This window comes from Trifolium pratense, linkage group LG6 (assembly GCF_020283565.1).
Source record: "Trifolium pratense cultivar HEN17-A07 linkage group LG6, ARS_RC_1.1, whole genome shotgun sequence".
NCBI classification, from domain to species: domain Eukaryota; kingdom Viridiplantae; phylum Streptophyta; class Magnoliopsida; order Fabales; family Fabaceae; genus Trifolium; species Trifolium pratense.
Genome location: NC_060064.1, coordinates 40,194,332 through 40,266,420, shown reverse-complemented (window position 1 = coordinate 40,266,420; position 72,089 = coordinate 40,194,332). Strand labels below are relative to the sequence as shown.

Genomic DNA, 72,089 nt, shown 5'->3' with positions numbered 1-72,089 from the left:
TTAACCGCAAGTATTACGATCGCGATGTCTGCCGTCTCTACCTCGTCGGTCTTTGCCCTCACGAACTCTTCCAGTTAACGGTAATTCATCTCTCTCTCTCTAGCTTTCTCTCTCTCTCTAGCTTTCTCTCTCTCTATTCAGTTATTACGGTTATCGAGTTATTCTACTTAGGTTTTCATTGTTTTCGGTTGTTTCAGAAAATGGATATGGGACCATGCCCTAAGGTTCACTCATTGCAGCTAAGAAAAGAGTATCCTTCACGATCTAGCTATAATATTTTGTGTTCAATTGTTGCGTTTTATTGTGATTATTGTGTTTTTGGATTTCGGATTGTAGTGTTTGCTTAACTGTGTTTCTAGATATGAGGAAGCGAAATCAAAAGGGATTGATAATTACGAGAGGGAGTTGGAGGATGTTATAGATAAGCTTATTGGTGAGTGTGATAGGAAAATTGGTAGAGCGCTTAAGCGGCTTGAGGATGATGATGCCAAAGCCGCAATTGCAATTTCCGTTTCTGAAGTTACTCAGGTGATTCTTGAGTTAAAGATTAAGTTGTTGTTGTAGGACTTGATGATGGTTTCTTGCGAGTTGTGATAATGATTGTTTTGCAGACACCTGAAGTGCTTGAGTTGGCTAAAGAAATCAAAGAAAAGTTGAAAGAAGCTGATAAATATGGTATTGTTATTACTTTCAATTTCGATGATATGTAAAGTCTTGTTTCGATTTTAGGTTTGTAGTCTTTAATAATTGCAAAGATGAGAGAATAGTAGAATGGTAAAGGGGGTGGGTGGGTCCTATGTGACTTGGAATTGATAATGTTATCTGTTTTTATTGTTGTGAACCCGTAATTTTTCTTGTCTCAACTCTCAAGTGTAGCTTTGGCATTAAAATGAATGTGCATGTTACTTAGGGTATCACATGAATGAATAATAAAGGGGGCAATACATGACTTGGAACTGTTGATAGGCATGACCTGTTTTAGGGGGTTGAATAGATCCCAGTGGAGATGTTGGTAGTAACGTCCCTTGACAACTTCTATCTTCAATTCCAATTATTAGTTTGCAAGATCTTATTAGTATGAAAACTGTAGGTAAAATCAACTTGGTTAACTATTATTAAAAAAAAGAAGCCACTTCATGATTAGCTTTGGAAATTTTTGATATGTGATTAGATGCTTTTATTCCTCCCCTGAAATGTCAACTTTCTGTTTTTTGTTTATTCTTTTCACTAGTGTAAAATAATTATGCACTTGCAGATCTTGAAGGCTTGTCAGATATGAGGATTCGAGCTTTGGAGATTGTAGAGGAACTTAGAATCAAAAGAGCAGACAAACAGGTCAGTGATTTCCCTTGAACATGAAGATCTGTGTGTGATTGTCAATGCTGTGATTCTGGGCGTGTCTTTCTTTCTTTTGCAATTCACATTGTTAGACAGTAAAGTTAGTTATCTGATTCTGATCACTATTTTATGGGAGAACACCATTACTAACAACTCTTTTGGTTATGTACCAATTTCAAACAGTCTACGCTTCTTTTAGATGCATTTAATAAAGATAGGGCATCTTTACCTCAACCTCTGCCAAATCCACCACCGTTAGCACCTCTTCCCGTAGTTACTCCCGATGCTCGAACACAGGAGATGATAAATGAAAAGTTGAAGAAGGCTGAGGATCTTGGTAAGTCGGTGATACTAATCAGTTATATCATCTTTGGCTTTGCTTAATTTTTACACCGGTGTTGTTTCATGTATATATTTATGTGTGTGCATGTGCGGATATTTGTGAAGAGATTGATTAATATAATAACCATATCAGTAGATGATGACTGCATTGCACAAAATGATACTCGTGGTCTTAATAAAAAAGTACAGGACATGCACATTTTTTTTTGTTGATATAAAATATACTATTTTCCTTGTTAACATGTCAAAAAAGTACAGGACATGCACATTTTTTTTTTGTTGATATAAAATATACTATTTTCCTTGTTAACATGTCACAAGTCCAACTCACCAAAATGGCATTTTCCCCCAACCAATGTCCGACTGAATGTTGCTAAAAGTATCATTAATTTTATTCCGAAGAAGTTTTGGCTCTTTTCAATTGTATACTATCTACTACTGATTTAATCATTTTTCTTCTTCATCATCCAATAAACATGCGTTTTAAGTCTAGTTCATAAATTGACAACTTTGCCAATTCAAGAAGTCCGCCGCCATCATAAAGTGGATCATGCATATTTCCACTAATGTTCCACAACCTTGTCTCTCCTTTAATATATCCTCCAGACAAATTATATGTAGCAACTCTAAAATGTAAAAACAAACGCTTTCTTTTAGGAATGACTTTTTTCTTTTTATTTAAATTATATTATTTGGAATGAACAGGTGAGCAAGGATTGATTGATGAGGCACAGAAAGCATTGGAAGAGGCTGAAGCACTTAAGAAGGTCATTCATTTGTTTTATTTTATTATAGACTTGTTTTTGAAGGACATCGTTATATGCCATGGCTCAAAGTCTAAAGTTTTTTTTTTTTTAATCACAGCTTCCTTCCAGGCAGGAGCCAGCACTGGATTCTTCGAAGTATACAGCTGCTGATGTGCGGATTGTGAGTATACTTTCCATAATTCACAACTTTTTTGAATTGATAAGAAGTTGCACTCTCTGTAATAAGTTAGCCTCTAAGCAAATGTGTGGATTATGTGTTACCTTGTGTTTTTCATTTTTTTTATTTAGTTCTAATTATAACACAATTGCAATGATTCTTACTACTGTTTTACTCATAAACAATTCAGACTGATCAGAAGCTACGTGTGTGCGACATTTGTGGTGCATTTTTGAGTGTTTATGACAGGTATCTACTGATCCTTCCCCGTGCATATTTTCTCTTGAATTTGGTAGGGATTTATAGTGTTAGATTTTGGGGTTTCAAGTGCTTCAGCTTTTGACCCGTTAGTAATACCTCCTTGTCACCAGCAGGCTCTTGTGCCAGTTTTACGAGGGATAACTTTTGCAGCTAAAGAATGTGCGTCTTTTATGTTTTTGCTTGTAGATCATGCTATTCCTAGTTAGAAATTTATGGGGAAATCATGTTGTACTTCAATATGCTGTCTTGATATTTCTGTGCTTTTTGCTGTAACAGTATTGATTTATACTATTTACAGTGATCGTCGATTAGCTGATCATTTTGGAGGGAAACTTCATTTAGGGTATATGCAAATTCGTGAGAAGTTGGCAGAACTTCAAGTAAGTTGTCTTTCTCACATTTCTGATCTTGTGTAATTTTATCTTATTTTAAAACTGGGTTGTTTAATAATATGTATTTCATTTTAGAAATTTTAGAATATGGAGAAGTTGCTAGGTTTTGCCAGTTGTTAGCAACGTGACTCCTAAACCCAATCTTTTGAGTTTTGACCATCTTTTGGGCTATTGCTTTTATCTCTTTCTTGAATCACATATAAAAGGAAACATGTCGTGACTCGTAGAAAATTTATAGTAATTATGGTATGACAAAAATTATGTTTCAGATATCCATCTGGGTTCTAATTAATTATTAGTGACGAGACGATCCATCCCATCATAGAAAGTTTGCCACTTCACCCAGTTTTTGGCCACAACAATGGGAGTAATATTAAATTGTTAATTGTTTTCAATATTCCAATTTTTTTGTGTATTGTTAACTCTAAATGTTACTTGTTATTCCGAAATGTTTGACCATTCATAGGCAAATGGAAGAATAAAAAGAAATGAGGTTGACTTTGCATGGCCAAGGGATTGTCTTTATGGGCATGTGTTTAGTTTATTGTTTGATTTTGAATTTTTTAAATCAAATACTATACAAACCTTTTGTTTAATTAGAGAGAGGAAGGATCTAAAACTATTATTTTCGCTGGTTCAGGAAGAAAGGAACAAGAGCCGTAAGATTGATCGTCTTGATGACAGGAGGTAAATTTCATTGCTTCTGAACTTAGAAACATATTTGATAGGCAGTGAAAATAAAATTCCATATATGGTCAAATATTTATTGTATTTATATCCACAGATCAAAAGAACGGAGTAGGGATCGTGACAGGGAGCCAAGTAGGGACTGTGAACGTGGTGAGAGCCATGAGCGAGGGCGAGACATTGATCGTAGGAGCAGAGATCGTGATAGGCACCATGATAGAGACCGTGGATATGATCGAGACCGGGACAGAGACTCATCCCGCTCATACGATTCAAGAAGTCGTCGGAGGTCACGATCTCGAGAGCATTCTAGAGATTATGATCGTCATAGGTACAAGCTTTCTTGACTATTTCTTATTAATTTCTACGACATGCTGTAAATAACCCTATGGAAGACAGTCTGTAGTGGATCAAATTCGAATGACACAAGCGGTTCCAGGATCAATAGGCCCTACTAAATTTTCACTCCTAAAACATTCCTTGTGATATATAATTTGCTTGTCCGTGTTTAAAGTCTCTTTTATTAATCTTTGGTTGATCTTTTTGTTATTGTAAAAAATTTGGTTCCTCGGTTCTTGTAGACTGCGAGGCAGGGGTTTAATATTGGAGAGAAAACTGATTGGATTTTAACCAATACAAAGATTATTATACCTGTACATGTGATGTTCTTTAGTGGTTGAGCTTTTATTTCTCTAACAAAGTTCAATTTTATGGAAAAGACAACTTGTTATATTACTTATGGTTGCCTTATACATTACTGACCTGTCTTGCTGTTTTGCCAGGCGCCATGATCGGTACTAGCAGCTGCAATAAATTTTATGGATGTGATAAGATGTGTATTCTAGGTGGACCTGGAACCTTGTCTTGGACAAATAATTTTGCATTGTATTGAACAATATTCAATGATGGATGTAACTTGAGCATAGGTGTTGCTAAATTATGGTTTGATGTTGCTTTGTAGTAGTTAAATCTAATTTGTAATCTGGCTACTTGAAGCAGTTCTGCAGTCGTGCTTTAAAATATTAGTAGCTTTGTTTTGGTTGTCATCAACTTGGTTGCGCGCATTAAAACAAAACTGTGCACTCTTTACGGTTTATGCATGCCCTTTTAAGTAACTAGGAATTTACATTTAAGTAGTTCTTAGCGAAACACTTGCTGTGGAGTTAATTTGTTTGTCAAATTTTTTCAATCAACATTCCCATGGGGGTTAAGGAGGTGTTAAAAAACGTTATTATATACCTCACTTGTGTCTACTCATTTTTCGTAAGGCATATGTGTTGCATAAACTTAAAAGGGCTTGTTTGAACATGAAATTACAATTTGCAACTGGGATTTCATGCAGCGAAGATGGTTGGTCACCTTTGTATTTCTTATTTCAAAATAAAGAGTTTGTCAAAAGAAAATAAAAATGAAACTCCCTTAAGTTTAGTGTTTTTTTATCTATATTATCAAAATCTGGTGTAGTCACTTATCATAGGATTACTATTTAATTCACTAACTAGTTCTATAAACGTTTTTCACAAGTCATAAAATAATCGTAAAAGTACCTGTCAAAAAATGGTGAAACCCAACCATTGATATCTGCAGGGAGTGATCGTATCCGAATCAATCCAAAAATAAAATTGTAAACTGAATCAATCCAAATAGAAAACCGCAAAAATTGCATTTAATTTGAACCGCGGATCATCTTTCTTCTAAACTGCGTGGTTTGGTTTGGTTTGTTGTTTTCATTTTTGAAAGTCGAATCAAACCAAACCGCACTACTTAACTCTATCAACCAGTAGCAATCAACCTATTACTTAGTCCAACTTAGCAAGCCCAACCCAAATTGAGTCCATAAAATAGTAGTCTGTCAAAACATGTTATTTCACGCGATTCAGAATTGTACTGTTGGTATTAAAAATAAGTTATTAGGTATATGCAATTTGTGTATATGCATATTATATCATGTAAACAATAAAATAAATTAAAAAATTTTCCATGTTTATTTTGTAACAAGTTGGTAATATTGTCATATTTTTTATATCGCGATAAACCACACAAATCGAACCAACCCTAACCGCATTGGTTTGGTTTGCATGACTTTTCCGCACCGCGAGCACCCCTAGATATTTTTTGAATTGAATGTTGTTCTTTTATTTTTTATTTTTTTATGAAATCTTAGAATATTTTTTGATTTCTTCTCGTTTTCTTCAGGATATTTTTTTTTTGTTGACAAAAATATTGGCTCAGCCATCAATATGTGCTTTTAATTTTTTTCAATAAACTCTTTAAATTTTGGTCTTCAGCAAATTTTATTTTGTTGACAAAAAAATCACTTTTTATTTTATAAGAAACAGACCAACTTGTCCCCGTAAGCTTAACTCAATTGGTAGGGACATCACACTATAGGGATGACAATTTGACTCATACGCAGTGGGCACCCGCAAAAAAACTCATAACAGGTAGGGTAAAAACTCGCATTTTTGGGTATGGGGACGAGTATGAGTAATTACCCGCAAAAATGAACATGTATGTGTACGGGTACAGGTACCTTAGTACCCACCCCGCCCTATACCCACACAATATATATTTATTTGTTTTATATATACTAGCGGGCCAGGTAAGCGCGTTTCGCGCATGCCTGTGTCTAACTTATGTAAAAAAATACGATATATCTTATGTTATTGTGAGTTTGTTAATAAAAAAAAATTTGTTTATACTAAAAAAATCAATGGTATTGTTGGTATTATTGTTAAGTGTTATTTCAAATTATAGTGAAAGGCAAATGGACCAAAAAAAAGCCAGCCCAAACTCCCTATTTCCTTTATATATTGTTATAGATATATTATTATATAATAACATATCTTTATCAATTTTAAAAAAATACAACACTATTAAACTATTACACATTTTTAATAAAATGTTTATTTATAACATAATACAAACACAATGTGAATATGTCAACAAAGAAATGAACTTTAACGTGATGTTAATCAAATTTTTGTTTATAAATTTCATAAGTCAACATTAAAATCTTTTTTAAAAAATTAATTATATTAAAACGATATAATATTTTATAATGGATCGATTTACTTTTAGTAAAAATGCGTGTAATGAGTATGGGTACTTCGGTACCCACAAAGTATGGGGACGGGTACAAAGGTTGTTACCCACACGGGTATGTGGATGGGTATTTTTTCAAATCGCGGGTATGGGGATGAGTACTATAGTATCCTACCCAGGGCCGATCCCGAGTTTTTTGAGGCCCTGTTTGAAAATTAAAAATAAATTTTTAATAAAAAATACAATTTTTTTTTTAAAAAGTCGTTATATTTGAATTATAAATAACATGAAAAATAGTCATTATAGTAAATAACATCTAAAAGCGACATATTTTAATCAATAACATTAAAATACATCTTCAATCTAATATTATTACCAAGTTACGGTTCCTTCGGGAAAAAAACTTTCTTGAAATGTTAGTTTCTTTTTTTACAATCAACCGCAAGTTACTTATAAAATTAAGAGTGTGCCTATTAAATTTTCTTTTTTTTAGTACTAACACATTTTTAGTAGTAACAATGTCATTATTTATTTTACATATATAAATTTTTTAATAGACCGATATAAACAATTTGAGGCCCCTAAACGTTTGAGGCCCTGTGCGGTGGCTCACCTTGCACACCCACAGGACCGGCCCTGATCCTACCCATACCCTACCCATTGCCAACCCTATCGCATTATATGTGTAGGAGACCGGGTTCAAATCCGGAACACTCCACTTATTCACCTTTAAGGTGGATTTTCTAGCCATCAGACTAAAAAAAAATATCAACTTTTAGATTTGCCAATACAATATGTAGATTTGTCATCTGTCCGACGCTTGCGCAATGCCATTGTAATTTTTTTTGACAATAAATCAATCAATCACAAGCGGTGATCACACCTGGTGCACTGTAGATTTGCAAAATCGCTTTGTTCTACTGTTCATTTCCAATCTTCCGGCTTCCTTCCCGTTCCCTTTTTTCTCGTTTTGTTTGATTCACTTCAATGCTTGTAAGCTTTTCCCCCTGTTCTATTGCGTGCGTGTCTTATTTGTGGGAAAGGAGTTCAGTTGCAGGCTTTCCATCTCTCTCGCGTCCTCTCCGTCATGTTTGCTTTTGTTGTTGATTTGTCTTGTTTCCAATTTGTTTTGCCTATATCTATCAGTTTTCTATCCTTTTTGTTTGCTTAGGGCTTCCTTTATGGTGTTTTTGCTTTAGCATTTATTGATTTCTTCTAAAGCTTTTGTCTTCAATGCTAAAGGGAGGAGCAGTGTCAGCAATAGCGGCCCTAGGGGGCTATGGCCCAATTTATTTTATACTATAGGAATATACTATAAAAAGACAAAATATTGTTTTAGTGTAGCCTTCTTTTAAAAATCCCTGAAACACGACATCATCTCCCCTCTGACCCTCTGTGAAACACGACGCCATCCCCTCCCTTAAAATCGTTCACTGACGAGTCGTTCCCCCCTCTCCGTTACACTTCTTCTTTGTGTTTAGAAAGGTAAGCACTTTTTTCTCTATTCATCAAGTTGTTGATGGTTTATTTTGAATGTGAAATAAAAGTTGTGAAGTTGCATCAAGAATTATGAAACAATTATTTTCTGTTTATTTTTAGATTCTACTAATTTTTTTAAAAATCTATAACAAATGGATGCAAAACAATTAAAAGTAATTATTTTTATAAAAAATAATTTTTTTACTTCTAAAATAAGCTATAACGAAAAGAGCTTTAACCGATAGATAATAAATGAATAAATAAAGGAATATTATCGAAAGAGAATCTCTAGAGTCTAGACTATTGGGCCAAGACCAGAGACCCGAGACCCAACCTTGAGTTAAAATATCTTAATGGGATGAATCCACCGATGGATTTGCATATAGTGAGTTATCTTTCTCATATCTTTCTTATATATATCCATTTAAGAAATTCTAGCCAGCAATACAATATTTGATGCACTCTTCATTATGGAAAATTTTATGTGTGATCTACTAACCTTAAAACTTAGGTCCACGCTCTATTAGTATTCTAAAATGTGTGGATTTTAGCTCAAGAGGGTTGATATTTATTTCCATGAGCATGTAGAACTCTGGTCTCGCATATTTTCTGGACGATGTCACTGAAAGCTAAGTCTTAAGCTAAAACATGAAAATGTTATGAAGCTATATAGTTACATGCTCTTTATCTATTTAAAACTTACTGATGTTACAATGTTTTTAGCTTTGCAAACGTTTGAATGTCCAATTATAAGAGAAGGGCCAGAGGCATGTGAGGGTCACAGAAAAACAGTTATTGACCAACGACTCTTCATCTTTTGTGGTTGTGGACAATCTGCTGATATTAACAATGATCTTTACATAATACCAGCAGTAAAATTACCTTTCTTAAAATTTTCCTGATTTGCTTTTTGAGGCTCTTATAATTTCAATTGTTAATGAAATTATAATTGGTTTAACTTTTTTGGACCTCTTGTTTGGATACATAGGGAGAACTATGTAGCTGCATTATTTGGATATTTATTCCTCAATGACCCTAATGATGCCTGGAATTTATTTGCAATATGGATGCCTCAATGTCCCTACAGATGCCTTAAATTTACTTGTGGTATTGATACCTCGATGACCCTAATGATGTCTTGAATTTACTTGCGATATTGATGCCTTGTTGACCCTATTGATGCCTTGAATTTACTTGCGATATTGATGGCTCGATGATCCTAGTGGTGCCTTGAGCTTACTTTTAATTTTGATGTCTCATTAACCCTAATGATGCCTTGAATTTACTTGCTATATTGTTGCTTCGATGACCCTAATGATGCCTTGAATTTACTTGTGATATTGATGCCTCGATGACCCTAATAAAATGAAATATAATTAATAACAGTTGCCTTATTGTGATATTGAAATGAATTTTTATTCATTCATAATGCCTCGATGGTGTTAAACGATTTGTGCTTCAGGTTAAAGACCATAGAAGTGGACTAAATGACCCAAAAGTAGAAGTTGACGGTGTTGTTAGCTTGGCTTGGTCTCGAGATGCAAGTGCCCTTTTTTATACTTAATCAGATGAAAATCAGCGACCTTACAGGCAAAATATTGTAACTGGATTTCCTGTTTTATGGATTTTTTTGGGTTGGAGAAGGGAAGGGAATGAGAGTTGCATTAAGATTGTATCCTAACTTTTGTATGATATTAAGGCAGGGTTCTCTGCAGAAAAATAGGATATGATCTTGTGAATCTCCCAGTATTTACCGAAAGCGATTCCATTTTTTTTTGAGGACATAACAAGCACAAAGGATGGCAAGTTCATTACTGTGAATTCAAACCCAAGGACTTCATCTGAGGAAGGAACTTATATGTCTTCTATTATGATTTATACAAAAAATTTCTTTTCTAGTGACATGTTTATCTTGATGCGTATCACAGGTTTATGTTATAGATTCTGCCAATCCAATGGATGGTTTACAAAGACTATGTGAATGTACTTCTGGTGTACAGTATTTTGTAGAACTTCACTCCGGTCTATTTTATATCCTTACTAATGCTCCATTGCCTGATAGTAAATGGTCTGGCGATGAGTATTACCTTGTTAGGTGCTAAGTTGAAGATATACAGTCACCTAAATTACAGGTTGTGTGTGATGAGGTCCATACACCTCTCTCTCATTTGAGTTCACTTTTACCTGTGCATCTGTGTGTGAATGCTATCATTATCGTCGTCTCTAACTCCGATTGGGTTTGTTCTTCGTGTTTCCCTGATAAATATACAAGGCTATGTGATATGGACATCTGGTTGTTTTCCTCAATAAGAAAGTTCTTCCTATGTTATGTTCCTTGAAATTACCTTTCCAAATTGATTTCAAGGTATATTATTAGACTTCAATCACAGTGAAACTGATGCTATCTGATATACATTTTCTAAGCTTAATTTATATGGGATAAATGAATGGCTTAGTTTGAGGTTAGTTAATTGAATTCGTTGCTATTTTGATGAAAATAAAAAAATTATGATATGAAGAGGATCACCAAAGAGCCAAATAAAAATATGTTGTTGCCTTGCTCTGTCACGTTACTTGTTGTCTCACTGTACATTTTTTTTTTTCGTAAACCAAAGGTATCCGCGCACAACTGCGGAGACAGATACTGTACATAAAATTTTATCCCATAGCAATAGAATGACAGATACACTACTGTGTAACCATCGTGTCAATCATGGATTTCTGTGCCTTTATTCCCCATTTCCAAAAGAGACCATAAAATGATGTGAATATGAATGTTCAAATCCAAATGATAAACTATATTGGATGTGGTCTGTTTGCAGATATATTTAGATATTTGCTACTGGGATTTCCTTCTCTGGGATGTTAATAATTTTAAGACAAAGCTCATCCATTATGGAATATAACTAAACTATGCTGTGCAAATCTAAAACTTAAATGTCTAAAATATATTGTCCTCATATTGAGTTGCTTCGCAGGATCAAGTATATATTCAAGACCTGAAACCTTGGTACTTTCTTATGCCATCAAATACAAGTAGTGCCATTACCGTGTGGTGCTTTCATCACCTGTGGTATGATAACTTAAATCACATATGCTATACACATTTGTAGATTAAGTGATGACTTTCTTTAATCATCTGATTGCTAAATGTGAATGTGTTTGTTCAAATCCATGTTCAATGCAATACTTAGTTTAGTCTTCTTTGTATTATGTAAACAAAGTTACAATTCATCGAACTGATAATATAAAGCTAAACTAATTTTAATATGTGGTTGCCCTTCAACATTTGCAGAGAATAACATTGTCTTTCTTTAACATTTTAATTTTTCTTTATTTTATATTTATGGAAAATTTGAGTCCACTTGTTTAACATATTCTTTCATTTTTAATATCCCGGTAAGGGCTCTATCAAGTGAAAGTCCACCTCTCTAGAGGGTCACAACTCACAAGAAGTATTCTTCATGTCTAAACCTGTGAAACTATAGGTCGGTCACAAGAAGGATTCTTCATATCTGAACTAAATCTACATCTAGCTTATTTTTAATCACAGGAGCTGATCCTTTAGTGCATTTAATGGTGTTGTGAATTGTGATTTCATTGAAGTAATATTTGTTGATTTATCATATCTAGTTCCTCTAACTTAACCTGGTTTTTCTTTACGAGTGGACAGATGCCAGTTGTTATTTGTTTTGAACAAGAGATGCCAGTTGTTATTGTTAACCTGATATATTCATTTGTGCACCAAGAGGAAGTGAATGGTGATTCTGTTGGTCAGTCATACATCCCACCTTTTGAGCTTATTAATAACAAAATTCAATAGGCATGTAGTGATAAAAAGGAGTGTGCCTCGGATTCTGATTCACAGAGATGGAAGTATTTTTCAGAAGTATAATGTTGTCAGAGAGAGGAAGTTGTTTCCCATGATGGTGTAAAAGTTGCACTAAACATTGTGTACTCTATGGAATTCTGGCAAAAGGAGGGTCAATGCCCGGGACTTTTAATAGGCTATGGAGCATATGGAGAAGATCTTGACAAGAGCTGGTGTTCAGATCGCCTGAGTTTATTGGACCGTGGTTGGGTTGTGGCATTTGCTGATCTAAGGTTGGTTACTTGACATTTATCCTCCCAACTCTTCTAGCTTTATTTTGATCTTTTTATCTCATGGATACGATAGATGTTTCACATTGATACATAAAAAATACTTATTTTAGAAAGGGATGCATTAAATATAAATTATTATATTTTTTGCCCTTAAAATTTTTAAATATTTTCCACAGTCATCTTTAATACATTATAGAAATCTCTCTTACAAAAAGTTAGTTTTTTTTTTTATTGAGGGATGAATTAAATATTAATTTTTATGAATAACTACTATATACTAGATAAAATATCGCTCATAATATTTTTGAAATAACAATTTTATATATATATATATATATATATATATATATATATATATATATATATATATATATATATATATATATATATATATATATATATATATATATGTGTGTGTGTGTGTGATAAGTTGTCATCAATATTTTTTTTATTAAAATAACTAGCAGGACACCCGTGCGTCCGCCAGTGGCGTCTCCGAGTTTTTGGAGGCTCTGTGCGAAATATGAAAGTGAGCCTTTAATAAAAAAATCGTAATTTTTTTTTATAAAAAAACCATCATCGATTTAAATTGCAAATAACATAAAATTATAATCATTCTTGTAATTAACATAAAAAAGATTCATAGTCTAACAATAACAACAAAATACATTATAGCAATTGAAGTAAAACCAAATAGACAACATTGAAGTTGAACTGGTAAAAAAAGAAAAAAAGAACGTAATTAGCAATTAAAACAATCCAAATAGGACAACACATTATCAAACCAAATAGGACAATAAACATTAAAACATTATTATGTTGAAACTAGGAATCTCCTCTCCACTTTATAGAAATAAAAGAACATCCCTATCAGTAATTAACTTTGGGAGAAAAAGAATGATGAGAATTGGGAAACACAATTAAAATAGAAAAATTGTGATTTTACATTGCAAATTTTAGAAACCCTAACTTGTAAAATTTATTTTTACCTTTGTTTCAACTTTAATGGAGTTTTTGAGAATAGAAGGAAGAAGGTTAACCGACGTTAATGCCGCCGGTGATGGTGGCAGGTCGACGCCTAGTGGTGGTGAATTAATGGAGTTTTTGAGAAAGAATACGTAGAACGCAAAACGCAATATAAGCTTCTCTTGTTTGCTATTTTTTTTCCTTAGGAAAACGGGTTGGGCTGGGCCTTACTGTCCTTACAACATTTTCTAACATAAATAATTAATTTTTACACCCCTTAACTTACTAATACTACTACCCTATAATTTTCTTTTTGTGGCCCTCATTTTTAAGAGACCTTGTGCCACGGCCCATGTCGCACATGGGCCTAGGCCGCCCCTGGCGTCCGCACGGGAGTCGCGGCTTTGCCGCTCCTCACTTGGTTACATGAAATAGTAATTTATTGGGAAATAGATTAAAAGATAAAAGAAAATAGAAATGATATAATATTTGGTAAAAAAAATAGAAAAAGAACAATGGTAAAACCAACCATCATAAAAAAACCTTAGGTATCCCTATATTAAATATATGAGTATAAATAGTCCCCTAAAAAGTATTAAAAAATAGACAACATTATTAATATGTTAGTGAAAATACACGACTCACAAAAATCATCAAAATAATTAGGTCACCGTATTAAATATGAGTATAACACATACGTCCCGCAGAAATTACACAAAAGATTAGGTCGTTGTATTGATATATGAGCATAAATATATGTCTCAAAAAAAATAATAAAAAAATGGAAACTTTATTAATAAGAGTAAAAACATAAGCCACGCGTCTCCGACGTTACTAAAAACACAAGTTCCCTGAGAATAAATATAGATTCTGCAGAATGTATTGATGACCAATATATTCCAAAAGAATGGTCAACGATGACAAGTTAATTTTTTGTTACGGTAAAATAAAAGAGAATTTATTTCTCAAAAATTAGTCTTTATATCAAAAACAAAAAATATTACAAAAAAAAAAACTTCTAAAAAAATGTCATTTATTTTTCAACTATTTAAGAACAGAAAATCTTACTAATAAGAGAAAAAACATAGGTATACCAAAAAAATAAAAAGAGGAAAAACATAGTCCCTCATAATTCACAGAAAAGATTATGTCCCCATATTAATATATGAGTATAACTTAAAATTATTTAAAAAATATACAATTTTATTAATATATGAGTAAAAATATAAGGCTCGTAGATATAACCCAAAAAATTAGGTTCCCGTGTTAATATGAATATAACCCGTAAAACTATTTTAAAAAAATAAACAACATAATATATTAGTAAAAAAAATAAACAACATAATACGTTACTAAAAACACAAGTTCTGTGAGAATAAATATAGATTCTACAGAATGTATTGATGACCAATATATTCCAAAAGAATGACAAATTATGACAAGTTATTTTTTTGTTGCGATAAAATAAAATGGAATTTATTACTAAAAAAATTAGTCCTTATATCAACAACAAAAAATATTCTAATGTACCCATATGTATTGGTAACATAGTTAATAATGAAATGTTATAAGTCTTTTTTCCTCAAAAAAAAAAAAAAACAAAAAATATTCCAAAAAAAAAACTTCTAAAAAAATGTCATTTATTTTTCAACTATTAAAAAACAGGAAACCTTATTAATAAGAGGAAAAACATAGATCACTCAGAATTATAAACAAAAATATTATTTTCAAAATTTGTCAACTTTAATATTTAATAATATTTATAATTCAAATAAACGCGCAATAAAAAAAACACAAGATATACATATATTTTATCAATAATGTCTAAAATAACTACAAGTCACTAGAACCCATATTGCTACTCGATCTGTTGGCTCGCTTACCATTTGTGCCCATGAGAAGAAATTTTAGTGAGAAAAACAGAGAGTATGTAGTTACAGGTTTTGAGGACATCGGTGACGGCAAGGTGGAGCGGTTTCTCAGTTGCCCAGATATATTTATATTTTATTTATTAATTAAGAAAGAAAAAAAAGAAATAGAACAACAATGTTAATTGACACGCTGCAGTGATATCCGCTAAAATCAATCTCAATTTCATTGTCAATTGAGAAAATGTTGTTTTTTACATTTATGTCACATCATAGTATTGTTGAAAATCCATTGGAGACAGTAAATTTAAACCGATTCATTCGTTGGACAAACATATATATAGTTCAAGTTCCCGTCTGAAAACACTCTGTCTGTCTATGGCATGACAATGGCAAAACAAGTACTACTACATATGATTATCGATCACATTTTCTCAGATGTAATAATAATTCAACTTCATTCTATCTAATCTAATTACTAGTATAGCACATATATGATAGTATATGATACTCCTACATCATTCATTCATCAAAAGGAAGGCACTATATAATGCAACTGCAAGCAATTTAGTGTATATAAATAAATTGAAAAAGGGTAAAACTCATTGCATTTCATTCAAGTAACAACTCAAAATAAATAACACATAACATATATAGAAATGAAATCCTATCTATCATCATTCATATTTGTCTGGCAGCAGCATCAGCAACAAAGGGCAAGTAAGGAGTACGACCAAAAAGACAATTCAAAACACTATAAACAAAACAAAGAATACTGAAAACAAACACAACATTGTGAGACCAAACCATAACCTGAAAACCCAATCCAGATCTCCCAGGAGAGAAAATCTTCTGAAACAGAACCGGAAGAACAAGAAGCACATCGAGTGTAAGTGCTTGCATAGAATTGAATCTAACATATTCAGGGAAACTAGGGTTTCTAACAATTCCCAAATAAAATGCGAAAAACGCAATGAAAGAAGCGTAGGGGAGAGATCTATAGAAAGAAAGGAAAGGAATGATTGGTTGGAAGAGGAGTGCAAATTTAGGGTATTGAGTCAGAATGCTGTGACCGTATTGAAGGGAATTGAAGAATGGGAGTGTGTATGCCGCGATTGAGATTAAACGTTCTGGTGCTGCTGGTGTGGATAGGTTAGCTTTAACGACGCCGTTTTTCAGTTTTGGTGAAAATGAAAGGGAATTGCCTTGTTTTGGTTTTAGGGTTAGGGTTGAAGAAGGTTTGTGTGTGTGGTGGAATATGCAGGGACGAAGAAGAGCAAGGGAAGCCATTTTCTTTTCAAAATCACTTATTGGTAACTAAGTGCTTCTGCAATGCAATTATCAAACTGTTTTACGGCTTTGTTGTTCTACACTCACTCTTTTACATTCAATTTTTTTTTTTTTGTTGTTTGAAAGATGCACTTACATTCATTCATTGGGCTGGGCTGAATATTTACAGGACTCAGTCAATGAGATTCACTTTTGCCACCCTATCCGTTTCTTGTGCATCCTATGTGTTTCACGTTTTATTCTTCCGCTACTTAATTAGCGGACGTTATAAAAATGAGAAGGACCAAACTTATGTACAGTTCCATATACACAGTTCTTACTGTGCTAGATACATGGGGGAAATTATTTTTATTTAAAAACAATTTTCTTTTTCTTTTTTTAATTAAAAAATATAAATAACTACCTTTTTGTGAGAGGAACAGGAAAAACTGCATCTAAAGAAATGCATATAAGTTTTTTCCAAATGAGAATTTTTTGAAAAATGTCGGATGTTATAAATGTGGTGGGGGGGGGGGGGGGGGGTACTCCATGGGGTATCTGCTGCCTAAGTAGCGGACATGAATATTTTGGTAAATTTGTAGGACGCGCGAGAAAATGAGTAGGGTTGCAAAAGTAAATCTCCTCGTCTATTGTTAATTGATAAATGTTTCTTGGCAATTTATTTTTATATTTATTGAATAACCGATGTATTTGAGCTATATTATATCAAATACATTAATTATTAAATAACTCTAAAAAGTCAACTCTCTCTTATAAGGATCGAATGAAGTTCTCTTTTCTTCATCCACGATTCATAGTTTAACAGATAAGAAATGTCAAAATTATTAAGCCAGACACCATAATCAAAGTTCAAATTCTGGATTCTTCATTTGTGTGCGTGAGTTTTCAGTAGCTTCTTCTATCTACCCAAAAAAAAATAATATTACTCTCTTTGTCTCGCAATAATTTGTCATTTGACCATTGCACAAAGATTGATTTTTTTTTTCTTTTAATGATTTTTCCAAATTTCTCGACTATTGATATATTTCAATTGTTAATAAATGTAAAATGGAAAATGATAAATTGTGCACGATTGAAAAAATAATAATATAATGTTTCGCATTTGAAAACTTAGTTTTATTAAAGTAGAGGTGAGAATAGGTCAGACTGGCCTACATGGACCTATGACCTAGCCTACATAGGCTCAGGCCAGACCTACTTATGTCTTTAAATAGAGCAGGCCAAAACTTTTATATAAGCCTATTTAGCTAAAAAGATCGAAGTTTTCTCTCTCGACCCCCCTCATTTCTTTTCTACCCCCCAAAAATCCCATTTTGCCCCTTGCGGTATGAAATTTTTTTGCCAACAAACTTCGGTTTATATAAACCGAAGTTTTTAAACATGGAAAAAAAATTCGGTTCATATAAACCGAAATAACATATACCCCCCAAAAAGAAGGAAAATTTATGTGAAAATTCGTGTAGAGCTACCTGTGGTAAATTTATTATATCTCTCTGAATATAGGTCGTATGCTAATGATTTTTGATCCAGTGTAAAGAAGACAAAATTTTCTACAAGATTGACACCGGAATTATTAAATTTCATTAAGTATAGTATGAGAAAATCTACCTACAAGTTTGAGAAAAGTTTCTGCAAAATGTTGTAGAGATACCTATGGTAAATTTATCATAGCTCTCTGAATATAAGTCGTATGCTAATAATGTTTTATCCAGTGTAAAGAAGACAAAATTTACTACAAGATTGACACCGGAATTGTTAAATTTCATTAAGTATAGTATGAGAAAATCTACCTACAAGTTTGAGAAAAATTTATGCTCTCTTTCTGTACCAGTACCCATTATTTCGTCAAACTGAACCAATTGGATAGTTAACCCTCAAAACAAAAATTATATTTGTATTCTTGACACCCTAAACTTTCCAACGAGTGGTCATTTACTCAAATCGGACATTGTTTAGTATTTCAAATAAATTGTGGAAGTTGAGGGTCTCATGCAGAATTTATGCAGGAAAGTTGGAAAAAAATTTGGAACACAATATTTCGGTTTATATAAACCGAAATTTTTTAGCATGACAAAAAAATTCGGTTCGTATAAACCGAAGTACCCCCCAAGGGCAAAAACGGAAATTCAGGGGGTAGAAAAGAAATGAGGGGGGTCGGGAGAGAAACCATCAAAAAGATCATGCTGCGGGCTATTAAAAAAGCATTTTGGCCTACTAGACCGACCTATTTAAGTTAATATGGATAATAGTTTTACTACGATTATTATTTATAGGCTTAAATGCAATTTTACCCCCCTGTTTTGATTAAATCGGAATTTTACCCCCTCTGTTTTAAAAAGCGGACTTTTACCCCTCTGTTTTATAATATTTTGGATTTTGCCCCCCCTAAAATTATGCTTTCGAGTCACAACTTCAAAGTGTCGTACACAACTCAATTTGGATAAATAATTCACCAAACATATACCGAAATGACCGTAATCGAGTTATCTTTGCACAGAATCAAACCTCACTAAATTTGGAGTTACAAAGAGAGATTAATTACCGTTTTAGTGAATGTATGTCCCCCAAAATTCTGCACAAAATCTGCTTTCGAGTCACAACTTCAAAATTTCGCACAGAATTCCATTTGGATCCATGATTCACCAAACTGGTACCGAAATGACCGAAATCGAGTTAGTTTTCCACATAATCAAACTCCACTAAATTTGGAGTTACAGAGAGAGATTAATTATCATTTTAGTGAAGGTCTGTACAAATTATTGTATGGAACTACTACTGATATTTTTGTCATGTCTCTCACCCTGTAGATCATTTTTCAATAGTATTTACATGTCCGGAAAGCTAATGAAATTACCCTTGTTTTAATTTAAATTTCGTTAAATTTGGAGTTACGATGTGTTTGGTAGACGATGTTGAATTTGAAGGTCATAAGTAGATTTATGCAAAATTAGTAATTGGACAGACCTTCACAAAAACAGTAATTAATCTCTCTTTGTAACTTCAAATTTAGTGTGGTTTGATTATGTGGAAAGCTAACACGATTCTGGTCATTTCGGTATTAGTTTGGTGAATTATTGATCCAAATTGAGTTGTGTGCGAAACTTTGAAGTTGTGACTCGAAAGCATATTTTGTGCAGAATTTTGGGGACATACCTTCACTAAAACGGTAATTAATCTGTTTTTGTAACTCCAAATTTAGTGGGGTTTGATTCTGTGGAAAGATAACTCGATTACGGTCATTTTGATATCCGTTTGGTGAATTATTGATCCAAATTGAGTTGTGTGCGAAGCTTTGAAGTTGTGACTCGAAAGCAGAATTTTAGGGGGGCAAAATCAAAAAATTATAAAACAGGGGGTAAAAGTCTGCGTTTTAAAACAGGGGGGTAAAATTCTGATTTAATCAAAACAGGGGGGCAAAACTGCATTTAAGCCTTATTTATATTATTAGAATTGAAATATGATAAAATATATAGTCAAATTCTCTAAAATATCAAGTTAAATATAAAAAAGAACATTGGTTTATTACTTCATAGGTATATTTAAAAATAAATATAATTATTTGTTTAAATATGTTCATATGAAATAGACTTTTAAACAGGCTAACAGGCCACATCAGACTTTTAAAAGACCGGGTTCAGACCTAAAAACTAAGCCTATTATAGACTGCAGGTCGGACTCAAACCTTCGATTTTTTGACAGGTCAGACTCAGGCTTGGCAAAGTCTAGCCCGACCTAGCCTATTCCCACCTATAATTATAAGATGGAAGAGTAATTCTAATTAAATATTATTTTACACATACATAGACATTAATTATAAGCCACTATGTTTGATTCTAGTGATAAGAGATTTTGGTAGTACGTTATAGGTCGTAGGTTCGATCCTCAATTCCATCGTAAACCATAAAAAAATAATATTAATTCTTTTATATTGTATACTTTAATTTTAACATTTTTTTATGAAGCTCTTACAATTCGACAATGTAAATATTTTTACACATGTATCAAATCATATTACAATATAGTGCCACTTTTATAGGGTTGTTCCTATAATGTATTAATGTTTGCTCAAATATTTATATATTAAGAATTGAATAAATACACATGTAACACGGTCAAATGTATGTGTTCGGAGCTATATATATATATATATATATATATATATATATATATATATATAGGGGATACTTCAAGTGAGAGGAGTAGTTATTGTGAGAGATGAGAGGATATAATATTAACCGTCAGATGAAAATCAACGATCGAGATTAAATTAAATCTTTAAACCAAGCAAGCATGTGATCACTGTTCACACAATTACTCTAAAAAAACCAGATATCTTCTTCTTCTTCAGTTTCTCTTCTCAGTTCTCGTAATTATCTCAGGTCTAAAACTACCATGACTTCAATTTGCTTCAAATCAAAATTGGACTGAAAATAATTCTAAATCAATAGCACATCAAATAATCCCAATTGGTCAAATCTCCATCTATATTTTAGTTTTTTCCAAATTAAAAGTAGAAGAATCTATGTTTTTCTATCAAATAATTACGAGAATATGGCAAAAGTACAACACTGTTTGCAGAAGCAGTGTTTGAAACTAAAATAGGAAACTGAATGTTTTTTTTTTTTATTTCTGTCTATCGCATACAAAAAAAAAAGGAATTAGAACAAAAAGGGAACGGGTGACCTAAGCAAATAGAACCAAATTAAAGATCAATATTTCATTATTTGGTTAATTCATGAATAAAGAAAAAGAAATTTAATGTTGATTGAAACACATGGTTGCAGAATTGGGTTTATGCAAATGGAGATGTGTATTGTCGATTTGCGATGTACAGTAATCAAAGAAGACAAGGATGAAAGGGAGAAGAATCAACTGCACGCGTTGATCTTAGCAAAGTTGGTTTATTTTAATCCAATGGTTGTCAATGAGTCCTCTCATCTCTCACAATAACTACTCCTCTCACTTGAAGTATCCCCTATATATATATATATATATATATATATATATATATATATATATATATATATATATATATATATGATTTCAATTGAACTAAATTCATTTTTTAACTAGTAGTACTTCCGTATTATTTTATTTTCATATAAATATATAAAATTAAATTATTGCCTTTGAACCTTATTCTTAGTTGAAGTATTATTATTATTTTTCAGATTTAAATTATATATACCGGCAGTGTAAATTTTTTTACACATGCATCCAATAATATATTGACACATTATATAATGTATTTTAAAACACATAATGTGTCACATTCATTAAATAATGTGACAACGTATTATTATACGCATGCGTAAAATAAATTTACTGACAACGGTGCACAGCAATTAACTTTTTTTTTTTTTTTTGTTGAGCAAACATTTTTCTTTTTTATAAGAAAAAAAAAAGAAGTAGAAGAAGCATTGGATATGATTATGATATCATAATCATCATAAGTGTTCGCTGGTGCAGTATATAAAAGTACAAACACTGACTTACCTTTGATTAATTTTCGTGTCGATCCGAAGCTGTTACTTACTTGTTTCAAACTTGAGATTCATTCATGGCTTCCTCGTTGTCTTCGACTTCACCTACTGTTACTGCTTCATCTGCTTCTTCCACCACCAAATCTTCACGTTTTTCTCATTCCTCCATCTCTTTCCCTCTTCTCTCTCCTAATTCCAACAACACCCTCCGCCACTTTTTCACCAAGGTACATGTACCTCTCTCTCTCTCTCTCTCTCTCTCTCTCTCTCCTTCCTAACCATTTACCTCATCAATTTAGGTATCAATTCCTTAACACTTGTTTTCGTCTCTTTCCCCATAACGCATTTTATGCATCCATTTTACACTTTGTTCCAAAATTAACAATTTACACTTTGTTTTTTTTTAACTAGAACTAGAATTTTAATGATGTCCCTAATTTATGTATGTAATGTATGCAGGGATGCCCGCCTAGTCATATGGTATTATGCCCCAGAATTAAGGCCCAGTTAAATGAGGTAAATATTCTCCCATTTACACTTTATATCTATCAATCACTTCCAAACCACGACACCGATAGTGAATGCAACCACATGTATTGTCTGTCAATCACAAGAGACGACGCCTTTAGGTTCTGTTTCGATTGACTTTTTTGAGGTTATCTACAAACATGAACACTTGTGGAACTGTTTGTCACAACTTATGACATGTTCACAAACTGTTTTCAGCTTATTTTTATAAGTTCCTCAATATAGCTTATGAAAACAACTTAAGATTTATACTAAAACAATTTCATTTAATTTTATCTTTTGTTATAGAAATAGCTTATACATAAGTGTTAATCATGATAAGCGCTTATGCTATAAGCTGCAATGCAAATTAAGTTGTTTATCCAAATCTAAAGTGTCGGCGGCTACTGTTACATAGCTTTATATGTGTTTTCAGATTTGAATTTTGCTCTTCTAATCTAAGAGGACATTTTAGAGGAGAAAAAAACACAATTACAATCATTGATTATAAAATTAACAGCTGAGTTTGTGATAAAATATGTTTATATGCTGATTTTGGTCTCATCTTTTGGCTTCAACAAGGTTGCCCTTGATGGTTCTTCCAATGATGTGCCTCCTATTACAGCCAAATCAGATGTGGAACCACCGACCACACCTTCAATTGAACCATCTTCTTCAGTCTTGGAAAATGAAGAATCAATCTCTCAGTTTTTTACTCAAGTTGCAAGTCTTGTCAAGTAAGTAACCAGCTGCTTCAATCTTCATACAATGCTACTCCTCTGTACCAAATTAATAGTCGTTTTATCAAGAGTAAATTTTTTCCCAAATTAAGTGTCTCTCTATCATTTCAATGCATGATTAATTATATCTTTCTTATTTTTTCCTCATTAGTTATATATGGGGCATGTAGTTTTTATTGCAACTTTTCAATTTTCATTTAACCACAAAAATTATCAAGGATTTATTAATAATTGGTTGTGCTGAACTTTCAAAACAAGAAAATTGGTGCTAATTAAAATAAGAAAGTAGTAGTAAATAGGGTTAATTTGGTAAAACTACTATGTATGTTAGCCAATTTATTGCAGTTCTTATTTGTGTAGATATCTTAAACGTCTGTTGATTTAGAATGGAGGGAATACTTATTGTTGATAGAAGTAGTACTATAAATATGTGCTGGCCTTGGAGTGATGAAGGCTTGGGACCTTGGAGTGTACTCCTTTCAAGGTCTCAGGTTCGAATCCTCCCGGTGCCACTTCCTGTGTTGGGCTAGTCCATATAGAGCAAAAGTTTTGGCTTCAATTGGGCCCCCTGCTAGTGGACGGTCGGATTGGTGTCCCTCAGATTAGTCGGTCATTTGGGCGGATACCCAGTCTTCAAAACAATAAAATAAAAAATAAACTAGTAACAAATATATGAAAACCTTCGTCTGTATTTTTCTACTGCAGGCTTGTTGATTCAAGAGACATTGTAGAATTGAAGCTGAAGCAGCTAAACTGCGAAGTATTAATCAGGAAAAAAGAGGCTATGCCTCAACCAGAATATGCTCCTCAACCGGCAGTGGTGTATTCACCACCTTCGCAAACGGCGCCACCTGTTGTGCCATCGCATACTCAGGCTCCTCGTACTCCTTCACCGTCAACTTCTCCCCTTGCTCTCAAGGCACCTAAATCATCACGCCCGCCTCTTAAAAGCCCCATGGCAGGGACATTCTACCGAAGTCCTGGACCGGCTGAACCTCCGTTTGTGAAGGTAGATCTTCTTTTAATTATATATTAGTCTTTGATAATGCTTTTTGGCAGCCGTATATGAAGGATTCTTTCATTAGGTTGGAGACAAAGTAAAGAAGGGGCAAGTTTTATGCATCATTGAGGCAATGAAATTGATGAATGAAATAGAAGTAAGTTCAAAGATTTTATGTTTTTTTATAGCAACTGTTGTCTAAATTTTGAATTCTACATATTATGACTCTATAAGATGCACTTATTCACCGCCTCTCATTAATTCTCTTTGCTTTATTTAAATGTTGAATTTGGTGCTCTAGATAATGTACCACGGGATGGGTTATTTCATTGACATGATTTAGATTTTTCTCTCTTCTATGCTCATTTTGTATATTTTTCCTCCATAAGGATTTATATTACTTTAGTATATGCTATCGTCACAGAAAATTTAATTAGTTTATGACAAAAATATATGTGCTTGTTATTGCAAAGAAAAATCAGAAATTACTGGTTAGCACTTAGCAGTGTTACCAATGGCAGATTATGACAGTTAACCAAAAACCCGCAATATAAACATGGCAGATATAATAGGTTTTGGGGCCAATAGCAGCTGACACAAAATCCGCCATGCTATAACACGATGGAAGAAATTTGACAACAATCCTAGTTAGCAATGGACAATGCAACAAAATGTAAAATATTGTGGTCATAAGCACATATGCAATGCATTTTGACCTCCTTATCAAGTAAATTGAGCCACTGGAAATAAAAAAATAAAAGATGTTCAAATGTGGAGTGGAATGGTCATTGTATTTTGATTGTGGATTTCTGTTTTCCATTTCCCTCTTCAAGCTTGTTTCCAAATCATATTGTGTTAGTTTATTAGACGGATCATGTAGCATGAGCTGCATACTGACTATTAGGAACATGTAAGACAGACAATTAGAGACAGTTAACTCAGCATGTGATGTTTGAATTGAAGAATAGCGTTGGAATGAGATAAGAGTTATAGATGAGGTTAAGGTATTGTTCCTTAGATAGAACAACAACCACAACTAAAGTGAGGCAGAGAAAGCATTAATACAAGAGAAATGCTGGCAACATACTCCTTGACACTTGTTGGGTGAAGTCCCGAATTCGTATTGGCCTCACAAAATAAGAGGGTGTTGCTAGCATTCTTCATAATGCAAAAATATTTTGTAATTCCTTTGTTTGAATATCAAAGAAAAACTTGAAAGAACCATTGTGAAGAGCACTAGGGTGGAGTCTCGAAACAAGCTTTTGTTTTCACAAACAAGTCTAGGGGTGAAGATTTTACCCAAAATATCTAAAAATTCCACTTCAACCAAAGATACCACCGAACAACATATGAAGCACACTGCCATAACATCTTGCTCTCCTTTTTCCTGTTCACCAATTATTATTACAAGCTCTGGGAATACCCATTTTTCACCAATTCTACCAAATCCAAATGTTAGGGCAAAGTAAAAAAATAATTATGCAGCTATTCCTTAACTAGAGCAACACATATCACAATATTTTTTTATAAGCTGTAGGACATCAGTGCATTATGAGCATAACAAAATTCACTCATGCCACTCATTCGTCTTCTTGGTATGCCTCGCTCCATTTGATTTTCTGATTTCTTTCTTTCTCGAGACCCCGTCTCCTTAGTGGCATCTATTATTCATTCATGAGCCAACCCAGTAGTTGGTATGAGGGTGACTTATTCGATGGTCCGGAAAATGTAGCTTGGAAACTCAAGTACATTTTAGTTTAGCGCTATCAGTGCTCCCTTGTTATTGACAAATGATTTGAAGTAGCTTTTCTTGTTGGTAAGTGTTTTAAACACAAGGTGCAAGTTTCTTTCTGATGCTCTTTCACCATCCATACTACACCACTCATTCCAGAACAATAAATCAACCTATATACTTCGTTTTTCCTTCTTTACGTGTCTCGTTCAACTTTTCCCATATTGGATTACTTGGATGTCACTTTTTTTCAGTAAGTTATTATTTCGTGGTAAAAGTCATGGTTTTACTGTCAAAAGAGAGAAATATAAGACAGTATAGTAAATAAAAAAATCCTAGATACTTTTAACGTGCGACTCATAATCCTCAAATATTATCAACAAAAAGGGGTGGTGTAGTTTTAAAGTTCCATATAGTTTCACATGTTTGTTAACATGTGTTTAGTTAGTTTTTTTTTTTTTTTTTTTTGTTAATGCACTAGTTCTTCAGATATGTATCCAGAATTTATAAATTATAACAATGAAGTTCATTCAAGCAGAATATATGAAGCAAATAATCCTGCTAATAGCTGTATTCTTATTTCATTCATAAGGAAGAAATAGCTTGTGTTCAACTAGTTATGAAAATTTGTTCTTAAATAGGTACTGGTTCTACTACTAAAATCAATTGGGAAAATCGCATTTATTAGTTTAGTTCAGAATAGCTACAGTTCATTTAGTTCTAGAAAATTGCATAAATATGCTTAGTTCCTAACTTGGTTTATAACTACAAGATATGCCAGTTGTAGCAATTTTTATTGTCTTGATAATCCTGTGGCATCTCAGACTATAAATTTGTGTACCATATACAGGCTGATCAGTCAGGAACTATAGTTGAAATCGTCACGGAAGATGCCAAGCCTGTAAGCGTTGGCACTGTAAGTATATTCCAGACCCTCCTGTACCTCACAAGTAAAAATAACATCCTTGTCATTAGAGGTTTGATTTATTTTGTTCTCCTGCAGCCCCTATTTGTGATTGAACCGTAGAGCTGACGGATTATTCAAGTTGACGGACGATAATCTGCAGGTCGTGGTAGTTGAGAAATGTGAGGTGTATCATATTCCCCCAACCCCCCAGGTAGAGGAAGTGTAGGAAGATTTTGTTGTGAATTTGGATGGTACACAGTTGAGAAGAATTACTAGCTTATATTGTATTTGTTCTCACCCTCCTCTTATTTTTCACTGCTAATGATTGGACTATGTTTTGGTGAACTTTTGTTTTTGTTTTCAATTTCCAATTAAGTTAATGTGTCTGATATTTATTTCAACTCTTATCCTTTTCATTTTAAATTTTTTTAAAGCTAGGGGAGCACTTTATCCTAATGTATTTCATGTTTCTTTAATTCTTTTCACACTCCTTTTTCGAAAATGGATTCTCTTTGGTTGGGATATCCCTGCATTCACGCAGACGGTGCATTGGCAACCATTAAATTCAGATTGGACAGTTTGCAAAATGTGCATATTTTACTCTCTCTTTTTTTTTTTTTTGTAAATTCAAAATATCGAGTTTGAAATCCAGACTGTCCACTCTTGATTCAACGGTCACTGATGTGCTGACTGTGTGAATTTAGGATATCTCAACCGCAGGGAAGGGAATCTTGATCAGCTGGTAAATTGAAGAATATTATAACCTAATACATATGTAAGAGATTGTAAAATTGAAGTGAGTATATATAAAAAAGATGAGTTCAAGATAGCAGTAAGTAATCAGAAAATGGACCTGAGGATCAATGTTTAGAATACTATTCCTGCTTTTTTGTTTTTCTTAAGTTTTTAAATTAATTAGAATTTCTTTTTTGATGAAATGAAAGAAAAATAAAGATTTTAATGAGTGTGATAGACACAGAGAAAATTTAAAAAGTGTTTATTACTATTATAAACAAACACAAATCATTGTATTCTAAATTCTTCACATAGAAATCTCTAATTTTCTTTTACTAGTTAAGTTGGTGGTTAGGGTTAATTCTAATTTGCTTTATCAATCATATCATACCACTAACTCATTCATGACCTATCAGCTTAACTTTTCCTCCAAAATTCACTAGACTTGCTAGTAAATGTATTTATACAACTAATGAATGCAGTAGTTTATTAAATTTGATTTGAAAACGGACATTTGCATTAAGCTTTTAGATTTAGTTTAGTAATGAAGGATTTGAGTACTATGCAAGTTTTAGGTTTGGTTCTCATTGACCCCATTGTAAACAAAAAAAACTATGTAAGGTTTTTTTTTGGTACATCATTGAATGTAAGTTTTAATTCTAATTAATGATGACTATTGAGTTCCAATGCACATTTACTTGACTATTCAACTATTAACAAACACAAATCATTCACATAGAAATCTCTAATGTCCTCCCGGATCCTTTGAATTATTTCACACTCTATTATTCCTATTTTTCCACAAGACCCACATCAAAACTGCAAATTTTCCAACCACTTCTCTATCCTCACAAATTAAATATATATCCATAATAATGTCCTTCGCCGTTCTAAAATGTTGACATCGGTTTGCTAAGATACTGTCTAGACTAGCTGTTTATCGCGCTAATAAACTATCATTACGGCTTTGTTTGGTTTGAAGGAAAAAAAAATGGAAGGAAAGAAAATTACGGAAATCAATGGATGAATTTGGACAAACTCTAGTCCAAGTTCATCCATCAGTTTCCGTAATTGTCTTTCCTTCCACTTTCTTTTCACTCAACCAAACGAACCCTACCGTGAAACATATTATTAAGTATTATCAATATTGGTGATAATCATCCACATTTTATTACCTAGTCAAACTTCCCTTTAGTGTTAGGGACACACTCCTTTAAACACGCTTCAATCAATTAATGACACATCACCCTTTTTTTTAATTATCACCTTGTAACCGGTTGTGCAAGTTTTTTTTTTTTTGACTAAAAGAAAATATTCATTCATTCAAATTGAAACATACATAGATCATTACAAATTCAAGATTGCTAAAAACTGAAAGGGTCATGTTAACTTGTGCCCTAAGGGCACATGTTAAGCTATCTAAAAATAGAAATATAGTATTTAATGATACAAAGAATTTAATGTTTAGATAAATGAATACACCACAAGTTCAATAAATTTTTTCCATATTTATCTTCTTAACATGTGTCCTTAAGGGCACAAGTTAACATTCTCCAAACTGAAAAAGGTGAATCTGCAAACAATTTTTGCAGCACCTATGTTAATAGCATATAACGACATGATGAAAGTGCCTACAAATATGACAAAATAAATGTAACTGGAATATTCATACTCTCGGATTTGCAACATTGATGTTCAAGTCTTCATCAGATCTGTAATGAGTTGAGGTTGATTTGTCAATTTGAATCAACGAAACACTGTACCAAAACGAAAAAAACCAACAAAAGCCGCACAAGGCGACTGCAAACACAACGCCGCACAAGACGACTACAAACATAACGCCGCACAATACGACAACAAACAGAAAATCACGAAAAAATTAAATAGATGTTAAAATCACTTATTTGAATAAAAAGAAAGAGAAAAAAAACAATTAGAGATATGACTTTGGATCAAAAATTGACCCTAAAACCACCCATTTTTTGGTGGATGAAGAAGAAGAGAAATTTGTGTTTGGGACTGTTGTTATTTAGAAGAGAGAAAGGGATTTAACCGGTTGTGCAAGTTGGAGAATTAATTTTACCTTTTTATTTTCTTTTTAATATATTTTATTATTTAAATTGTAAATTTTTCATCTTCTACGTTGTTGCTCTCTTTTAAATTGTAAATTTTACCCTCCACATACCAGCAACAACAAGCAACAAAGCCCCAATCGAAAAATACCATTGTTTAGAAACATATAAATCATGTAGATCTATAAAACAAATTTCATAATAGTTTAGAATCAATTAAATTGTAAATCAATACCTAACAATCTGATGTTTGATTCTACTGTTAATACCAAGTAAATCCATAGAAATTGATTCCATTTGAACCAGTAGCGGAGCCGAGGGTGACCAGGCAGGGCCATGGCCCACCCCAAAAAAAGTGAAATTACTTGAGTACCCCTATACTTATATAAAACTATTAGCGAACGCGTTCTAATATTACAACAAAGTAATTGACCGATTGGTTAAGGTGGATGGCAGCTTGGCAAAGTAGTGCGAGTTTGAGTCCTACTGGCTGCTATGTTTTTTAATTTATCTGTTTTATTCTTAAAAAAACACTTTGAGACAAAATTAAAGTCTTAAATCACTAAATTAATCACATTATTTTTATAAAATTAGCTTTTCATATTTATATATCCACTATTATCTTCTTTGTTAATTTTTCGTGTGAATAAAGCATAATTTTTTATTTTGGATAATTATTTTTAGTATATATGTAACATAATAAAAATATATAATTTTTTGAATATCAATTTTCTGCAAATATTAATTCAAACTTAATTATTAATTATTTTGAATCACTTGGTACACGTAAATATTATCTTAAGGTACGCACTTTAATTTTCGAATGACCAACTTTTATTATTATGGTATTTCATCTTGAGTGATCAATTTTTGTACTTAATTTGGGACAGAGACAACAGTAAATTGTAATCAATGATAACTATCAATTGAACTATATTAATGAGATTTAAAGAATCTATTTTTTTTATAATTTAAAGAATCTAATAATAAACCTTTATTTTTTTTAATAAGACTAACAAACCTTTATATTTTTTATTTTATACAATTTATTTCATATTTATGACCGTTTGGGTTAACTTATTTTTGAGCTTATGCAAACTGGCCCTTAAACTTTCATTAATTTTGCAAATCAATATTTTTTTTTGTGGACTTTATTTTTTTGGTGGGAATGCAAATCAATATTTAAATCCTAGTCGAGTGAAGCATAATATTTGGCGTATCTTGAATATGATTAATTTAAATGGAAAAAATACAAGACAAATAATTCTCATATGTTAGAAAAATAAATGTATTTGCACCCTGTGAATATAACTCAATTGACAACGATATTGCAAATTATTGCAGAGACCAGAGTTCAAACTCTATACTCCCACCTATTCATTTTAAAAAGGTGCAATTCTAGCCACTAAACTACTTGACAAAAAAAACTGCATGCCCGAGATTTGAGTGACTAATTATTAAATTAAATCATCTAGAAAGAGTGAAACAGTTAATTTGTTTTGTAATAAAGGAAATTTTTGTCATTGTTGTATGACCTAAATTTTAGTTTTGTTTTGTTTATGTGCTGGTCTAGCCTTTTAGATAGCTTAATTTTGCCTTTGAACTAATTTTTAGGTAGTGTTTGTTACTTTGATCGTTTGTTTGTTTATACTTTTATCTTTGTAAGACACGTCTTAAATGATTTTTAATATAATCTCTTTTGCTTTTAAAAAATTCAAAAAAAACAAACATTTGTTTTTATTTAGTGAGAAAAAAAAACGATTCATCAATAAAATAGGAAACAAACATTTTTTTTTGACACACATTATACTTTTTCAACACCTTAATGTTTCAATTTAGGTCACAAGCAAACATTACCAACTCGGCAGGAAACAAACATTTTTGTGGAGAGAAAAAATAAAAAGCATTCATCAATATCAAAAGAAACAAAAATGTTGAGAGAAAATCGAAAACAAACATAGTATTCATCAAAGAAAACATAACAAAATAAAAACAAAAACAAAAACAATAGTAACAATTTAATCTATTCACTTACCCTTTGGAGTAAATAAGGAAAGTGAAAGGAGAGAATTTCCATCTCTCCAAATTCCAAAATATTCGGTTTTTCGTTTCTCTCTCCCCTCTCTTTGAGTCCTCATCATCTTCACCGATGGCTATGGCTATGTCCAGTGATGTTTTCATCTCTTTTATTCTTCTTATTGTAACCCTTTCATGGTTATGTACCTTTGTAAATGGTGGTTCAAATTCAACAACAATATATGATGAATTAAGGGCAAAGGGTCTTCCCGTAGGGCTTTTACCAAAAGGAATAACGAGGTATGAGATCAACAGTAGCAGTGGTGAATTTCAGGTTTGGATGAAAGAACCTTGTAATGCAAAGTTTGAAAATGAGGTTCACTATGATCCAAATATTAAGGGTACCCTTGGTTATGGTCAGATCGGAGAATTATCTGGTATGACTGCTCAAGAACTCTTCTTATGGTTCCCTGTTAAAGGCATTCATGTTGATCTACCTAGCTCTGGTCTCATTCACTTCGATGTTGGTGTTGCTGATAAACAATTCTCTTTGTCTCTCTTTGAAGATCCTCCTGATTGTAACCCACAGGTTTTTTTCTATCTCGTTTCTCTCTTGGGTATCTCAAATTCATGTTTTTTTGTAGTTGGGTATGTGAGATTCATGTCTTTTGTTATTTGGGTATCTTAAAATTGTGATTTTTTTGGTTGGGTATTTGTAATTCATGATTTTTTGTTATTTGGGTGTCTTAAAGTTGTGATTTTTGTTGTTGGGTACTTGAAGTTCATGATTTTTGTTATTTGGGTGTGTTAAAGTTTTCATTTTTATTGTTGGGTATCAGCAAATTATGATTTTTTTATGTTAAGAAATGCAGCATCTGTTGTATTGGTCCATGGTATGATACATGAATGATAAACATCTAAACTATGCGGTATCTATGTAGTATTGTTGAGCACAGTAGTGTTGATGATTGGAGTGAGGTTTTCTAGCTATGATGTCATGTTAACAAGTCATGTGTTTTGGAGGTTGTCAATACCTAGTTCTAGTGGCTTATATCAAGTTTTGTCAAATAGCAGCCGTAGCATAGGGAAATTTGAACATACCACAATTTTCCTTAATCTGCAATCGTGATGATTGAAGACTAATTTGATTTGACTAAAAATCTGCATATTTTAGCCAATAAGTTTTACGTTATTTGCGAGTCGGAACTAAAGATAGTTTATAAACAACAGTGACATTCCTCAACGCACCAAGGCTCACACAAGGTCCAAAGTGGGCAATGTCTCAGAAATGCAGTGTTGTGGACTTGATGTTGGAACATTGGTATGCCACTTCCAGGTAGGGGTCGAACCTATGCCACACTCATGGGCTGACATACACTTTACCCCTTAGCCTCGAAATGAAGGGCTACTATTCTGGTAGACCAAAAAGTCCCACGCTGTTTTTGAAACGAGGCTAATAGTAGTTTATAAACAACACTCATGCTCCTCAATCCAACAAGATGCCTTTTACGAAGGAAAAAAAACGTAAGGGATCACACTAGGGCCAAAGGGAACAACAGCTCAGAAACACAATGCTCTGGACTTGAGTTTGGAACCAGTCTATTTATTTTTTATTTATCAAACAGTAACAAATATGACCAAATTTATGGCTACCAGCCTATTGTTTTCTTTTCATTTGTTTGGTATCTGAAATTTATGCTTTTTACTATTCGGGTATTTGAAATTTTTGATTAATTATGTGTTGAATTTATTCAGGTTTATGCTATTAATGATGATGTGCTGAGAGCCGTTTGGTAGAAGATCAGATAAGCATGTTGCTGCATTTCAGAACTATAGATCAAATATCTCAATCAGCCTATCTGTGCATGTGGTTGGTCTTGTGAAATTGTTTTATGTACAGTCACAGTCTTTTTATTTTTCTGCTTGGATTGGAATCAATCACCTCTGTCAGGGGACAAAGGACGACAATTTTGATGGTCAGCTACTTGACCTATGGTTTTGGGCTTTTGGAAAAATCTGTGATAATCAGGGATGTTGGATATGGTTGGTTTTTCTAATAATGTTCTATTTAGTAGTAAGGTTTTATTATCTGTATTTTGGTATTTTTACTTTTGCACACAAGTTTTTCAGGCTTGTTTTGTGTAGACTCAACTATTTTAATAAATTAGTATAGCATAATGTGTTGGTGGTTCTTGTATTGTAACTAATTTTGATTTGATTCCTCTATGCCTACAATTATGTTGCGAGTACCCTTTGTTCTTTTATGGAAATCTTGTAGGTAAGGTAATCTATTTTGCTTATATTTTGCCTTGTAATTTTCTGGTTCAATTCATACACTTTCTCCAATAATTTGTATTTTTGTACTCTTAAAAATTGTTTGTTGTTCCACAGTATTCCAACTTCTGCATTATATGTTCTAGCGCTAGCAAGATACCTAGATACAAGATTTTTGTGTAGAGTGGACATGGAAAATACTGTAATTGGCAAACATCTAGGACTATGAATGATAAAGGCCAAAGGGTTTTTATTTTAATGTTAGTTTTTAATCGTGTTAAGCATTTCCCATAGCTGAGGAGAAGGGATCGCTTATTAACAGTGCAAAGTATGTATCTATCAACTTTGTTAATGACTAATATTAATCTGTCAGGAATCAGACTTACCATCTTTAGTAAAGTCTTCTCTTCCGACTACAATTGTTTATCATCTACAAGGCTCAAACTAAATACCTTATTGAAGCAATTGGAGTCCCGAACCAGCATTTTTTACCATCTTATTATAAATTGGGACCGATTACAAATTTGCTGTTTTTATGTATTCACCGCATCTTTAATTGTTGGATCAAAATTGGACGATTTAAAATTTGATATTTTTTATTTAAAAATTGTATTAAAATCTAAACCTCAGATCTTAATCTAAAGACTATAGATGTGTTGAATACAACAAATTATATTGGCGATAATGTTAAGTTTTGCATGAACTGTGGTGACCATGAATTGTTGTGACATTACTAAACGCGTATTCCAACTGTAATCAATCAATCAATTTGAGATGAGTAATAGTAATATCTTAGCATCCAAAGATATTTTTTTCTCCGTGGATGGATCAAATGATTAATTATGCTTAAGATCTTTTTGTCCAAAATCATCATGAACTGTATTCGTGGTACATGTTTGTAAAATGCGTAATGATAAGTCATTCAACAAAATGGCTTGTGGGACCTTCAAATATTGCATGGTAGTAATGTTGTCGAGAGGGGAAAATTATATCGTAGAAATAGAAGAACATGGGACAAACTTCATTAAGCGTTTATTTTTATAATAAAAACTAAAAGATGTCCAGTTTTTTTTGTTTAATGTAATGACTAGGATGCTACTAGCTACTACTTGATATTGGATCATTGGAGAGTTATCTTTTTTTATATATTTTGAAAAGAAGTTTCAAGTTGATTAGTGTTTTTTTTTTTTTTTCCTTTTCCTTTCACCACCAATTTAATTCGGTTTGAAGTTCAATTCTGGCATCAAGTACTTTTTTTTTTTTTTTTTTTGGTAGTAGGCATCAAGTACTTTTAACCTCCACTAACAATATAAAGTTATTAAATTTGAAGTATTAATTAAAATGTAAATATAACTAGATATGAAACCGTGCAAATCTATGGGTTAATTGTGCTAAATTAATTTTAAACAATCAATAAGACATAAGACTTTATATTTACTCTAAGATAAGTAAGATGGTATTATAATTAAGTATGTCTTGTGATAATTAACCATTAAGAGCATCCACAATGGAGCACTCCATTTTTGAGTACTTAAATGGTCCCACATAGACACATCATCAATTTATTATTTTTTTAATAATAGTACCTAATAGGTACTCAACCTCTCCAATGAAGCATTTCTTAAAAAGTTCTAAAATTGGTCCCATCAATAACTCCACATCATTAAAATTTGAAATTTAATTTAAAATAATATTGCCAAATTAAATTTTTTTGAATATATTAAATAAAGTGGGTCCCATAAAAAGAAGAGAGAGAAAGTTCTTATATTAGAAGTGGTACCTATTAGGTACTAAAATGTGTTGTGCTCCAATGGTAGTACCTAATAAGTACCATGAGTACCTAATAGGTACTACACCATTGGAGATGGTCTAAGTAAGTAATATGGTTGGTTCAAAAAAAAAAAAAAGGTAAGTAATATGGTATTATATTAACTTATTAAGTATGTCTGATAATTAACTATTAAGAATAAGGCTTTATTAACTCAATGATATACGCATCCTTTATATAAAAGATAATTAAGAATAAGGCTTTATGAACTCAGTGATATAAGCATTCTTTATTTAAAAAATAAAAGTGTATATATTTTTTTGACAAATTTAAAAATAAAAGTATCTTAATTACATATATTATATGAAATTTAATGATATGATATTTTGATTATCGACCCAGAAATAATATAATGACATTGATTACTGATCAACATGATGGAGTACTAGTATATGCTTATGCAATGAAAGACAAAAATCGAAAAGAAAGCCATAAGGTTGGTTTAGTCGTGAAAATTTTGAGTAGTATGTATGAAATTTTATGTTCAATTTTTATTAGCCGTGACAACACAGATACTCAATAGTAATAGTAGATTTGAAACTTCATTAAAAAATAATAGATGAAATGATGTTTATTGTTAAGAGCCTGAGTGAATACAGATCAGGACTAATTAAATTTCGCACAGTTTGCTCAAACTAAAATGTTACTCTATAATATAGTCTCGACTCTCGAAAATGAATAAGATAGAAAATTCGTTCACTTTCCGTTCTACCTTGCTACATCCTTAAAAACATATATCATGCATAAACTATCTCAATTTCATCCTAGAATTTTAAAGCAAATTACCTAAATAATATTTGAAAATAAACATATAAAGAATATTATAAAAGAAAATAATCTCATGCACGGCACGAGCTAACATATTAGTTATTATTCAAACTATCCAAACAATACGAGTTCATGAGAATCACTTTTACATGAATGTATCCAAACATAAATTAATTTAGCTCAACTCACTTTTAATCAAAATCAATTCTGTCAAACTCAATTCTGTATGTGTTTGGTTCTGTGGTGAAAAAAATTAATTCTGGTAGAATTAAGTTTGACAAAAATGATTTTAGTTAAAAGTGAGTTGAGTGTGAATTAATTTATGTTTGGATATATTAAGTTAAAGTGATTCTCCAACATTTGATTTTGTTTGGATAATTTAAATCAAAATAGCTTTTAGATGTACAATTACTAAAATGGATATAAGTATACTTTTATTTTCATCAGACAACCATAATAATATCCTAAAATTAAATAAATAACTAAATAAAAAAAATAAAAATCAATCCTTTATTGCATACAACTAAATAAAAACGAAACAGATCTGGGGAGGGAGAGAGGGAGAGGGAGAGGGAGGGAGGGAGGGAGAGAGAGAGAGAGAGAGAGAGAGAGAGAGAGAGAGAGAGAGAGAGAGAGAGAGAGAGAGAGAGAGAGAGAGAGAGAGAGAACCAATGAATTATAATACTGTCAGTAAAAAATAATGGAAGAATTGATTTTAGCCTCACCGTGAAAGCTAGGACTTGTAGCTTCTCTTAGAATTGCTTTTGGAAGCCAGAATCAATTTTAGAAAAGAGAACCAAACATGATAGGAAATGATGAAACCACGTTTAATGGTTGTAGAAGTGTTTCTGAGGGTAAAAAAAAGTTAATCCAAACAGGCACTCTACCAAACTCAATTCTCGCCACCGCAAAACCAAACACACTACATCTATCAATTTACAATATGCTTGTTAGTCTGCCACCCTGTCAATAATAAAGAATCAAGCGCAATCATGATTCCCTTGGTATACAAACTACTTTACTGTGTGGTAACACTCTTAGCCAGATTACGAGGCTGGTCGACATTAAATCCCCTCAGTACAGTGAGATGATATGCCAGTAACTGCATTAGAAACAAATACTATGTTGAAATATATATACTACTCAAATGTTTTGAAGAATACAAAAGAAGCTAGACTACTATTTTAGATGGCAATGAAATAGAACTGCAAAATTTGCATATGTGGAATCTAGACACTGATGTTTATATTCAAAATGAGAAAATACCAAGAAACTCATGCAATAATAATGAATAGAATCACAGGTGACGCTGTTGAGAATATAGTTATATAAAGACAGACAAATAATAAAATCGCTGATGGTTACGTGTACTAGTGTTAGGATAAAATAAAGCAGAGTAAAAGGTTATAAACATACCTGTAATGGAACTACATTAATTACAGGTTGAAGACAGTCCTCGACCTGTGGAACTTCAATCACCCTACAAGATTCACCAGGGCATACAGAAGCAGCATCCCCTTCTGAACACATAACTATCAGACGACCTCTGCGGGCATGAAGTTGCTGAATAACAGACTGCTGTTTGCTGCCAAATGCAAAAGATGTCAATGTCAAACCCCTAATGTTAGACTCAGGTCAGATCATAAAGCTACTCAACATTCAATACAACCAACCTGAAGCAAACATCACGTGTAGCTATAACAACAATTGGAAGATTTTCATCCACTAATGCCAAAGGACCATGCTTCATTTCACCTGCAAGTATCCCTTCACTATGCATAAGTGCCACTTCCTTTACTTTCAAAGCTCCCTCCAGAGCGGTTGCATAGTTGTATCCTCTCCCAAAGACAAGAAGAGACTGCTCAGCAATCAATAGATTTGCTAAATCCTTCATCTCTTGATCAAGCTCCAGCACCTCTCTGACTTTGTCTACAATTCAACATTTTAATTAGATTACTTCTACAACTGCTCCTGAGCTATACTTTATGTGGCACTTGCTACAGTATTTTGGAGGATTCATCATAAAAGAATTAGTTTTGGTGTTAAACAGAAATTTTCTATAATCCCTAAAGTTCTAATTTTTTTACTTTTTTGGTCATAGAATGTTTAGGAGGTAAAGTAGCTCCTTCCAAGCAAAAGCTCAAGGCATGCGACAAGCCTCTGCAAGGGCCTCATTCTTACAAACTTTTAGTAGATCCTACTTGATTGTACTAACTGTGGTTATCTACCAACAGCAGAAGCAACAATCATAGCTATTTTCCACTAGGCAGAGTCCACTAGTTGCATCAAATAAAACCATAATACCCTGGCTTGAATCATATCTAAAGATAGACCATTTAACTCTAAATCTTTCTTAATGGTTTGACCTGCAACGCGTATTTCCATGGATCAAAACTGGAAAGTAAGTGCAGATATGGAACCACGAGGCAGTGACGGTGCGTGCAGCCTCGTCTCTTGTCATTGTTTGGTCTCTCCATCTTGTCTTTGCCTTGTGGTTCCATATCTGCACTCGTTTTCCAGTTCTGATCCCCGGAAATATGGGTTGCAGTTCAAACAGCCCTTACCTCATTCATGTTTTGGCCCTATTTTGCTTCTGATTCATAGGATTCTGGTATCCTATTTTGCGTCTGATTCATAGGATTCTGGTATCCTATTTGTTTTCTGGTCAATTTCACTGTTTTTGCCTCAGATCTAGTGCAGCGCTGTTTTGGCATTTGAGTCTCTCTATGGAGGTGTGTTTCACACCCTTGTTTGTTGCTAGATCATTTTTTGTACATTCTGGGCACTGCAATTGTTCTACATGTTTCTTGGTGCTTTTTTTCTGTTTTGTTAGTGCACATTTCTTTCTGGTCCGGTTTTGCGCATCTTTTAATTCAAGTTTATTTGTTACATCATCTATGTTAGGTATGTGGTCATTTGTCAAGTCTTTCAGCCAATTCCAAGTTGTTCGTTGATTGTATGTCCAAGCCACTCTTGTCACAGTGTGCTTTCTTCCTTCTAATGGGAGACTCTCTAGTCATTGGTCTCAGCACACTGTCAATAGTCTCCGGTAATCCCTTCGCCTAACCAAAGTCAAGGTTGAGTTGTCGGCACTAGTCACAGATGACATGTGCCACTTAAGTTAGTTTGTCTTTTTAGTAGTCCTATTGTCCAACTATTGCCAATGTTGAGTCACTGGCACCAATCCCACACTTAAGTTGGTTGTTTCAAGCAAAAGACAACATCTGACCCAATAACCCAATACCGTTGTTTGGATGCAGTTCGTGAAAGTTCATTGCAGTTCTAATACTAGTTCGTTTGATCTTCTCTTTTAAAGGGTATATTTGCAATCTTCTCTTTTAAAGGGTATATTTGTAACAAGTTTATTTGTTATTAATTTAGGATTGTGTCTATGTATTCATATAAATAGAGATTAGTATTGAGTCTTTTGTATCACGCTACTATTTAGTCATTATCAATAATATTCAGAGCACTTATTATTGTCGCTTTCTTTAACCTAAAACTCATAATTATATTTTGCTGTCACCATTTATTAAGCGTAGTAGAGATGGGGATGTTGTGTTGGATGTGTCGTAAAACTAGACGTGATAAGATTAGAAATGACAACATTAGAGTGTTGGGGTAGCAAGCACCTATAGTAAAGATGGTGGAAACTAGGTTTATGTGGTTTGGACATGTAGAGAGAAGAAGATTTATGGACTTTTAATGTAAGGAGAGTAGAACAAATGGAGGGTTGACAAATCACTAGGGGCAGAGGAAGACCTAAAAAAGAGAAACTATTAAGAAAGGCCTAGAGAATAATGAGTTGGATAGAAATATGGTGTATGACAGAACATTATGGCGTCGTTTGATCCATATAGCTGACCCCGCTTATTGCAATAAGGCTTGGTTGTTGTAGTAATGTTGTCTTATTTTCTTGTTATCTTCTAATAGCCCAAAATTTAGTTTCATACCCGATTGCAAGTCTTATAGTTGAGGTAGAATTTTCCTATGAGCTCAAGTGGTATGTTTTTTTATCACAAATGAAATTACACTGAAAGCATTCCTTCATTTCATTCACTCTGCACGGATCCTATGGTTAACATCCCACTCTATCTCCTTGTCATTTTGTATGATTAGCTGGAAGTACTTAAAACGTGAGATTTGTAACATGGTATGTTATTTGATTTTCACCTCTAAACGTATCTGTCCACTTCTTGCTAAGTTTACATTTCATATATGATGTCTTATTGAGGTGAAAACTGTGTTTCTAATCATGTCTCCAAAATTTTAAATTTTCATTTATTTCTTCTCTCGTCTATCCAACTAAACCTATAATTTCTATAAGGCATAACTACACATTTGGCCCCTTACGTTTATTTTAGGTTTCAATTTAGTCCCTTACGTTTAAAAAGTATCAATTTGGTCCCTTACGTTTATTTTAGGTTTCAAGTTAGTCCTTTCCGTTAGTTTTTTCACTAGCACCGTTTGAATAGTACACGTGTCAGTGTGTCCAAGTGCCACGTGTCAGTCCACATATGCAAATTTGCTGCCACATGTGACAAAATTGACGGAAAGGACTAACTTGAAACCTAAAATAAGCGTAAGGGACCAAATTGATACTTTTTAAACGTAAGGGACCGAATTGAAACCTAAAATAAACGTAAGGGATCAAATGTGTAGTTAAGCCTTTCTATAATAATTCATAAAAATCAAATAGTGCTACCATCTTTGGTTATGTTTGGTAAAAATATACAAATCTCTTGTCATCGGTTTTCATAAAATGACATTAACTCAGTTAGGATGCTCAGCCAACGGGAAACTCACTTGGCAGTTCATGAAGACCATCTACAATAGCTTCTCTTCTCGCTTGATTGGAAATAGTATCACCTCCTATTGCAAGAGCCAACATGGCCATCACTACTATTTGGCTTGTGTATGCCTACAGTAGTTTTAAATGTATTAGTAGGCCAGTGGTTAAATCAACAATAAGACAACAGAAAAAATGAAGAAACCAGATTCCTTTAAATACACTATTTACTTTGGTACTTGCCACACCAATCTCAGCGCCAGCATTTATATGAACACCGCAATGTGTATTCCTTGCTATTGCACTACCAACAGTGTTTGTTATCCCAACACATAATGCACCATTGTCTAAAGCATATTGCAATGCAAGTAAAGTATCTGCAGTTTCACCAGATTGACTGACAAAAACAGCTGTATCTTCTCGGTATATTGGTCCCTCCCGATCCAATAAATCACTAGCAATTTCCATAGTAACAGGAATTCCTATAATGCAATGTATAGAATAAAACATTATAACAACATAATTTAAATATGCAAAACTTACACAAAAATTTAGGTCATACAGCACTGACCAGAAAGTTCTTCCAAGATGGGTCTAGCTGCCAAAGCAGCATTATAACTTGTGCCACAACCTATGAAAACTATTCTTCTACTTCGCCTGATGGTTTTGAGGTGATCCTTCAGTCCACCCAACAGAACAGACTTGGATTTACTAGATCCCCGACGTATAAGCCTCCCCCTCATTGTGGTTGTTAGAGACTCAGGTTGCTCGTGAATTTCTTTCTGCATATAATGCTCATAATGTCCTTTATTTATTTGCTCAACCTCCATCTCAAGAACAGATAATGCACGTCGCACCGAAGAAGCTCTAGAGAGAGAAGCGCCAAGTTCTCCCATGTCATTCTCGTACTTTAAAATAGAAACTCCACCATCCTTGAGCAGCCATTTTCCAAGTAAGAACAATATGTTATTTCAAATTAACATGATTATAACCGGCACACAGATCCATCAACCAAATGCAAGATATAGTGGAGGAAAGATGAATTGAACCACTAAGAATAAGAAATCATGAAAAATTGAAAACAACCTTTGCAAAAAATACATCATTCTTATGGAAATATTTGTGAGGGTTAGGTTACTATACATTTCATTGATTTGAAGTGTGCCAATAATAGCCATAAAGATACGTTAATTTGCAAGTACTACATCAAGAAGGGAGGTTGCTGTATCTACCTTGAGATGCACAACTTCACCATCCTCAATAACTAGCACTTTCTTGGTATGCTCAACCACAGCATTGGCATCACTGGACAAAAACAGCTCTCTGGGCTTTCCATCTTTTGATAGGAATTTGTTTTCCTCAAATGCTGAGCCATTCTCCTTATTTTCTGCCAATTCCTGAAATTAGAGCATTCATCAGGTTAAACAATGTCAACCAGAAATTCTTTATCCTCGCTTAATTTATGCATCAACCATGAAGAATAAATTAAAATTATAAAAGGTGGTATTGTGAAATACTTGATAGAAAGCAAAGGAGGATGGCTCAAGTGATGATTTACAAGATGATTTGTGGTTTAATAGTGAACTTTCTCAATTTCCTTTTGCTTGATTCTGCCTTTTTCACTCATGCTCTATGCACTTTCAGCTGTTATGTTAAAAATACTTCCAATTATTCCCTAATTTTTTGCATAGGAAACACATTACCGATAAAGAAGCATTATTACTCAAAATTCTTGGTAGTGTGACTCCACAGCTATCTCTCCGCATTGGCATATAGTAGGACACATGGCTTAGATAACTCTGGAATAAATTCAACTAATTCTTATGTTTGTTAACGGGAAAACTTATATGATTTTAGCTGTTTTGAGTAGAGCAAAGATTACTCGTGCTTAGTGTCAAATAATTTAATTTGAATACACCGACAGTGTAATTTTTTTTTTACACATGCATCCAATCAAATCACTAGGATGCCACCTTTTTAGGTTAGTTCCTAAAATATCTACTTGGCATGATTTGATTGGATGCATGTCGGAAAAAAAAATTTACACTACCAGTGCATGGTAAATAATCTCTAATGTCAAATTTATTTCATATGAATGAATAGCATCACTCTTTAGCATATAAGAAATAGTTTGTTTATCATATATTATTCAATTTAGATATATTACAGTTAATAACCAGCATTTAAGAAGTTAAGCCAACCAGTCCTTCACAAGATTAAACTTCGCTTGCATTGATAATGTATTCAAAATGAGTTAAGCATTTGCCTCTATTATAAAATAATCACTGCTTTGGATCAATCAGCCAAGCAATATAAATTGAAACTAAAGCTCCAGTACATGCATTATTAAACAAAGTATCTGACATCATATACTGCAAAAAATAATAGAGCAATTCAACAATTGGCCCACTTTCATGAGTCAAAACACTGAATGCCCACAAAAACAACTCCTTTCCTCAAGAGGTCTTTAGGCTGTCTCTAACTAGAAGCATCATTAATGAATTCAATAGAAACAGGTAAAACCAAAATAATCATTGCATAGGTAACAGATCTAAGAAAGTCAACCAGTAAATTGGATGTAACTTACTTTAACACCTAGGAGCAGAGGGCTGCCGCGCTTGCAAGCAATCAATTCATTAGGATAATGTAGACTTTTGAAAATAAGTGCATAGGCTCCTTCAAGATGCCTCATAACTTCCAGAACAACTTGACTGAAGGTAACAACCTGATCACCTGCAACACGATTGAAAAACTACTCAACCAAAACCACCCACAATGGCATTCACACCTCTTCGTGAAAAGTAAAAAGGAAGCTCAGCAATAAACCTCCGAAAACAATCGTATCAAATGTAAAACTCAAATATAATAAAAAAAACAAAAAGACTTAACTGGCATAATTGAAACGCAAAACATGCAAGCTTATCATATTATTGCGAACAAAACAGAAACATCAATTTTGAAATACTCCCTCCGTGCCATATTATAAGCAAAAAAAAAGTTTTCACACTTATTAAGAAAAGTTGAATATGATAATTTGAAGTATGACATTTTGTATTTTTCTTGAAATAAGTTTCATTGGAAGATGTAAAAAGAATTTTTATTGGTTATTGATTATGGGGAAAAGAAGAGAGAGAGTAAATTAAATGCAATTTGCATTAAATTTCATGAGAATAAGTAAAAGTAAATCTTGAAAGAAAATGATAAAAGTGAATTGTTTTTGCTTATAATTTGGGACAAGAAAAAGTAAAATTTTTTGCTTATAATATGGGACGGAGGGAGTAAGTTCATAAAATAGGTTCAGTCTAGCATTTCAGGACTAAAATGATCACTTTCTCCGTCTCACTGTATGCCCTTCTCCTTCACAATTTATTTATTTATTTAAACAATTTACAATTAACAATTACATCAGCAGCAGAGTCTTTGAGTACTCAACCATGCTATAGTTTTAGTCCTTGGAGTAAAAAAGTCACATATACATAACTTAATAATCCTATAAATTTTAAGAGCATTAATAATCCTATAAATTTAATGTAAATTAAGCAATAAAAATTAGCAGCACCTTCATTTGCATTGTCATAAACAAACTTGGCAAGCTTGGGAATGACTTCAGTATCCGTTTCCGATGTAAAGGTGAAGCCATGTAGGAGCAATGTCGCCTTCAAAACCTGAACAAGTAATAAAAGAAAATCCTAAAAATCAACACACACAATGCGGCGGTGTAATATTGTAGAAAGAAAATGAAATAAGAGTTAATGCAAGTGAAGATACCTCATAATTAGTGATAACACCATTGTGAACAACCATGAATTCATTAGCAGGACCTGAAGTTTGAGGATGACTATTACGCGGAGCAGGCTCACCGTGTGTAGCCCAACGCGTATGAGCAATTCCAGCGTGAGTTCTGAAACTTACTTCCAAGTTCAATTCAATTTCACTAACATCTGTTTCAATTCAAATGAATTACGCATTTACGAAGAAGATCAATTAAAATAAAAAAATAAAAAGATGAATTTAGAGAGACCTTGGTAGACGGATTTGACGAGAGATTCAATGTTGCCTTCTTGACGGAAGACGAGAGGAGGAGAGGAAGTGAAATCGGAAGCATCAATGGCGATTCCGGCGGAATCGTAACCGCGATACTCTAACCGTCTTAAACCATTGAAGAGAACTTGCAAGATGTATCTTCTCTCTCTATCCACGTTGTAATTCAGATATGCGAATATCCCACACATCTTTCTCTTCTCTTCTTCTTTCTTCTTTCAATTTTGATTTTGATTTGATGATTCTCGCTCTCAGACTCCTACATTCATATTCAGTTTTTATTTTTGGTCAAAACTTTTTATTCTTTATTTATTACAGTCAAATATTAGTATAATTCTATCTACCAAAAATAATAAATATATTACGGTAGTATAATTAATTAATTTTTTTTACTAAATAATTAGCGTGCAGAAGATATCGATTTAAAAAAAAAATTATTTATTACTGTCAAATATGTATAATTCTTACCCAAAAAATAGTCGTATAATTAAATGTCATCGAAATAATTGAATTTAATTATAAAAAGAAAAAAAAAAAGAATTTAAAAGTATATTGCGCTCAATATATTTGACTAGTGGTGTCACCTGTCACACCAGCAAATAAGAAACTTCCACCTATGATTTATTCCCATATATACCCGATGAAAAAAGAAATGGATTCTATTCCACAATTGTTTGTCCCCCACCACAAGCCAAGCACGTGACGTGCTAATGTTCCTGTGTATTTCCATTTTTCGTGTGCCAGCTGTTGTCCTTTCGCAGGATTTTAAATCCACCCATTCCCGTGTCACACCACTAATGCCAACTAGTCACAACATCCCACCTGTTTGGAATCTCACCCATTTTGCAAATCAATTTACAACAGCAACAAAATTATTTGGGCTTGAGAGAACCTGGAATTTGTTTGTTTGGCAATTGATTTGATTGGGCTTAAAAATGCTAGGATTTGCAATGCATGGGAATCATCATGTGCTGATTACTTTACAAATTATGTGAAATCCTCGCATCAAAGTCATTGCAACTTGTAGAATCTTGAGGACAAGGTTCAAGTGAACCCGGCGGCATTGATAGAAGATTAATATAGTTAATTAAATAATTATTAAGTAGTAGTTTATTAAATAATTTAGGTATTAATAGTATTTATATTATTAGTTGGACTTTACTTATTATTTAGTTAATTGGGCCTTTAGGCCCATCTAAGGTTTTACTAATTTAGAATAGTATAAATGTAGTGTGTTGAACACAAATCAATGAATGAAAATGAAGTCTTTTATTTATCTTTATTTATTTGCATTTCTTTATTGCTTTCCTAGGTTTAATTTAGTGTAGCTCGATAGAGCTTCAACTCTCTCTATCATGTAGTTTAATCATATGGAAGCTCTTCTAGGAGTCTAGATAAAAACCCCTTTCTTTAGTTTGGTTTTTCTTGATTTTTTTTATTATTTCGTAATGAATAATATATATTCAATATAATTATACTAGAACATCGACCCGTGCGGTGCAGGGGTCTAATGAGTTGTAAGATATGTAATTATAAATTAGATATGATAAATGCAATAATATAAGGTAGATGAAAATTTTTGAGTAACATTAAACGATAGTTCAACAATAATTTTGGGTAAATATTCATACAAAGGAAGATATATTATAGAAGACTTCCTTATAGACCACATTTGAAGTCTTAGTCGTATCTTCGCGTCATCGTCAATGATCAATATTTTTAATCCTTCTCTAGAAGTAACTCTTGAAATCGCAACATACAGCTGACCATGTGAAAACACTGGCGACGGAAGATATATCCTTACATACTTTAAAGATTGTCCCTGACTCTTATTAATAGTAATCGCAAAAGAAATCATTAAAGGAAATTGTCTCCGTTGAAATTTAAAAGGAATTCTTACGTCATATGGTGTCAGGAAAAAATCTAGGTATGAAAACCCGATCACCAATATTACTTTCTGAAATAATTTTTCCTTCAAGAGCACGTTTTCCCAATCTTGTAATAATAAGTCTTGTTCTATTGCATAATCCTAATTTTTTATTCAAATTTCTTAATAGTATAACAGGAACTCCAACTTTAAGTTGCAACTCGTGATTTCGGAGTCTCGACGTAGAAATCATTTATTGTGTCGACTATTGAATTTTTAGGAGCTAATATAGCTCTATTTTGGAAACACGTTATATCGTTCATGTTTTTTAAAAGTTTGGGATATGTGCTTTCAATGATAGAAGCAAGAGGATCACTTGAATTTGGAATCAATAAATATGATGGAATGTCAAGTTCTAAATGATCGTCGTTGTCATCTTCAATTTCTCCATCGCCAACACCCAAAACACATTCAGAAAACAACCTTCTTTGATCCGAAAAGGTTAAGATACATTGTTAGCAAAAGAAACAAATGTGAATCAGTGATTTTTTTCGTAATTAATAATATAGTCACGTTGATATATACCTGAAGTCAACTACTATTTGCATAAATATCACCTTGATATATATATATATATATATATATTTGCAGTAATATGATCAACCATACTCCTCAACATGAACAAACCTTTAAGTTCAGAAAGACATAAAAAAAAGTATATTTTTCTTAGCATGTTTAGTTAAAAAAAGTAACTTTTAAATTCAGAAAGACATAAAAAAAATATATTTTTCTTAGCATGTTTAGTTAAAAAAAAGTAACTTTTAAGTCCAATGATTTTTTTCCTTCCGTAAAAAAAAACACTAAGAAAATGGTTAACATGGTTAGTTAATTAGTAAAAAATACTGAATTAGGATAAAAAATATAAATTTTTTCAAAAAATAAAACACTAAGAAAATCAATGATTTGATGATTTGCTAGATTTCTAATTATTGGTTTTTAATTGTTTAAACTGTGCAATGTAATTTGATGGTGTTTAATTGTTGTATGAAATTTTTCCTATAAAAATCGATGCTGCTTATCAATTATTGCACATAATTTTAATCACATTTGGTATACTTGCCATAGTGGTTGAAAATATTGTCTTGCATTGAAGGACCACGGGTTCGAATCCTAGTCAAGACAAAATTGTATTAGTTTTTAATAAAAATTGTAAGATAAAAGTGGAGGGAAAAAAAAATTAGGTTTAGGGTTTGATTCTGTATACAAGCTTATAATACTAGAACTTTGACCCATGCGGTGCATGAGTCTAATTAGGTGTAATATGTAACAATAAAAAATAAAATACAAAAATTCTAAGAGCATTTTCAATAAGAGTAGTATAGGGAATTTCATGGACTAATTATTCTATATTTGTTTATGTGCTTATTTTATATTTTATATATTTTTTAAATAATTTTTGAACCCCATCGTTTTGTTTACTTATTAAAAAAAAATTGCTGATAACTAAAGGTTAAAAAATTGATGATAATTAAAGGTTAAAAAAAAAAATTAAAGACATAATCAAGAACATAAACTTAAGTAGACATCCATAAATAAATAAAAATTGTGATTAATTCTGCCGTTCAAATTTATTGAAAACAGGGTTAACATATTAGGATTCCTAAATTCTTTCATAATTGAAGCACATGTTTTAGCGGTTGAAAGATTTTATTGTAAGTAAGAGATGCAGGTTCGATGACAAATCTGTATATTTTTAATATAAAGCTGCAATAAAAAGAAAGAGAAAATGAGGGGAAAAAAATTTGGTTTAGGGTTAGCTTATGTTAGCAAGCTTATAATATAAGAGATTATCGGTTTTTAATTGTTTAAATTGTGCAATAAAAATTGATGGTGCTTAATTGTCGTATGAAATCTTTCCTATGAAAGTTGATGGAGCTTAACACTTTGTGAACATAATTTAAATCACAATTGGTCTGCTAGTGCATATTATATCAATTGATCATCGGTTAATATTAAATCTGCAATATTAAAAACAAAATAATGAATGTGATTAGTGACATGACTATGGTTGTGTTTGGTTGTATTGCAAAAAAAATTTGATTTAGTAGAATTGAGTTTGATAATAACTTTCCAAATCTCACATGATAATTATTCTCTAAATTTATGATGCGGTAGGAAAAAAATCATTGATCAGGAAAGACATAAAAATATTTTGTGATGAATAATATAGTCAACAATAATTTTGATATGATATACTTTTAAAATTGATGGTGCTTATCAATTATTGCACATAATTTTAATCACAATTGGTATACTTGCCATAATGGTTGAAAATATTGCCTTGCATTGAAGGGTTGTGGATTCGAATCCTAGTCAAGACAAAATTGTATTATTTTTTAACGTGAACACTTCGGTACACGTATTATGTGGATGTGTACCGGTACACCGTTGACGTGGTAAACAAGTGGCAAATATTTAATGCATATTTTGTTTCTTATTAAATTTTTTATATTAAATACTACTTTTTAATATTTGCAAATATATCTTTCACATAAATGTAATCACTAATCATGTTCCACAATAAATCAAAGCATATATCAAATCTTTCAAATTTTTTTTACAAGTTTCAAATATTATAATATCCTATTAAAATAATTTATTTATTTTTTGGATAACCTCCTATTAAAATAATATGATTTTAGTATTATTATTTTTTTACAAACATATGGTACTTTCTGGAAAAAAAAACTAACGTATGAATTTAAACTTATTATTATTATTATTACATCCAATGGTGATTTTAATATTTCACTATTATTACCTTTCCATTTTTTTAATATTATTAGTTTATAAAGTTTAATATGTATTTACGGTTGAACCATTAATAGATATAGTTATTAAAATACATTTATTTTTTTGTGAAATTTTTTTTATAATTCTTAATATGTTTATATATTGACGATATATATTATTGTTTTTTTACTATCTATATATATATATATATATATATATATATATATATATATATATATATATATATTATTGTTATACTGTTAATTTTTAGTGTTGCCTAATATTTTATTGGTTAAATAAGTTCTTTTTTTCTCTGCAAAATTACTAAATTTAAATTTTTGTCTTAAAAAAAAAATGTCATGTTTTCATCTCTACAAATTGTTTATGCATACAATTATCCTCATGTTGTTAAGTTGATGTGTATTTATGATAATTTTGCAAATACATATTGTTGGATATTTGAATTGGCTTAATTTTGCTAAAACAAATATACTAACAAGATGTTGGAAAACATGTTACAACATCATATTTATTCAAGGAAATCTCGCGCATTTATGAGAGCATCTGCTATTTATGGAAATCCACTTAAAGAGCACGCTTAATGGAGATTTGATCTGATCAGGAGTTTTAAGGATAAGACAAACTTAATGAAATAGCTGGATGACTTATCCTATCATATAAAGTCCTTTAAACACTTTTGGAAAGTCTTGATATATCCTTAATGAAGATTGAAAAAGTATCAGATCATCCTTTATGATTCTCAAGGAGCGTCTGAGCATTTGTGAAGAAAGAGGAGCGTGCCTAATCATTATATATATGAAGACCAAGCTCAAGACTAAGTATCTCATTGAAAAATATTAGTTACATATATTGAGTCTTTGTTGAGTCTTTTATTGTTTGATTGTAATTCTTGCTTGTGGATTCTATAACACGAGTTAAGAAGTAAGTTTATTATTTTAAGGTGACTCCTAAGCTTTGAAGTACGGAGTTTACCGTGTGTGATTCACTTGAAGCTTTTAAGCAAAAGTGAAGTGTTGTCTTGGCAAGTTGTCGCCACATCATTCCTAACATTGTATAATCAACACAGGTTGTGTTGTGTGAGTGGAAGTGAGATGGGATCTCATGTCTAGGAGTTCCTAGGCAGAAGTTGCATGAGTAGTGTCGAGGTTATAAGGCGTAAACCGAGGGTTTGCTGGAGGTCTTAGTTTAAGGCGTAAATCCTAGGGTTTGCTGGAGGTCTTAGTAACTAGAGCTATTAGTGGATTTCCTTCCTAGATTGGTATCCCCCAGAGTAGGCAGTTGGCTGAACTGGGTTAACAATTACTTGTGTCATTTATTTATTTTCTGTCAGTTTTTATATGTTATATAAGATGTGCCAACAATAGAAACAACGCTAATCATAAAGTAGTTGTTGGGACATCTTAGGCAACATCATTCTAGTGATACCAGAATTTCAATTGGCATCAGAGCAGGCACCCTGTTCTGTTATTTTGGGTGAGCTCCAGGGAAAGTACTTTCTGGTACAATGGATAAAGAAGGAGGGTCAGTGTCTAAACCCCCTTTACTGACAGGTCCTGAGAACTATGATTATTGGAAATCTCGTATGGAGGCTTTCATAAAATCAATTGACAGCAGGACATGGAAGGCTGTGTTACGTGGATGGGAACCACCAATGGTTCTTGATAAAGATGGCAATAAAACTGATGTTAAGAAGCCACATGATGAATGGACTAAAGATGAGGATGATCTGGCACTTGGCAACTCCAAAGCCTTGTATGCAATTTTCAATGGTGTGGATGCTAACATGTTCAGGCTTGTTAAGAGATGTATTACTGCTAAGCATGCCTGGGAAATTCTGAGAAAAGCTCATGAAGGAACATCAAAAGTTAAGCTATCTAAGCTTCAGATGCTCAAAACCAATTTTGAGAATCTCAGAATGAAGGAGGAAGAAACCATTCATGACTTTCAGATGAATGTGCTTGACTTTGCAAATTCGTTTGATGCACTTGGAAAACCTATCTCAGATGAGGAGCTAGTTGGAAAAATACTCAGATCTTTGCCTAAAAGATTTGATATGAAGGTGACAGCCATTGAGGAGGCTCATGATCTCTCAAGCCTAAATTTAGATGAACTCATAGGATCACTTCAGACCTATGAAATTGGTTTGAACAGAAGGAATGAAAAGAAAGATAAGAATCTAGCCTTTGCTTCAAAAAGTGCTGCTGATGATTTACAAATTGAATCTGAAGGTGAAGAAAGCTTAGCTGAGTCTATGGCTATGCTTGGGAGACAGTTCAACAAGTTGATGAAGAAAGTGGATCAAAGGTCTAAGCCAAATGGTCGATTCAACAACAACAAACAATCCAGCTTTCAGAAAAAGGCAAATGAAGATGAAAAAGGAGTGAGATGCCATGAATGTGAAGGTTTTGGCCATATCAGACCTGAATGTCCAACCTTTCTAAAAAGGCAAAAGAAAAGTCTTGTGGTTTCATGGTCTGATACAGATTCAGAGGAGGAAGAATCTGCCAAATTTGTTAATGCTTTAACAGGAGTCTGTGTATCTGACTCAGAATCATGTGATGAGGAGGTAACTTATGAGGAACTAGCTGCTACTTACAAAGATATTCATAATAGAAGTATAGAAGTTTGCAAAGCATTGGAGAAACAAAAGAAGATCAATGGCAAACTGCAAGCTGAGAGAAATGACTTACTCATGAACATTAATAATCTCAACATTAAGGTTGAAGATCAGAGTAGTCAAATTCAACAGTTGGAAATGGAGAAGTCTAACCTCCTGTGTAAAGTTGCTGAACAAGGTGAAGAAGTGACCAAGTTAAATGCTGACTTGGATCAAGTCACAAAAGTGGCTAAAATGATGACCAAAGGTACTGATGCCTTTGAGGAAATGTTACAAAGACAAAACTACGGGAAACCTAAGCCCATTGGTTTTGAACATGAAAGAGTAAAGCAACAGATGAAGTTCAACAATGCCACTATACATACTCCAATCAACAACACGTTTGTGTCAGGAGGATTGTCGCAACATCTTATGGAACATCCTGTGCCCAGGTTCTATAACTGGACATGTCATCATTGTGGAAGGAAAGGACATATTAGGCCTTTCTGCTATAGGCTGCACGGATATCCAAGGAGAGTTCATCAAGAATTCTATACTCCTGTCTTTCCTAATGTTACAACAAGACAGGAATGGAGAGAAAAGAAGAAGATCACAGGTCTAATAGCTCATACATCCTTGAGAGCTTCTTCAAGAGAAACATGGTACCTTGATAGTGGTTGTTCTAGACACATGACAGGTGTTGAACACTATCTTGAAGACTTGAAGTCATATGCTACCAGTTTTGTAACCTTTGGAGATGGAGCCAAAGGAGAGATCAAGGGAGTTGGTAAACTTGCAAACCATGGCTTACCAAAGCTAGATAATGTGCTGCTTGTAAAAGGGCTTAAAGCTAATCTAATCAGCATAAGCCAACTTTGTGATCAAGGCATGAAAGTTAACTTCACAAAAGCTGAATGCCTAGTTACAAACGAGCAAGGAGAGCTGTTGATGAAAGGAGTTAGGTCAAGAGACAACTGCTATCTCTGGATCCCTAAAGAAGAAGATGTACCAACATGTCTTATTAGTAAAGAAGATGAGGTAAAGTTGTGGCATCAAAAACTTGGCCACCTGCACCTCAAAGGCATGAAGAAGGCAATAGCTAAAGAGGCAATCAGAGGTCTTCCAAAACTCAAAATTGAGGAAGGAAGTATATGTGGAGAATGTCAAATAGGGAAGCAGACAAAGATGTCGCATCCAAAGTTGCAACATCTTACCACAACAAGGGTTCTAGAATTACTGCACATAGACCTGATGGGGCCAATGCAAGTGGAGAGCCTAGGAGGAAAAAGGTACGCGTTTGTCATGGTAGATGACTTTTCAAGGTTCACATGGATTGAATTTCTAAAAGACAAATCTGAAAGTTTTGATGCATTCAAAGAACTTTGTCTTCAACTCCAAAGAGAAAAGAATTCTGCTATTGTTAGGATACAAAGTGATCATGGTAAAGAGTTTGAGAATGCAAGCTTTCTTGAATTCTGCATCTCTGAAGGAATCAAGCATGAATTCTCAGCTCCAATCACACCTCAACAAAATGGTGTTGTTGAGAGGAAGAACAGGACAATACAAGAGTCAGCCAGAGTGATGTTGCATGCAAAACATCTTCCATATCAATTCTGGGCTGAAGCTATGCATACTGCTTGTTATATTCACAATCGTGTCACACTCAGAACTGGAACTTCTACTACACTATATGAACTGTGGAAAGGCAGAAAACCAACTGTCAAACACTTTCATGTGTTTGGAAGTAAGTGCTATATCCTATCTGATAGAGAGCACAGAAGAAAAATGGATCCCAAAAGTGAAGAAGGATTGTTTCTTGGATATTCAACAAACAGCAGGGCCTATAGAGTTTACAACCAGAGAACCAAGGTAATAGTAGAATCTATCAATGTTGTGATAGATGATTTGACATCTGCTAAAACATCTGACACTGAAGATGATGTTGCAACAACTTTGCCAACATCTGAAGAAGCTGTAGCAGAAAAGGAATCAGATTCAGATGATGAATCAACCATTCCTACACCTCGTCCTGTGAGTAAAGTTCCTTCAATAAGAATACAGAAGAACCATCCCAAGGATCTCATCATAGGAAATCCTAACCAGGGAATTGCTACAAGAAGGACAAATGAAGTGGTTACTAATTCATGTTTTGTCTCAAAAGTTGAGCCTAAAAATGTAAAAGAGGCTCTCACTGATGAGTTTTGGATAGAAGCCATGCAAGATGAATTAACTCAGTTTAGAAGAAGTGATGTGTGGGATCTTGTTCCTAGACCCAATGGTGTTAATGTCATAGGCACAAAATGGGTGTTCAAGAACAAGTCAGATGAAAATGGTGTTGTAACAAGAAACAAGGCAAGGTTAGTGGCTCAAGGGTACACTCAGGTTGAAGGACTTGATTTTGATGAAACATTTGCGCCAGTTGCAAGACTGGAATCTATTAGGCTACTTCTTGGTATAGCATGCATCTTCAAATTTAAGCTGTACCAAATGGATGTCAAGAGTGCCTTTCTTAATGGGTACTTACATGAAGAAGTTTATGTGGAGCAGCCAAAAGGTTTTGTAGATCCTGCTAATCCTGATCATGTGTACAAGCTGAAGAAGGCTCTTTATGGACTGAAACAGGCCCCAAGGGCTTGGTATGAGAGGCTGACAAATTTTCTTGTTAGTCAAGGATACAGAAAAGGAGGCCATGACAAAACCTTGTTTGTTAAAGAACAAGAAGAGAAGCTGATGATTGCTCAGATTTATGTTGATGACATAGTATTTGGTGGAATGTATGAAAAGATGGTGCAACATTTTGTACAACAGATGCAATCAGAGTTTGAAATGAGTTTGGTAGGTGAGCTAACATACTTCCTTGGTCTGCAAGTCAAACAAATGGAAGACACCATATTTGTCTCTCAAAGCAAGTATGCGAAGAATATGATCAAGAAGTTTGGAATGGACACTGCAGCACACAAGAGAACACCAGCTGCTACTCATCTGAAGCTAACCAAAGATGAAAATGGCATTGATGTTGATCAAAGCCTATACAGGAGCATGATTGGCAGTCTATTGTACCTTACAGCCAGTAGACCAGACATCACCTTTGCTGTTGGTGTTTGTGCAAGATATCAAGCCAAGCCAAAGATGAGCCATCTTGTACAAGTCAAAAGGATTCTAAAGTATATAAAGGGCACCAGTGATTATGGGATTCTGTATTCCCAGACCAAGAATTCAACTTTGATAGGGTATTGTGATGCAGATTGGGCTGGAAGTGCTGATGAAAGAAAGAGCACTTCAGGAGGTTGCTTCTTTTTGGGTGATAATTTAATCTCATGGTTCAGCAAGAAGCAGAATTGTGTGTCTCTATCTACTGCAGAGGCTGAGTACATTGCTGCAGGTAGCAGTTGTTCCCAGCTAATGTGGATGAAACAGATGCTGAAAGAATATAATGTCGACCAAGATGTTATGACATTATATTGTGACAACTTGAGTGCAATTAATATATCAAAAAATCCAGTTCAACACTCAAGAACCAAACATATAGACATCAGGCATCATTTCATTAGAGACCTTGTTGAAGAAAATTGTGTGGAACTTAAGCACATTGGTACAAGTGAACAGCTAGCTGACATTTTTACAAAGGCGCTTGATGCTAATCAATTTGAATTTTTAAGGGGCAAATTGGGAATTTGCCTGCATGAAGAAGCATAGCAGTTACAGCAGTTGAGGCGTGCAAAAGGAAACCGCTTTCTCTCCCATCAATCAATGCACGCTAATTTAGGGAAATCATTACAAACTTCCCTTAAATGTGTCTGTACACGCAATCAATGCACTTCCATTCAAATCCTAATTTTTTATCGTGAACCCTATTCTTCCACTTCCAACCTCAACATTCATCCATTCAACTTCCTAAACCTCAAAAATCATCATCCAAACATGTCTGAATCTTCCCAAACTACAAAGTCCGGTCGTTCTACTCGATCAAAAGCAAAGATCGAACCTTCAAAAATCATCAAGGATGCTGTACCGGTTACAACTGTCCGTGCTTCCAAACCCAAAGTTCAATCAAGTGTTGCTGAGAAGAAAGGGAAGGGAAAATCGGTTGAAAAGAAGAAAACTTCAAAAGTAAGTGATGCTATCTCTCCATCTGATAATAAATCTGAGAAAGGAACTTCTAAAAGGAATAGAAGGGATTATAAATCTAAGTTTGCTCTCTCTATGTCTGATTTGGTTTTTGAGTCGAATGTTAACACATCCGAGAAAACAACTGAAGTAGAATCTCAGAACCCTAAATCTGTGTCTGAAGTTGTTGAAACACTTATTTCAATTGCTGGTAACCCTAATCAAGATAATTTGGGATCTGATGTTGAGAAGAGAGATCTAAATGATATGCCTGTTGATACTGAGATGGAAGACACTCCTACAGAGGTTGAGCCTAATATTGCTGATAAATCACCAACAATTGCTGAGATGGTGGCTGAAAAATCAACCCCTGTTGTTACTGAAGAAGTTGTTATGAAGGATGTTGAAACATCATTGAATGTGAATGAAGAAGTTGAAACTGCAACTGCTGAGGAAGAACCTGTGAAGGAAACTGCTGCTGAAAAAGATGTTGAGACAACTGTCACAACATCTGAGTCCACAGATGAAGAAACTAGAACTGCTGATGAGGGTACTTCTGATAATGAAGGGGACACTCAATCTGAAGAAAGCAACCAGTCCATACCTACAGATGAACAAGAAGTTGAAGCTGACAAGCCTGCAGAAGCTGAGAAAGAAAAGGATGTAGTAGATGTTGATGATTATGTCACCACCAAGACTGCTGTAAAACCAACTGGTGGTATAACAAAAAGGTTGAGAAGCTGTACAGGGAAGGCTGTGGCCACTGCAAGCAAGACCCCTGCACCAAGAGTGAAAACAAAAGGTGTTGGACCAGTCAAAGGTTGGAGTAAGGTTCTCTCCCCTCCTGCCAAGAAGAAGGAGACACTGAAGAGAAAGAAGGAGTCATCCAGTGACTCAGATTATGATGCTGCTGAAGATGTTGCTAACATCTCATCTCCCAATCCTAAGAAGGCTACTGCTAAGAAGGTTCCTCAAGGTATTGAAGAAGCCCCCTGTGATAACATCTCCTTCCATCGTGCTGCCTTTGCACTGAGATGGGACTACATTTACCAAAGGAGATTGGCTGTTGAAAGGGAACTGACCAAAGATGCTCTCAAATGTCAAGACATCTTTGACTACATCAAGGAAGCTGGTCTGATGAAGACAGTCTGTGACTTCAGTCCCTGCTATGAGCTGCTGGTGAAAGAGTTTCTTGTGAACATCCCTGAAGAATGTGATAACCCACTGAGCAAGGACTACCACAAAGTTTTTGTCAGAGGTAAATGTATCAATTTTTCTCCTGCTGTGATCAATAGTTACTTAGGTAGGTCTGTAGAACCTAAGGCTGAGTTAGAGGTTGCCAATGATGTTGTAAGTGCTGAGATAACTGCTGGTAAGGTTAAGGTCTGGCCCACGAAGAAGCTGATACCCACTAGTAAGTTGAATGTCAAGTATGCCATCCTCAATAGGATAGGGTCAACAAATTGGGTGCCAACCAAGCATGCAACCAATGTTGCTACAAACCTGGGTAGATTTATATATGCTGTAGGAACCAAGGTTGACTATGACTATGGAACCTTTATTTTTGATCAAACCATTAAGCATATTAGATCAACTGCTGTGAAGATGCCAATAGCATTTCCATCTTTGCTATGTGGAATTATCTTGGCCCAATATCCAGACATCAAGGTTGTGACTGACACACCTAAGAAGAGGGAATCTGGTTTTACTTTTCATCATAAGCTGTTTGGTAATCACAATGTTACTGATCATGTTGGGACATCTGCTGCTGGAGCTGGTGTTATGACCAAAAAGGAGATTATTGCTGGTTTGAAAATTCAATGTCAGGACATTGATAAACAGCAGGCTGAGCTTGAGGCGAGGAAGAAAGTGTTCTTGAAGATGATTGAAGGATTGGAAGCTGATGAAATACCTGTCAAAGCTAGTGCAAATGTGGCTGCTACAGGTGATCAAAACAATGCAGATGAGGATGAAGATTATGATACTGCTACAGATGAGGATGAAGACTCTGATAGCAGTGATGCTGAATGATTTTGTAATCTTTTTAATGTTTTACTGCACTTTGTTATTTGGTTTGTGGGTGTTTTGCCCTGGATTTTAGCACCTTCTGAGTGCATGGTCTGTACTTTGTTTAAATTCTGCACTTTGGGTACTTTACTTTCCTATTTTGGCACATTTTGTGGCTAAAAAGGGGGAGTAGCATTTTGGTTTGTTTGTTTCTGCTACATGTTGTTGTGTCTTTTGTTATGACATGTTGTTAAGTAGCAGTAAGCAAGTATTCAGGGGGAGTAAAATTTTTTACCCTGAGATGATGCACAAGCTGATGAAGTCAGGGGGAGTTGGCAACTGAATGGATGCTGCCCTGATTGGACGAACAGGTGCTAGAAGATGTGCTCCCATATGTCACAACACCTTTGATGACATATGACATTTGATATGATTAATCATTTGCTCTGATACCACGTTTTATTTCGCTCGAGGCTATTTGATAATAACTCCGCTGCTGCTGCCTCTGATGCATTTATTTTTCACCTATGTGAAATTTTGCTTAAATGATGCTCTAACATTCCTTCTTTTGTGTGACCATGGTGATTTGAAGGATTGCGCTTTTTAATCTCTCAAGGGTAATGGCCTGAAATTGTTTTAGCCAAAAATTGCCAAAGGGGGAGATTGTTGGATATTTGAATTGGCTTAATTTTGCTAAAACAAATATACTAACAAGATGTTGGAAAACATGTTACAACATCATATTTATTCAAGGAAATCTCGCGCATTTATGAGAGCATCTGCTATTTATGGAAATCCACTTAAAGAGCACGCTTAATGGAGATTTGATCTGATCAGGAGTTTTAAGGATAAGACAAACTTAATGAAATAGCTGGATGACTTATCCTATCATATAAAGTCCTTTAAACACTTTTGGAAAGTCTTGATATATCCTTAATGAAGATTGAAAAAGTATCAGATCATCCTTTATGATTCTCAAGGAGCGTCTGAGCATTTGTGAAGAAAGAGGAGCGTGCCTAATCATTATATATATGAAGACCAAGCTCAAGACAAAGTATCTCATTGAAAAATATTAGTTACATATATTGAGTCTTTGTTGAGTCTTTTATTGTTTGATTGTAATTCTTGCTTGTGGATTCTATAACACGAGTTAAGAAGTAAGTTTATTATTTTAAGGTGACTCCTAAGCTTTGAAGTACAGAGTTTACCGTGTGTGATTCACTTGAAGCTTTTAAGCAAAAGTGAAGTGTTGTCTTGGCAAGTTGTCGCCACATCATTCCTAACATTGTATAATCAACACAGGTTGTGTTGTGTGAGTGGAAGTGAGATGGGATCTCATGTCTAGGAGTTCCTAGGCAGAAGTTGCATGAGTAGTGTCGAGGTTATAAGGCGTAAACCGAGGGTTTGCTGGAGGTCTTAGTTTAAGGCGTAAATCCTAGGGTTTGCTGGAGGTCTTAGTAACTAGAGCTATTAGTGGATTTCCTTCCTGGATTGGTATCCCCCAGAGTAGGCAGTTGGCTGAACTGGGTTAACAATTACTTGTGTCATTTATTTATTTTCTGTCAGTTTTTATATGTTATATAAGATGTGCCAACAATAGAAACAACGCTAATCATAAAGTAGTTGTTGGGACATCTTAGGCAACATCATTCTAGTGATACCAGAATTTCACATATTGAGCATTAAAAAAAGTTTGTCAAAAAATAAGGAGTTCAATATTTGGTTTTTAAGTCAAAATATTTGTTACTTTTATCTTCATATTTTGATTTCAAAAACTCATATTTAATTCATTTTATTTTGAAAAATGTTAAAGTTTTGTGAATGAACTTTTTATATTGTTCTAGAAATGCTTGATTGTCGAAATTTAAATTCATAAGTTATTGTTAGTTCAATTAGGTGATATTGAACGACTTGATTGAGAAATTTAATGAAAGTAAGTATAATTATAATGGTAGTATTTTTTGAAAGAAATCAAACTTGAAAGATGTTGTTAACTTTTGTTTAGAAAGGTAGTATTTTGAAGAAAAAAAATCGAAGTTGAAAGATGTTGTTGATTTTTGTTTATAAAGGTAGTATTTTTGAAGAAAATCGAAGTTGAAAGATATTCTTGATTTTGTTTAGAAAGATAGTATTTCTGAAGAAAATCAAAGATGAAAGATGTTAATTTTTGTTTATTGTACGTGACGACAAATGACATTAAGAAATAAAGTTAGAATGCTGTTTTACATCTTTATTTTTATTTTTTATTACTTTAACAAGATGATTATTTTTCTTGTTGGTAAGTTGTACGCGTTGTTAACGTATGATCATGGGTTCTAATTCTAATCCAAGTAAATTCTAATATGGACCACTTCATCAAGCGGTCCATGATAGAACAGACATGAATAACATTATAACGAATACGAATTTTACAAAATCTACCGTTGGATTGAAATTTTATATCATATAGATCATCCATAGAAAAATTTAGAAAAATTGAAAATCATTTGATATGTTATTGAGACTCATCAAGATTACCGTTAATCTTGATGAGTCTCAATAACATATCAAATGATTTTTAATTTTTCTAAAACTTTCATTCTAACGCTGAATTTTATAAAATTCGTATTCGGTAAATCACTTGTCCACGGTGGACCACTTGTGAAGGCGGTCCACCGTAGCATTAGCCTTCTAATCCATCCTAGGCCAAATTTTATTTTACTATTTTTTTAATAAATTTTTAGTCTTTACAAAATTAGAATCTTTTGGTCTATTGGTGAAGGTTTGGTTCGTCGGTTAAGGTCATGGGAATTGTAAACTAACAACAACAAAAAAAGTCTATTTGGATTAAATTATTTTTAAACTTATAAAAAAATAAGGCTTAATTGTACTTTTGGTCCCTTATCTTTATTTTAGGTTTCAAGTTGGTCCATTATCTTTTAAAAGTTTCAAGTTGGTCCCTTATCTTTTTTGCAGGTTTCAAGTTGGTCCCTCCCGTCAATTTTTTCACTATTATCGTTAAATTTGGACACGTGGCAAACAGAAACCACCCTTGAAAACATGACACGTGTCCAAATTTAACGATAACAGTGACGGAATGGACCAACTTGAAACCTGAAGAAAAGATAAGGGACCAATTTGAAACTTTTAAAAGATAAGGGACCAACTTGAAACCTAAAATAAAGATAAATGACCAAAAGTGCAATTAGGCCAAAAAATAACTTATACAAATAAATAATTGTTAAATCTCAACTAACTGAAATAATTGTTACTTAAAATTTCTTCATGGACATTTTGCTTTTATTTTTTAGCTTATGAAAAATATTTGGCTTAATTAGTAAAATGGTCCCTTAAAGACATTTTTGGTTTCACATTGGTCCCTTAAAGAAAAAAAGGACCAAATAGGTCCCTTAAAGAAAAAAATGTCTGAATAGGTCCCTTAAAGACATCTCTGTTAATCAGTTTGGTCCCTTAAAGACATCTCCTTTAATCAGTTTGGTCCTCGAAAAAATGGACGGAAAGGACCAAACTGATTAACGGAGATGTCTTTAAGGGACCTATTCGGACTTTTTTTTCTTTAAGGGACCTATTCGGACCTTTTTTTCTTTAAGGGACCTATGTGAAACCAAAAATGTCTTTAAGGGACTATTTTACTAATTAAACCTAGAATATTTTGTACAAACAATTAAACTTTGATTTATAAGTTGCTTAAAAAAAATATTAATTTACAAGTTTTACCTAGTGAAAATGGTGAAGGCTAACATGTACAAGTGTCTTAAGTGGTGCACTTGTGCATGTTATACAAAATTCACTGTTGGGTTGAAAGTTTATATCATATAGATCATCCCATACAAATTTTTCATAAATACTTTGACAAGCTTATAAATAATACACAAGAGTATATTTATTTTTCCAAGTTTAAAAATAAGTCAATCCATCAGCCCTAAGTTTTATCCTTAAATCATATTTAACCCTACGAACCTACTAATTTCAAAAATCTTAACTCAACCCTAAACGCCGATATTAAATCATATTTCAATTAGATTGTTCAAAATCACTTAATTGGGATGATGGGCAACAAATACTTAGAAATTGTAATTTTGATAATCTAATGGTTAGTCGAGTAGACTGCGGTACCATCCGCGGGATTTCTGTAAATACCCGAAATGGAATGATGACAAAAAGAATTTTGATACAAACATAACGAATGTGACTAGGGAAATTAAATTTCTCTGAAACAATTCAATACCACCTAATTAGAATGACACACGTATGATTCAAATTTCTGACAATATAAACGCCTGAATATCAACTAGTTTGATTAATTGTTACTCAAAAACCTATTTATCAAGAACTGATAATTAAGTCTCTACCAATTCTTTTTTTTTTGTCAGTAGTCTCTACCAATTTTACCGTAAGAACTACGGAAATAAAATGACCAAATTGGAATGAAAAATATTTATGAATTTAAATGTCGACAATTAACAGTTCAACATCAACCGGTTAGATTAACTATTACAATAAAATATTTAAGCATATTAAAAAAATAAAGTTTTTTTGTACAAAAAAATAATTATATGTTGTGTTAATGGTTAAACTGTAAATAAATATTATATTTTGTAAACTAATAATATTATAAAAAATGAAAGGAAATAATAATAATAATAATGATGATGATGATGATGATGATGATAGTATAAAAAAATTTATTTAAATCATACGTTTTTTTATTTTGAAAATACCATGTGTTGTTCAAATACTAAAATTATATTATTTTATTGGATATTAAATAATATTAAATTATTTGAATCTTGTTAAAAAAATGTGACAATCTAGATTAAAAGATTTGATGCATGTTTTTTTTTTATTATGGAACATGATTGATAATTATATTTATGTGGATGATACATTTATAAATATTAAAAAGTAGTGTTTAAAATAGAAATTTTAATAAAGAAATAAAATCTGCATTAAATATTTGCCACTTGTTAACCACGTCAACAGTGTACCGATACACGTCCACATAATATGTGTACCGAAGAATTCACCATTTTTTAATAAAAATTGCAAGATAAAATGGAGGAAAAACAGGAAAAACAAATTAGGGTTTAGAGTTTGCTTGTGTATACAAACTTATAATATAAAAGATAAGTGAAATTTCGTTGAAAATATTTCGTGATGAATAATATAGTCAACAATAATTTTGATACGATATACTTTTAAAATTGATGGTGTTTATCAATTATTACACATAATTTAAATCACAATTGATATCCTTGCCATAATGATTAGAAATATTGCCGCCCCTGTATTTATGAAAAGAATAATGCTAGCAACACACTCTCTTAACAAACACACTCCAACACACTCTCTTTTATTTGTTGAAATTCTCATGAGTCCCATAAAAAAATGTGGACCCATATAACTTTTATGGGACTCATATAAATTTTGACTAATAGAAAAGAGTGTGTTAGAGTGTGTTTGTTAAAGAGTGTGTTGCTAGCACTCCTCTTATGAAAAACCACATGATTCCAAACATGTACGTCGAAAATCGTGTTTTTGTCCATAAACGCACATCCGGATGAAATAAAAACCTGTTTTTTTCTTCCAGAAGCGTCCTTGGGAGTGGCAAGAGTTTCTCCCTTTGCTATAGACATTATTAAGTATGCGTGCAGTATTTTGGCATGCAATAATACCACTGTAGATTATATATCCCTTGACAGCACTGAATCAAATCATATTTATCTCATGCAGCTTTATTTTTTTTTATTTTTCTAAATAAAAGCAACCTAAACCACCACCCTTATTATTGACAGCCTATGATGAAGTTGGTAACAGAAATAATTTTGAGCAGCTCTTCCCTAGCAAAGGGAATAATCAATTACAGCTTACAACAACATGATGACATTTCCTCATCTTCCACTCAACAACCTTGCAATTACATTAGAAATACTACTTACAGAGGGGGCATCAAGCATGATATCTTCTTTACATAAAAAGAGAGTAGTTATAATTGTTTAGCTAGACCGAACAACATCAATGGCAGCGACCAAATCATCATATTTAGCTCCAGTTACTTCCTTTACAACCTTGTTGTCCTTCAGAATTTTAAAAGTGGGAACCACCTTAATTCCTAGCTCTTTTGCCAAAGGCTGCCAATAACCATTAAATACCATATGTCAGTCCGAGAAGAAAGCCTCGGCAACTACCGACTATCTACTATTTACTTAGTATACTTTTAAACATCCATACCTTGTTATCTTGGTTGCAATCAAGCTTTAGAAAGACAACATCCAAATACTTCTCAGATAATTCTTTGTATTTTGGAGCTATCACTTTGCAAGGACCACACCTGAAAAAATTCATGATAAATCATATCCAAGGTTATCGAATTATCCACTTAGTATTTAGTACTTAGCAGCAGGGATAACAATGTCATAGAGGATGAACCACAATCATGATCCATAAAATAATCATTCCTACATAACCACGCCAGAGATTGAGCCTTTTTTTCATGAGCAGGAATTGAACTTGGTACCCTAATGTTCACAAACACACACTGCACACCAACAACTTATTCTAGTCCCGGTGGCACACCAGAGATTCAGTCTGAATGACCAATCTCTATTTAGGTTGCATGACATCCCACCAACACTCGCGAATAATCCACTCTTATGCATATGGAGAAAGATTGAAACAAAACAAAAAAATACTCTTCTGCAAGGTTAAACAAGATAAAGCAAGTTATCAATAATCATACACAAGCGCACCCTGATTTGGCTCCATATACTTCATATCCCAAACAACAAGTTATAACACAGCCTCATCCGAGGACTACACCATTAATTGGTCTTTGCTAAACATATCCAAAAAGTATGATGCTTAATTGTATGTCAAAGGCCAACTTTGAAGCTTTCAACCAGACTGGAAAGCATGAATGCTAAATATTCCTTTTGGTATTCAGCCTACATAAAAGTACTTTAGTCATGTTACTTTATTCCCACTGCCATTAATTAGTTGCTTAGCAAGTGAATTACCACATATTCTTTTTACCTCAAATTTGGGCATTCTATATTAAAGGAAGGAATCACTTCATAGCAGAAAATGAAGAGTTATACTTATACCTGTTTATTTCAAAATTAACAGTTGCAATTATGATAAAATGCACGGATATGTAAATGACCCCTTGATTATTTCATCAACTGTTAAAAGTTAAAATTTTTCACTTCTCTTTCTAATAAACCCCTTAGTTTAGAGACCCCCATTTCCTACCCTTCATCATGTATGAATTATGAACTTTGTGTGACCTTGACAGATTTTTCTTGAACCTGCCTCACACTATACAATTATTTTTCCTAAACCCTATTCACCTTCTTCAATCCATTGTCGTATGAAAACTAATTCAATAACCCGTTGCAGTGGGTGGAATTAAAATTCCCATCTTCAATGCTCATGAATTCCACCCACACATCGTTGCAAAAAAAATAAAAATAAATCTACCCACCTTCATACAATTATTTCCCTTTATACTTCTTCTTCCCCTTGACTTGTTGGGATTAGGGATTTGGTTTGTTTATTGGATTATGAATCATTTTCCCTTTTTCGATTTCAATCTTCTAATGGATGTGTGGGGATTTTAAACAATCTTGATATGTTTAAAATTGATATGATGGATTTTAAACAATCTTGGGATTTAAGGACTTCTAAGCCTCTTCTTTTTTTCTTTTTTTTCTTGGTACAGACTTCTAAGCCTCTTCTTTTTTTAAGTAAGAATAATGCTAGCAACACACTCTTTAACAAACACACTCCAACACACTCTCTTTTATTGATTGAAATTCACATGGGTCCTATAAAAAAATGTGGACCCATATAACTTTTATGGGACCCATATAAATTTTAACCAATAGAAGATAATGTGTTAGAGTGTGTTTGTTAAAGAGTGTGTTGCTAGCACTCCTCATATATATATATATATATATATATATATATAGCTCGTCCACATGTTTCCTTTTTTTATATTATAAAAAGCCAAATTACTTTTCTTTCTTTTTTTTGACGAAAAAAAGCCAAATTACTTAACTATCCAACAATATTTAATTATTTAAAGAGGGAATAGTGGGTTTTTTGTAAAAGCATATATATATATATATATATATATATAAACCGACATCAAGTCATATAGAACTAGTGCAAAATGAGAAATGCCATAATCATAAATTATGCAATTTTGTGATATCTGGACATGTCACCAAGATGTACTGATCAATAGACACAGTCACACAGTGAAAATAACTAGTGGCCAATTGTGAAAATTAAGGTCATGCATGTTTCAGTATAAGAGAAAACAGGGAAAGTCATAAAGTAAAGTAAACAAAGATTAACAGTGGCCAATTGTAGTTTACCAAATCATATTACTTGCTAAAACACATTTAGATTTCTTAAAACATATTTAGAGTGTTTGGAATAGCTTATTTAGACTTAATTTACGTATAACATAACACATGTGCAACTCGTTAGAAGGGTCTAGAGAGTTTATTTACGATGCAAGTTATTTTCAACTTATTTTCATAAATTCTTTCAGATAACTTAACCTTATTTGGGTACCTTCTACCCTCATTCTCTCATTGATTGGTCAAAACTCGACTTATGTTCGTACTCTCTAAATTTTAATGAATCAGTTAGTGTCTTTTGGGATGTGAAAAACCATGGACTTCAACCTAAAGTGGTGACGTATAACAAATGAGACTCTTTTCCTACCAGTTGCCAATAGCTAGCAGTATTAAACAAGGTAAAGTATAATTCTTTTTTAAACATAACATATGATCATAAATTAATAAAAAAATATATAAAAATAAAATAGAATCAATCTTGTTTCTAAACTATCGTTTTTCTGCAATTTATTCCATAAATGTATATTAATATAATAAGTAGTCTCTAAAGTATATGAAAAATCATAAATTTAGTCCCTAAAATATATGAAAATCTGTAAAATTTAATCTCTAACAACTTAACGGTAAGGATTAAATTGACATTTCTTTGTAGAGTTACTATGCTACAAGCACAAAGTTTTCATCGTCATTTAACATTGTCTAATGGAAATCTGTGGGGAACACGAAGTAAGTTCTCTCTCCCAATAGTAGTTGTTCCATACACAAGAGTTAGAATGTTTATGGGCTCCAAGTCACTTGAATCAATTCATTGTTGCTAATTGACATGTTTTGTATAATTTACGAACTACTTATTATATTGATATAATATAAGAACTTGTTGTTTCAAAGTGAGTATTTATCTAAGAAGTTCGACAGCGAGTAATTGGAAGAAAAAAGTAGAACATTATTATAAATATGTACAGTTATATTGAGTTTTGTTCACCGCAACAACTCTAGTCTTTTGTGTAGTTGTGACTTGTGAGTATTGAGATAAGGGTTTGAAATGTCGCAATTTCGTCTCCTAAAAATTGCATATTTATTTAGTACTAAATTATTATTATTGTGAGTTGATTTTGCTTGGTGAATAAGTGTAGTGTCCCGGATTCGAACCCGGAGTCCTGCACATATAGTGTGATGTTGCTACCAACCGAGCTAAACTCACGGGGACATTGATGGTTTATTCAAAATGGGACATGACAAAAAAAAATTTGACTCACAAGCAACAAGCAACAAACAATATTGGTTCATTCAAAATGGGATATGACAATTGACAATAGTTAACGGTAAATTATTAATTATAAAAACAGTAGTAACATAATAATAATAATAATAATAATAATAATAATAATAATAATAATAATAATAATAATAATTTAATATTAATAAAATAAAATATACCATTGTGTGTACATGTCGAGGACGACGGTTTTATCACCGGCGGCATTAACGATGGGCCAGAACGTATCCTTGTTAACTTCAGTAACTTGCCCAACCGTCACAGTGGGCCCCGTAGTATCCAAACTGGATCTTACCCTCACACTCCCATTCTTCCTCCTCGAGCTTAAGCTCTTCAAACCAACACTCTTACAACTCAAAATGGAAGAAGAAAATGAAGTAGTAGAACTAGTAGAAGAAGAAGAAGATGAACCGAGTAATAGCTTCGATGAAGAACCACTTTCGAAGACGGTGGTGCCAATCCATTTAGGGGAGGTGCATAGATTTAGAGCCATTGGTGTTGGCATATGCGGTGTGTGTGAAGAACTGAACTGAGATATGGTCGGGTCGTGTGGTAGTCTATGAGAGTGATGATGGAAAAGACGGGTATGCACTTGGAGTTTGTGTATGATATAAAACCAATAGCGAAAATCAGGGTTGTTTTCGTAAATTTAAATCAATTGGAGAATGAAAGAGATGTGGGTTATTACCATATTAACCTTCTTTGATATTATTTTTGGAATTAAGGCCCATTCTTTCATTTCATATAATTGGATTGGATGCCAATATTCCCTTCGAATATCTCTTTTTTCATTTTATTTATTATGAGTCAATTTTTTATTTATTTTTTAAATAGCCTAATTGTTTACGTGAAAATTTGGTAAACAACCGCTAGTTTAAGTATTTAAACTCGCGAGACCAACTAGTAAATCTCAGGACAATTTTGTGTTTTGTTTACTTAGAAAAATGTTTGAATGTTCGTCTTAACAGGAAAACAAACACTTAAAAATCGAAACGTTTTCAAATAATACAGGAAAAAACTAGTTCGAATCGCCTCGAAGTAGCAGTTTCTCAAGCAAGTATTCAAATTAAACTAAAGAAAATTGCTGGAAAGTAAATTGCATTGAATGTAAAACAATTACAAATAGATGGTTCACAAAACATACATTTCTTCTTAGGTATTCCTTTCGTTCGAACGCTGAGTACTTAGAATTTTAGAGAAAGTTTTATGTAAAATTTTGTGACCTTTGTTCTGAATGAAAAACTGCTATATATACTATAACGAAGTGGTAACTGCTTCTTGATCATCTAGACGGTCTTCGATTTGTCACGTCGACCCACGTTCTCCACTTTCACTCTTCATTCCTTCAGCGCGCGCCAATGCTTATTGGGCCGTTGTTGTTTCTTTTTTGGGCCTGGCCCAACTTGCCCTCCGACTCGATTCTATGCTTTCGACAGGTTCCTGACAAAACCAAAACCAAATGTGCCTCCCAAAGCCTTCGAAGCGCTCCTTTGCTTCGATATGATTAAACCTCGACACAGGATTTGAAAGTTTTATTTTGACAATATAACCTTCAAATAAATGTTGGACCCACCAATTATATTTAATTGATAAATACCAAATTTATATCCAACAAATTGCCCCCCAAAAATGCCATTTTCGACTGTGTCTATCGAAGGAGGAAGTGGCATTTTTGAAAGTGTTAATGGATATCTTTCTTTTTCACTTATCTCTCCTATCGTTTAGGCTGACATCCAAAATTTTGGATTGGCTCCAAAATTTGTTTCTTTTCCACTTATCAAGGGATTTGGACACTTGTCAACACAGGAAGTTGAAGAAGTTGTTATTTTCCCTTTTTTGGATTATTTTAATCCTCAAGTCACACGCCTCTATAAATAGGCGAATCTTCTCACCATTGCACTTTTTCCAAACTCGCTTCTTTCAACTGTTCATCTTTCTCTTCAATTTCTGAGATTTCCTTCTTGAATCTTTGCTTCCAAACGTTTTCAACTTCTGAAACTTTGTTCATCACCAAATCATCAACTTCTCCCTTTCTCGGATTCTTTCTCAACTGCTCCAAATAACCCGCAATTCCCAATCTCAACCTTAACCATCGTTTTCTGTCAAATTCTTGAATCTTCAACAATGGCGTCAAGTTCAAACGTTGGAAAGATACTTCCCTACGCTGGCAAGTGGACCACCACCATGCTTTCTTCTTACGAAGAGGATGTTGTTCCAGAACCTTCGCTGCGAACTGACTTGCAGAAGATTTGGGAGAGCCAGGTAATTTTCCCTTATTCCATTGATAACCTGGTACATGCATTTGGAGGTCCTAAACCAAGTGACAAGAGCCGGAACTCCAAAACCATATCTATTTTCCCTGTCTACAAACCTTGTGCTCCTAGGGTTTTTATTAGTGAACCCTATAACTTTAGTTATATTAAGGCTCCTAATAGGGTCTTTCGATCAGCTCCCTCTTTGAATGACCAATACCTTGGCTGGTTAGATAGGGTACAACGTGATAAGGCTGATATCTGGCAAGCTTGTGGTATTTATGACCTTATTCAACTTTCTAGGACAGGCCTTAAATACCAGCAAGAGATGATTATTGCTGCTCTACATTTCTTTGAGTCTTCCACCAACACTTTCCACTTCGAATGTGGCATGATGACTCCTACACTGCTGGATGTTGCTGCCATTGCTGGCCTATCACCTCTTGGTGACACTTATGATCCCTTTAAAGCTTCCGACACCATCAAATTTGATTTTCGAAACAAGTCTTATTCCAAATACATTGTTGAAAATCGAAAGACTGATGATGAAGTGAGTGATGAAGAGCATGTTGCTTTTCTGACCCTCTGGCTGTCTCAGTACGTCTTCTGCACTCAATCCCTCCAAGTGGCCAAAAAGTTTATCCCTATGGCCATTCAACTACATGAATGTCAGCAATTCAATTTTGCTCGACTCATTCTTGGCTGTCTTTATGAGTCTATGAGGGATGCTTGTGATCACCTTAAGAAAACAGGCGATGGATCTACCTTTTTAGGTGCTGGCCCCTTCTGGTTGCTGAAATTGTGGTTAAATGCCACATTCCATGCTGAACTTGACCTTTTCTTACCTGAGCCATATTATGAGGAATCACGAACGCGCCAAATCGAAGGCACAAGGCTGGCAAGAATGGTCCCTAGGGAAAGAGGCCTTAACTATGATGTGGCCTTCCAACAATACTTTAATGTTTTTCTCAGCCTGAAGAAATTCAAGCCTAGCTTTGCTCCTTTCGTGGATAGGCCACTTGGCCCTCCTTGGTTTACTCAAGAATTTCCTTCTCCACCAGAGTTTGAAGCAGTGACCAATAATATTTGGAGTGCTTACCTGATGCCTACAGTTTTGTCCTGTCGAATTGGGTTGACCTCTGGAGATTTTGGGCTGGTTGGTTATTTCCCAAACCTGGTGTCTCGCCAATTTGGCTTAACTCAAATACTCCCA

At 33.3% G+C, this 72,089-nt stretch overlaps 6 protein-coding genes across 10 annotated transcripts in view; 3 read left to right on the top strand and 3 right to left on the bottom strand.

The window, feature by feature from the left end:
* Positions 1–4,991, top strand: part of LOC123889067 (putative RNA-binding protein Luc7-like 2) — a 5,270-nt gene extending 279 nt beyond the window's left edge. Inside the window, exons 1-13 of one of the 5 annotated variants that reach the window (XM_045938246.1) lie at positions 1–80; positions 198–250; positions 360–528; positions 612–675; positions 1,256–1,335; positions 1,522–1,675; positions 2,386–2,447; positions 2,545–2,607; positions 2,795–2,853; positions 3,164–3,245; positions 3,898–3,944; positions 4,042–4,275; positions 4,727–4,991. The exon at positions 1–80 is cut by the window's left edge and continues 279 nt beyond it. In XM_045938246.1, the coding sequence (XP_045794202.1) occupies positions 1–80; positions 198–250; positions 360–528; positions 612–675; positions 1,256–1,335; positions 1,522–1,675; positions 2,386–2,447; positions 2,545–2,607; positions 2,795–2,853; positions 3,164–3,245; positions 3,898–3,944; positions 4,042–4,275; positions 4,727–4,745 (1,166 nt within the window). In that variant the 3' untranslated portion in view covers positions 4,746–4,991. Of the gene's footprint in view, positions 81–197; positions 251–359; positions 529–611; positions 676–1,255; positions 1,336–1,521; positions 1,676–2,385; positions 2,448–2,544; positions 2,608–2,794; positions 2,854–2,975; positions 3,025–3,141; positions 3,247–3,897; positions 3,945–4,041; positions 4,276–4,726 lie in introns of those variants that run through there. The other 4 variants (XR_006802417.1, XR_006802416.1, XM_045938248.1 and 1 more) reach the window with 4 other exon arrangements.
* An 11,000-nt stretch (positions 4,992–15,991) lies between these two features.
* On the bottom strand, positions 15,992–16,779 carry LOC123889832 (protein TIC 20-II, chloroplastic). The gene has a single exon (XM_045939335.1). It carries the CDS (start codon positions 16,694–16,696, stop codon positions 16,088–16,090), a length of 609 nt encoding a protein of 202 aa, XP_045795291.1. The 5' UTR covers positions 16,697–16,779; the 3' UTR covers positions 15,992–16,087.
* Positions 16,780–22,115: 5,336 nt separating this feature from the next.
* Positions 22,116–27,410, top strand: LOC123892547 (biotin carboxyl carrier protein of acetyl-CoA carboxylase, chloroplastic). The gene is made up of 7 exons (XM_045942359.1): positions 22,116–22,406; positions 22,639–22,695; positions 23,269–23,423; positions 24,132–24,435; positions 24,512–24,583; positions 27,009–27,074; positions 27,162–27,410. The coding sequence occupies exons 1-7, from the start codon at positions 22,257–22,259 to the stop codon at positions 27,183–27,185; spliced, it is 828 nt and encodes a 275-aa protein (XP_045798315.1). The 5' UTR covers positions 22,116–22,256; the 3' UTR covers positions 27,186–27,410.
* Positions 27,411–31,721: 4,311 nt separating this feature from the next.
* On the top strand, positions 31,722–34,137 carry LOC123892445. Its single transcript, XM_045942226.1, has 2 exons — positions 31,722–32,477; positions 33,644–34,137. Exons 1-2 carry the CDS (start codon positions 32,022–32,024, stop codon positions 33,683–33,685), a joined length of 498 nt encoding a protein of 165 aa, XP_045798182.1. The 5' UTR covers positions 31,722–32,021; the 3' UTR covers positions 33,686–34,137.
* Positions 34,138–37,561: 3,424 nt separating this feature from the next.
* LOC123889225 (glutamine--fructose-6-phosphate aminotransferase [isomerizing] 1-like) lies at positions 37,562–45,920 on the bottom strand. The gene is made up of 11 exons (XM_045938462.1): positions 45,569–45,920; positions 45,316–45,488; positions 45,107–45,212; positions 44,135–44,280; positions 42,780–42,944; positions 42,119–42,479; positions 41,779–42,029; positions 41,565–41,679; positions 38,432–38,687; positions 38,175–38,343; positions 37,562–37,860 (listed from the first exon to the last, which is right to left on the bottom strand). Exons 1-11 carry the CDS (start codon positions 45,777–45,779, stop codon positions 37,777–37,779), a joined length of 2,037 nt encoding a protein of 678 aa, XP_045794418.1. The 5' UTR covers positions 45,780–45,920; the 3' UTR covers positions 37,562–37,776.
* Positions 45,921–64,781: 18,861 nt separating this feature from the next.
* On the bottom strand, positions 64,782–69,169 carry LOC123890244 (thioredoxin F-type, chloroplastic-like). Its single transcript, XM_045939810.1, has 3 exons — positions 68,786–69,169; positions 65,211–65,310; positions 64,782–65,110 (listed from the first exon to the last, which is right to left on the bottom strand). The coding sequence occupies exons 1-3, from the start codon at positions 69,127–69,129 to the stop codon at positions 64,976–64,978; spliced, it is 579 nt and encodes a 192-aa protein (XP_045795766.1). The 5' UTR covers positions 69,130–69,169; the 3' UTR covers positions 64,782–64,975.
* Between the last annotated feature and the right edge of the window lie 2,920 nt (positions 69,170–72,089).

What these genes read in the sequence shown, in the direction of transcription:
- LOC123889832 (XM_045939335.1), bottom strand. Translation starts at nt 16,696, where the DNA reads ATGGCTTCCCTTGCTCTTCTTCGTCCCTGCATATTCCACCACACACAC.
- LOC123892547 (XM_045942359.1), top strand. Translation starts at nt 22,257, where the DNA reads ATGGCTTCCTCGTTGTCTTCGACTTCACCTACTGTTACTGCTTCATCT. An exon ending in CAAGTTGCAAGTCTTGTCAA is followed by an intron (nt 23,424 to 24,131) that starts GTAAGTAACCAG and finishes TTTCTACTGCAG; the next exon opens with GCTTGTTGATTCAAGAGACA. An exon ending in AGCCTGTAAGCGTTGGCACT is followed by an intron (nt 27,075 to 27,161) that starts GTAAGTATATTC and finishes GTTCTCCTGCAG; the next exon opens with CCCCTATTTGTGATTGAACC.
- LOC123892445 (XM_045942226.1), top strand. Translation starts at nt 32,022, where the DNA reads ATGGCTATGGCTATGTCCAGTGATGTTTTCATCTCTTTTATTCTTCTT. An exon ending in CTCCTGATTGTAACCCACAG is followed by an intron (nt 32,478 to 33,643) that starts GTTTTTTTCTAT and finishes GAATTTATTCAG; the next exon opens with GTTTATGCTATTAATGATGA.
- LOC123889225 (XM_045938462.1), bottom strand. Translation starts at nt 45,779, where the DNA reads ATGTGTGGGATATTCGCATATCTGAATTACAACGTGGATAGAGAGAGA. An exon ending in TTATGACAATGCAAATGAAG is followed by an intron (nt 44,281 to 45,106) that starts GTGCTGCTAATT and finishes ATCGTGTTGCAG; the next exon opens with GTGATCAGGTTGTTACCTTC. An exon ending in TTAATGTAGTTCCATTACAG is followed by an intron (nt 37,861 to 38,174) that starts GTATGTTTATAA and finishes TTTCTAATGCAG; the next exon opens with TTACTGGCATATCATCTCAC.
- LOC123890244 (XM_045939810.1), bottom strand. Translation starts at nt 69,129, where the DNA reads ATGCCAACACCAATGGCTCTAAATCTATGCACCTCCCCTAAATGGATT. An exon ending in CTCGACATGTACACACAATG is followed by an intron (nt 65,311 to 68,785) that starts GTATATTTTATT and finishes GAATTTTTTCAG; the next exon opens with GTGTGGTCCTTGCAAAGTGA. An exon ending in ATTGCAACCAAGATAACAAG is followed by an intron (nt 65,111 to 65,210) that starts GTATGGATGTTT and finishes GGTTATTGGCAG; the next exon opens with CCTTTGGCAAAAGAGCTAGG.